General features: G+C 35.9%; 5 protein-coding genes across 5 annotated transcripts; 1 reads left to right on the top strand and 4 right to left on the bottom strand.

The window, feature by feature from the left end:
• Positions 1 to 6,428: 6,428 nt before the first annotated feature.
• Positions 6,429 to 8,860, top strand: LOC119676223 (heat shock protein 60A). The gene is made up of 4 exons (XM_038087459.1): positions 6,429 to 6,645; positions 6,948 to 8,318; positions 8,373 to 8,558; positions 8,614 to 8,860. The coding sequence occupies exons 2-4, from the start codon at positions 6,948 to 6,950 to the stop codon at positions 8,767 to 8,769; spliced, it is 1,713 nt and encodes a 570-aa protein (XP_037943387.1). The 5' UTR covers positions 6,429 to 6,645; the 3' UTR covers positions 8,770 to 8,860.
• On the bottom strand, positions 8,832 to 11,302 carry LOC119676214 (probable ATP-dependent RNA helicase DDX10). Its single transcript, XM_038087452.1, has 2 exons — positions 10,841 to 11,302; positions 8,832 to 10,787 (listed from the first exon to the last, which is right to left on the bottom strand). The coding sequence occupies exons 1-2, from the start codon at positions 11,117 to 11,119 to the stop codon at positions 8,943 to 8,945; spliced, it is 2,124 nt and encodes a 707-aa protein (XP_037943380.1). The 5' UTR covers positions 11,120 to 11,302; the 3' UTR covers positions 8,832 to 8,942.
• An 8,837-nt stretch (positions 11,303 to 20,139) lies between these two features.
• LOC119665538 (mediator of RNA polymerase II transcription subunit 15-like) lies at positions 20,140 to 21,267 on the bottom strand. Its single transcript, XM_038074764.1, has 2 exons — positions 20,797 to 21,267; positions 20,140 to 20,604 (listed from the first exon to the last, which is right to left on the bottom strand). Exons 1-2 carry the CDS (start codon positions 21,265 to 21,267, stop codon positions 20,140 to 20,142), a joined length of 936 nt encoding a protein of 311 aa, XP_037930692.1.
• An 18,662-nt stretch (positions 21,268 to 39,929) lies between these two features.
• LOC119665537 lies at positions 39,930 to 45,245 on the bottom strand. The gene is made up of 2 exons (XM_038074763.1): positions 44,025 to 45,245; positions 39,930 to 43,712 (listed from the first exon to the last, which is right to left on the bottom strand). The coding sequence occupies exons 1-2, from the start codon at positions 45,243 to 45,245 to the stop codon at positions 39,930 to 39,932; spliced, it is 5,004 nt and encodes a 1,667-aa protein (XP_037930691.1).
• Positions 45,246 to 48,689: 3,444 nt separating this feature from the next.
• Positions 48,690 to 49,886, bottom strand: LOC119665535 (uncharacterized protein K02A2.6-like). Its single transcript, XM_038074762.1, has one exon. It carries the CDS (start codon positions 49,884 to 49,886, stop codon positions 48,690 to 48,692), a length of 1,197 nt encoding a protein of 398 aa, XP_037930690.1.
• Positions 49,887 to 69,897: the final 20,011 nt, after the last annotated feature.

Here is a 69,897-nt window from a genome sequence, read left to right as displayed (position 1 = left end):
AAACTACTCTTAACGAGATAGTTAAAATGCAAAGCCAATTAATGCAAATGTTTTTGTCTAAATAATGAGTACTTTAAAAATTTGTACATGGTACACGGCTTAAGCCAACATAAACTTAAACTCACAAATTTTATGTCTCGAGAAAATGTGGATGTAATGCTTTGCTCAGAAAAACATCTAATAAACAAAAATTTCTTTTCTATTCCTGGTTATTTATTCTATAAAACCAATCACCCAGATAGCAAAGCACATGGTGGTACAGGTATTTTGATGCTCATAATTATATGCACTCCACATCAATATGCATTAAGCACAAAGAAAAAATTTATTGTTATCGGCAGTTTACCCAATTTACGGATTACTTCTTATCTCTAGGTGAAAGATTTCTTGCAGCAGACGACTACAACGCGAAGCACACGTATCTCTAAACGTAATCTCTCCTGGGCAGCCAACATATTGGCCTGCTGATAACAATAAAATAACAGACCTAATAGACTTCGCCGTGACCAAAGGCATAAGTAGAAATTTTATCTCAACATACTCAAACTGCGATTTATGTTCTGACCATTCTCCAGTTACATTTTGCTTACTTGATGATCCTCAGTTATATGACTGATCCGATAGCCTTACAAGTCCTACAACTGATTAGCCCAAATATAAAAAGTACATTAATTCACATATACACACAAATTACAAGATAAAGTGTAAGTCTAATATTGAAGACGCAACCTCGGTTTTAAACTCAATTCTGATTTCAGAAGCAGAAAACTCCACCTAAAAGGCAATAAAATTTACAGAATTTAAATTTAGAGAATTTAATTTTACAAAAATGTAGATTAAGGCGTGAATGGCAAAAATCTAGGTCCCCTTTAGCGAAAAACTTATTTAAGGAAGCCCAAAGGAGACTTAGATCTGCATTAAGCAAGGAAGTCAAAGACAGACAATATAATTATATTCAAAACCTATGTCCAAATGGCAAAAACCATTCATCCTTGTAGAATGCTAGCAAAAGTATAAATTCCCCCATAGAATCCGATTCTCCAATAAGAAACTTTCTCGGAAACTGGGCGCGAAGTGATGAAGAAAAATCTAACGTTTTTGCTGATTACCTAAAAAAGGTGTTCCAACCAAATCCTGCAACAGGACATTATGACTTTCACACTTAAAATCTACATGCACCATCTGTTGACATGAGTGATATTCAATGAACTTGTTCAAATAATCACAAACAAGTTAGATTGCAAAAGGGCACCGGGATATGATAATATCTCACCCATCATGATAAAAAACCTTCCCCTTTTGGCTATAAATTTTATCACAAGACTTTTTAATGCCATTATTAAATTTGGCTTTTACCCAACAGAGTGGAAATCATCAATGATTACTATGATTCATAAATCAGGTAAAGATCCCACGCTTGCCTCTTCATACAGGCCAATAAGCTTACTACCATGCCTTTCTAAACTCTTTGAAAGAGCACTGCTTTTAAAGCTAAAACCGTTCCTTGACGTTCAAAACTTAATACCCTCCCACCAGTTTAGTTTTAGGGAAAAACATGGAACTATTGAGCAAGTGAATCGTATAACGAAGGAAATAAGACACGCATTTGAGCTCAAAGAATATTGTCCCGCGGTATTTTTCGATGTTAAACAAGCATTTGATAAAGTATGGCATAATGGGTGCATATATAAGATACGCTGTTCATTACCTGCAAATGTCCACTTAGTTCTAGAATCGGATCTGCATAACAGAAGCTTTAAAGTGAAATGTAAATCATATACTTCTACTAATTTCCCAAAAAGCTGGTGTTCCACAAGAAAGTGTTCTTGGTCCTATCTTGTATGTACTTTACACATCTGATATCTCAATAAGTAGTTCAGTTATCACCACAAGGTTTGCCGATGATACAGCAATTTTATGCCATTAGTCGAAAATGACTCATTTTGAATGAGCCATTTGAAAGTGTTTACATTCGTTGTATTTTTCATTTGTTCTCATTTTAAACAGCTGATTTTTGCCTGTTGATTTGATTTTTGGCCTGTACCAAAAAAATGTTGCATGAAGGTTAAATATGCCTTTAAACCTTACAATAGCTGCGTTTCAGCAAACATGATCCGCTCAATTTTACATGCAAAACAAAAACAATGGGGTGAACCAGCAATTGATCTGGTTCATTTTCTGGTTCAATTTGGAATGTATGTAAAAGATAAAAGTGGAACGCATTTTAATGCAAATGAGGTTGGCAATGCGATGCAACGGTGCAGTAAAATTGTAAACAAATCTACATTTATATTTATTTATTATTGATTTTATTTATTTATTATTTATTTTATGTACTTATTTATTTAATATATCGTTATTATTTACTTCTTTGTTTAAAGTAATATTTTAACTATTACTATAATTAAAATTATTACTTTATTTATTTACGTTTTATTATTATTGAAAAAGTGTTGTTTGATAATTTATTAAAATCAATTAATTTGAAATGAATATATATAAATTAAGTTGAATACATTTATTTAATTAAAACAGAACAATACATAAGGAACCAGGCTCTCCAACATAAACGTTTATAAAAAAATCATTTTCTTCGCAAACTGCCTGCAAGATTAAGCCAAAGTCATGCTTTCTTTTGAAATAAGCCTATTTGCCATGGTGTGGTGCATTTATATTTACATGGGTACTGTCTATGCAACCAATTACGAACGGGAATTTTTTCGAAATTTCCACTTTTGCATTATTAGCAAGTGCGTATTTTATAAGTTAGTGTCCAATTGATATACGCTTAACACTAGTTCTTTTAATTATTCTCCATACAGAAGCTCTTGGTATGCCAAAACAAATACCAAATTCGCAAAAAGTATTCATATTTGCCATATACCACAAAAATATATAAAATTCCTTCATTGCTCTCGTCCGATTGTGATCATCACGGTTATTTTGCATTCGCTTATTGGAATTTATTAACAAATCTATTAAAAAATTAAACATAATTAATATATAGCAATTGTATTTTTTATGCGCAAATACCAATCAAATAATCTTTAACGGAAAAATTATTGATCGTTTCCACAAAACTTCCACTATATCCATACTGATGCACTTCATCCCTTGAGCATAATATGTTACACTTGAACTAGTATTTAAAAAGGGAATGGAAGAGTCAGTTTCGCTCGAAGATTCTTATGAAATCTGCAATTTTCATTTATTTACTATAGAATAAAACTTAAGTTTTAAACTAAATACTAAATAAAAACTTACATTTCATACTTCAGACAGTTCAACAGATTTTTTTTATTTTCAATTTTTTAGATTTTTTGTATTCAAAATTTTCTCACTTATTTTTTTAGCGCCAAAATTATTCACATAAATCAAAAAATTTTGTGCACAAACCCAACTGGCATATTTCATGCGTTGCCAATTATTTTCAAATGTGATCCGTATCCTTTCAGCAAAGATGATCCAGATCATTGAGCGGATCATGATTGCTGAAACGCAGCTAATATAAACTTAAAACATATTTTTAACTTCGATTAATTACTTTTTGGGAAGTTGAAGTTCTAAAAAGAGGTGTATCGTTTTCATGAAAATGCAACCACCAAACATTTGTTTACCTTTTTTTGTAAATATGTCAAAAACAGCTTTTTCAAACTGTTAAAATGCCATGAAGAGCTTTTATTTGGGGTATGTTTAAAGTATTCCTTTGCATTTGGAACGCATTCGAAAATCGTTGGGACGCATTCATACAGAATGTGATGGAATGGCTCATTCGCGCTTGAAATTTTGTATGCAAGAATGAGCCATTCGCTTCTCATTTTCTATTTTTGACCAAAATTCGCCATTTATTTCGGGTTGAGAAATGGTTGTTAAAATGGCGAATTAAAATGTAGACTGTAAGGATGGAAATTTACCATAAACTTACCATAAACCCACCCCCGCATGCACGTAACTGCACCAAATGAATAAAACTAAGATTACATTGAAAATGCAAGGAATATAAAATATATTTAAACAAATAAATAATACACTTAACTTATTTATTATTTGTATTAATACTTTTAATATTTGTAATATTTATTTAAATCTTAATTAATAAATATAAATATTAAACACCGGCACTACTGACACTGAGTAAAGGAAAGCACATTTCAAATATATAAACAGAACAAGAAATGTCAAAAGAGCTTTTATGCAAAGAACTTTGTGCAAAAATTGATGCGCGTCAAATTATTAAAAGAACTGCGGCGAAAGCGAAAAACAGGAACGTTGTCAAAAATGCAAACCAGCTGAAGCAATGTATGCGCTACAGGAAAAGCTTCGGTCGATTTAGTATAAATAAGTGTACGTATTAGAAGAAAAATGAATTATTGGAAAACTCTCGAAGGCAGTCATACGTCTTTGCGAAAACAAGGAATTAGAAATTTGTAGCTTTGTATGAACGTCAAGGTAGTTCATACGTCTTGACTAGTAGCTTTATATAAACGTCAAAGTAGTTCATACGTCTTGACTAGTAGTTTTGTATAAACGTCAAGGTGGTTCATACGACTTGACTGGTAGCTTTGTATAAACGTCAAGGTAGTTGATACGTCTTGACTAGTAGTGAGTAATAAGTCAAGTAGCTTATACATCTAGACTAATAGGTTGATGTTCTGTAATCCGAAATAAAATTCCAAGTTTGAATTCCAAGTAGAGCGATATCTGTCTGGAAGTACTATACAACGTCGAGATCATTTAGCCAAACCCCGAAAGTTTCCATAGGAGGCCAACACAATTCATCATAATATTTACATTGTAACATTTCTTTTTCTTTCTTTTTTTTGAATTATAATTCTAAATAAATCAGTAATCACATATACTAAATAGTCTTTGATTTGGAAAAAAATAAGTTATATTGCAACGACACCTGGACGACGGCTGAGTATACCTCAGCATCATCAGCGACAAAAAGCATGTAATTTTTATCTTAAATTGGAGTACATCTCCAACAATTTTACTAAATAAGTGCTTAGGTATTCACGTAGACAGACAACTAATTCGGCGCAAGCATATTGAAGCCAAAAAATACAAATGAAGCTTATTAATAAAAGATCCTCTCTGTGCCTAGAGTATAAAGTACTCTTGTATAACAGCATCATAAAACCAATATGGTCTTATGGTATCCAGCTATTCGGTAATGCTAGTGCTTCAAATATTGAAATTATCCAAAGAGCTCAGTCAAAAATACTGAGTACAATCGCTAGAGCCCCATGGTATATTAGGAATGAAAGTATTCACCGAGATCTACAAATTCCATTAGTTAAAACCGAATTTGACAATATAAGAAAAAAATACAATAAAAGGCTGACAGAACATGTTAACATGTTAACAAAGAATCTCGCGCCGTTACTTCTCGCCTAAATTAAGCTGATCGTCCAGCTATTCAAGTAAAAACTCCACTCTTCTTTTTAGTAATCTGATAAAGCTTAATTGCATACTTAATAAACAACCTAACATCTACTCCAATAAAATTTAACCCATTGATTTAAATGAGGTTCGTGAACTTTATTACCTATATTATTATGTAATAATTGACAAGATCTTAAAACTTATTGTTGGTGTCCTTGTAAGATAAAATACAATAAATAAATGTGCTTCGAGCTTCACTTACGTCACTACCTTGTAAAAGGATTTATAGAAACTAAAATCTTTTATAAGTTGATTTTGAGTTTATCCCAGCACGCTGTGATTATTCCATTTGAGGGGAAAATGATCAATGGAGACCATGAAATATGTGGTCTTTGTGGGTTTCTTTGCCAAATTTTTGTGCTTGTAAAGTTACTTTTAATTTTTAATATTACTTTCTTTTACGTATTACATATTTTAATTCTTAGTTAATATGAATATGCTATTCCGATGAACTAAGCAATATATTTCGACAATTAAAATATGACTGTGACTCGTTTATATCAATCGTTCGAGTTGAACTCGAACAATTTCTTGCGAGAATGTTCTCACTTCTGTCGAGATTGCGTTCATGTAGCATGAAAAACTCACCATGCGAGAACGTTATGGTGTGATGGGAGGAACTGATGAAAATAAAACGTTAATATCAAATTTTAACTGAAAAACTATATTTAAATTTGTTTAAATTTGTTTTTATTATGATTGTTGTATTTAAAATAATTTAAATACTAAATATAGTACAAAATATGTACTGAGTATATATGTGAGTGTAAAAAATTCACCCCACTTACATAAACACTTTGAGTGACTAATTGACAAAAGTGAAAAAATCGATGGAGAAACGAAGTGAGAAAGTTACATGAACGAGCGTGTGGTCATATTTGTTCGTGGAACTGTATAGTTACATTTTTAAACATAGAAACAATTTTCTCTTAGTCTTGTACTCCTTGACAACATAATCAGTATATATGACAGAAACATATTTTTCCAATAGGTGTAAACTCATTTCATATTTTATGGATTGATAGTTTAATATCGATATCGTCGGCATTCGTACAAAGTAGTGCTTCAAATTTGGAGAGGTTTGTTGCCGAGTTTTAATTTGACGAAATTTTATGCATTTGTACATTTAAAAGAAATAGAAAGAAGTTTGAAATTAATACTAAATTGCTGTTTATATACTGTCCAGATTTTAACAAAGTAAGTATATAGGTTTTAAAAAGCACGTTGTGTGTTACATAAGAAATAAGTTAGCTTGATTTACTAGAATGTTCTTAAATAAGTGTACATAATAAATTTATTAATTATCCTGAAAACTTATTGAAATGTAAACGTACTTATAACTGATAGAAAAGAATAAATTTGAAATAAAATTTCCATAACTTACTTTTTGAAACACATGGTTCGCATACATGTGTTTCCTAATTGAGAATTTTATATCTAATCATACACATATTGGAAGTATTCAATAATAAGAAGTAATTTTTAATTTTATTTTGTAGATGTTCCGTTTACCGCTATCGTGTAGTCGCTTACTAATTAGCCGTCAATTAGGAGTACGCCAGTTCGCAAAAGATGTGAGATTTGGTCCAGAAGTTCGTGCACTAATGTTGCAAGGAGTAGATGTTCTTGCCGATGCAGTTGCTGTTACCATGGGACCGAAGGGACGCAATGTTATCATCGAACAGTCTTGGGGATCTCCGAAAATTACTAAAGATGGTGTTACTGTTGCTAAGTCTATTGAATTAAAAGATAAGTTTCAAAATATTGGTGCTAAACTAGTTCAAGACGTGGCTAATAACACTAATGAGGAAGCGGGTGATGGAACTACTACTGCTACTGTATTAGCAAGAGCAATTGCTAAAGAGGGATTCGAAAAAATATCTAAAGGTGCCAATCCTGTAGAAATTCGTCGTGGTGTTATGCTCGCTGTTGATACTGTGAAAGAAAATTTGAAAGCTATGTCTCGACCAGTTAGTACGCCTGAAGAAATAGCTCAAGTTGCCACAATTTCAGCTAATGGCGATAAAGCTGTAGGAACACTCATAAGCGAGGCTATGAAGAAAGTTGGGCGTGATGGCGTAATTACTGTAAAAGACGGAAAGACATTAATTGATGAATTAGAAGTTATTGAAGGAATGAAGTTTGATAGGGGATACATATCTCCCTACTTTATAAATTCCACAAAAGGTGCCAAAGTTGAGTTCCAGGATGCACTAGTTTTGTTATCTGAAAAAAAAATCTCTTCTGTACAAAGCATTATTCCTGCTTTGGAATTAGCAAATCAACAGCGCAAACCGTTAGTTATTATTGCTGAAGATATTGATGGCGAAGCATTAAGCACCTTAGTTGTTAATCGCTTAAAAATTGGATTGCAAGTAGCTGCAGTGAAGGCTCCCGGATTTGGTGATAACAGGAAGTCCACTCTGATGGATATGGCAATTGCTTCAGGTGGTATCGTTTTTGGAGATGAAGCCAATTTAACCAAGTTAGAAGATGTACTAATAAACGATTTGGGTAAAGTAGGAGAAGTAGTTATAACAAAAGATGATACGTTGCTACTGAAAGGAAAAGGCAGCAAAGATGAAGTTCAACGTCGTATTGATCAAATTAAAGATCAAATTAGTGAAACTACTTCAGAATATGAAAAAGAAAAATTGCAAGAACGTTTGGCTCGTTTGGCATCAGGTGTTGCATTATTACGTGTCGGTGGGTCTAGTGAAGTAGAAGTTAATGAAAAAAAAGATCGCGTAAACGATGCTTTGAATGCTACCCGTGCAGCTGTCGAAGAAGGTATTGTGCCTGGAGGTGGCACCGCGCTATTGAGATGCATTCCAAATCTAGATAATCTAAAAGGACAAAACGATGATCAGGTAAATAAATTGTAAAAGATTTAAAAGAATAATTTTCAACATTTTTTTTAAAAGAATATGGGAGTAGAGATTGTCCGTCGCGCTCTCCGCATGCCTTGCATGACAATTGCTAAAAATGCTGGAGTGGATGGCGCAATGGTTGTTGCAAAGGTTGAAATAGGAAAAGGAGACTTTGGTTACGATGCTTTAAAGGGTGAATATGGAAACTTGATAGAGAAAGGAATAATTGACCCCACAAAGGTTCGTTGTTGTTGATTTATTTAAAGACAATCATATAAATATAAAACAATTACAGGTTGTGCGCACAGCCATTACTGATGCGTCTGGTGTAGCGTCGCTTCTTACTACAGCGGAAGCCGTTGTGACAGAAGTTCCAAAGGAGGACTCATCCCCTGGAATGCCAAATCTTGGTGGTATGGGTGGTATGGGCGGTATGGGAGGCATGATGTAATCACATATTTTTCCTTTTAATATTTTTTACATGTTGTATATGTAAATTTAATTAAAAATAGCTTTAATTTCAAATATAAATTCAATTTATTTAGAATGAATACGAATTTAATTTACTACTGATTATGCTTAAATAAGATATAGACTACAAACGTATTTACTTCCTGAATAAGTTTAGTTTGATTGAGCCATTAACTCGGTCGCAACAACTTCAGCGTCTGAAATGGCTGACCTCAAATTGATTTTTGCTTTCTTCACAACTTTGGCATCGCTTTGGTTGGATAGTCTAATAAACTTTTCCTTCATATTAAAACCACTAGCACTTTGCTTATTAGTGAGTAGCCGTGGTAACTCTATTACGTCATCATCACTGCTGTCGTTCATCTCAGATTCATCTTTATCACGCTTTTTATTTTTCGACTTTACTCGTTTTTCTCTGTGCCTTTGTTTAACTATTGTTTTAAAACGTTCCTTATCTTTTTTATCTTCCTCATTTATCAACAATTTAACTGCTTCAATATCTATTCCACTGTTTACACTCCCTAGCCAGTTATTCTCTTGTTCAAGTGAATCGTCTGCATCCATCACTTCTGTATCAAAATATTGCTTCACATTAAGTTGTGATTTTTTTTTGACAAGTTTCTTTGCTAGGGAAACTTTAGTTAACAATTTATCATTTTTTTGCGGTAATACAAAAGAATTATCATTAGTTGTGTTATCAGAATAGATATCATGATTAACGCGTTTTACTTTTAGGATATCGTCATCAGACGAATCATTTGAATGCAAAATATCAGATATACTTCTATTTTTGTTTTCAATATTAATTCCAGGCTTCTTTCTAAAGTAACGTTCAAGGAAACGTACTCTAGGCGCGTTCACAAGGCCCAATGATTTTGCAAAAGCATCTAAATCTAATTCTCGAACTCTAAAAATCCTTATATTACTCATAAAACAAATAGACTTTACGTACGCAATAAAGGCCCGTTGCGCTGATTGCTTCAGTTCTATATTTTGCGCCAAGAATGCTTCAATTTTTATACGTAAGGATAACAATTTGTTTGGATCAATGTGGACTTTTCGTATTTTAATATTTCTATTGTTTAATTCTTCGACCATAGCATTTTCTTCAGATGGCAGAAGTACTAAAAGACTTTCACCACGTGCTTTATTCCGTGCTGAGCGTCCTGCTCTATGGATATATTGTGTAACACCATCAGGACAATCAAGCTGCATGACCCAGTTTACAGCTGGAAAATCCAAGCCCCGTGAGGCAATGTCGGTAGCAAATAATACAACACTTGATTTTCTTACAAAATCATTGTATATATTAAGGCGTCGATCTTGATTAAGAGTTCCATAAAGGGCGAGTAGTGATATACCCGGTCTCATTTTTGAGAATATCTGATAAATAAATTTCACTTGTTTACAACTTGAAAGAAAAACAATAATTTTTTGATTCAAATGATTTTTGACAAATGACCAAAGCATATTAATTTTCTCTTGAAGAGGTACAACCACATAACTCTGTTGTAAAAGATCAGGAACAACTGTTCTACAAACAATATCATTGCCAATTTCTACAGCGTGATTCATATTTAGGCGTGCCAAGTCGTTCACTGAATTCGTTTGCGTTGCAGAGAATAAAATTGTTTGACGACTAGTAGGGAAATTTGTAATGATAGCATTAATAGTTTGCTCAAACCCCATATCTAAGCATCGGTCAGCTTCGTCAAACACCAGCATCTCCATTGTCGAAGCATTAAAAAGCGGGTTTTCATCCATGTGCTGCAATAATCGGCCTGGAGTGCATATCAAAATATTGCATTGATCCATTCGACATCTTTCAAATTTTAAGTTCTTTCCCCCAATGATGAGTCCAGCTGAAAAGTCGTGGTACGCCCCTACTTTTTTAAGTGTTTCAAATGTTTGATAAGCTAGTTCTCTCGTTGGTGAAATAATGACTGCTGCAATACCATCTGTACGGCACCACTTATTCACGTATAGATGCTCAAGAATCTAAAGAATAATAAATATAATTGTGCATTAACAGATGTATAGATCCTACTTACAGGAATTAAAAATGCTAAGGTTTTGCCACTTCCGGTAATTGCTGATACAAGTACATCTTTACCCTGAAGAATTGGGATGATACACTTCCGCTGTATATCAGTTGGATGATACAATTTTGAATCAGATAATCCTTTCAGTGTTTTATACGATAAAGGAAAACTTGAAAAAAGTTTTAGTTTGTCTTCGTTTATAAAGGCAGCATATTGAGCCCGAAGTTCTTCAATTTCTTTATCTAATTCAGAAATTGCATTTGACTTAAATCTTTTTTTCTTCTCCATTACATTAAATCGCTTTTTCTATAAACGCCAACATTAATCACTTCAGTTATACAATTCTTGAAACACTTGTTAAAAAATGTGATCGAACATAAATTGTTGATTACACACACCAATAACATAAATTCAGCCACAAGCCTTATACATCAGTTTCGTACCCAGTGTATATCCAGAGTTTACACGTAAAAGTAATTCAAAAAATTTTTATATACCCTCATGCACTCACAACACGTTGAATTTTAAACAATTTACACAAGGAAAATTTTATTTGCATATAAGTTAACAACGCAAACATTGATGCGCTTTAAATTTATTAGTATCAGCAAATAAATTATTTTTTAATATATATTATCTTACTCATTTTAATCATTTATTTATTGCAAAATACTAATAATAAAATAATTTGTAATTAATTTCCAGACACTACGTCAGCATAAGATCATATTTCTTTATTTGCATTCTTATGCTGAAGTACGTGCCATACTTAAAAATCAATAAATACAAAATCAGTGTTTTAAAGCGCTACATAGTGAGCGAACCTCAAACTCGGTCTTTTAATTTTTAAACAAAGTCTTCATAGAAGACAAAAAAATTAACTAAATAACAATTGTAAGCCGGACAATTGTTAACTTATAATACTATGTTCACATTGTGAAGCTAAGGAACGAGATTAAAGCATGATATAGACGACATATCTGCACACCAAGTATTAACTTCAAGTATGCGTTTTGCTATACTCTTTGAAACAACGTATGCTTACTTCATTTTGATTTATTTTCTACAGCGCTCAGAACAACAGTGGAGCAAATACAGAGTGCAAAATAGTAATCGAAACTGAAGGAATTGAGATGATGATAAAAGCAACATGTTATTTATTTCATTACTTCATTATAAAAATATTTCATACATCTTGAAATGAAACTGTAATGTATATGCGTTAGTTATATTGGCAATGCATACAATTAATATAATAATAAGTGGTTCTATATTTAAATGCGCAGTGTATATAAAAATACACTAATTGTTTCCAAACGCATTGCATTGTTTACAAACAAATGCATAATTCCACACAAGGAATTTGACACCACACATATCGGCGACACTTTGCCTTCGAGTTAACAATATGTTTGCCAGGCATTGACCGCATATACAACAACATCAACAGTAAGCGTACTCGATACAAGTGGAATCGAAGATGCTTACTTAGCAATAAATTATTAAATAGTAAAGTACTTACGCTGCGCCGTTTTGTACTTAAATAAAAATACATATAAAATATTAAAATAAATAATATCAAAATATATGTATAAATATAAAACATTTAGTAAATAAGAAAGTACATACGCTTCGTCGTTATGTACCTAGGTTAAGTCGAAAGTAAAGATTAAAATAAAAATCAGAACTAGAAATGCACTCATAAGAAGCGCACCAAGTTCTCAACTAAAATAAAACTTCTTTTATTTAAAGTAAAAATATATGTTAAAAGAAGGAACGCCAAATCATATCGGCGATAAAATATCCTTCAAAGATTTAACATTTTTACATGGCGACCGTGTCTTTGGTGCAGGATTAATTGTGGTTATTTTAAAAATATATATATAAAATATAAATATAATAAAATAAAAAATAACACATGTCTAATGCACCAGGGCCAAAACGGCTCACCATTGCAGAATATCGTGCCAGACAACAACGGCACTTGGAGGCGAAATTAACAGCTATTCCAATAGTATCAAAACCCAAAAAGAGGGGTGGTATACTAGTCCAGGAAAGAAAAAAACTAGCAGCCTTGAAGAAATCGTTGAATACTGAACCACCATCATCGTGGGAAATCGCATGCGAAATTTGGAGGCGAATTGATGAAATAATCCAAGTCCGACACAACAGACAGATGCAGAAGCGAAGAGTTGTGCAACAAAAATAAGTACAATTTCTTTCATATTTTTTTTTATAATTGTAATGGAGCTTGCTCTACCATATTAAAGAGCAAACCAATAGAAGCACAAGATGGCGTTAAGCCGTTGCCAAAACCCATAGGTAGGATAGGTAAAAAAAAAAAAATTTTAAAATAAAATGTTTTAAATTAAAAATTATATATATATGTAAAACATATTTTGCATTAGAAATTATAACATATTATAAAGTATGTTGTGAATGTAAAAAAAAAATTTCTTTTAATTGTTTAATCACTACGGTATCTCTTTGATTTTTTTTCTTGTCTCTCTACTGTTGATATTTTTTTTTTGTTGTTTCTTATTTTATAATGGGGAGCCCTCAATCGAAAATGAATAAACGTGTAGCTAATGTAGTAAACGAAATAGAAATTGATAGAAGAGAATCTTACGACCCAACAAAATTTTTCGTAATAATAATTATTTTGCTCACTGCAAACTTAGCTCTTAAATTATATAAGGCTCATCGTAGATCTCTTAAGAAAAATTTTGTAAAAACTGCAAATATCGCTACTGTATTAGAAAAAATATAAATAGTTAGATAGGCAACACGTTAATCAACATTTTTCAAAGTAAATAAATATTTCTTAGATTTGTCAAAATGAAAACTTTTAACTGTTTTGTATGTAGCAAAAGCTGCAAAACTAAACAGAAATTAGACAATCATTTGAAGAAACACAATAGAATAATTAACTATGCGAATGAAATAGTTAGGAAAATTTTTTCATAAAAAAAAAAAATAATAAATCAATCAGTAAAATCCTTTATGTCTTATGGATAAATGGTCTCAAGTCGAAGAATTTCTTAAAATAGAAAAAGAAAATTTTAACAAGGCATACAAGTGTATAAATAAAAACACGTTTATCAGATCAGAAACTCTGAGAAAACACTTACTAACCTTAGTTAATAACAGACTAACTCTGTCTTTTGGGAAACCAGAAACAAGTTAATAAACATTTATTCTAAATATAAAATAGAGGAGAAAATTCCACATAATTTAGATGAACCAATCCAGCTCGATGTTCATAGACTGTTCGTAACAGAAGATAGCGACATATTAAGACCAATTGTGGAAGCAACTAGCGAAATTGAAGATTTATCAGAAATAGAAAAATACAACATTATAAATATGGCACAATCAGCTGACCAATTTATTAGTACAGCGTCACGACTCATTTCTGAGTATGACGGAACTGCATCCAATCTACAAAGTTTCCTTGACGGCATCGAAATGGTCGATGAATGAGGATACTACCGAAATAATAACTACAATAGGCAGAGACAATACAATTCCTCTAATCAATATGGAAATTAACGAGGACGCGGAAATAACCGTAGGATCCAACATATTGTTAGAATAACTAGTACTAATAATAGTACTAACCAAAACAATATTGGTTCGGAAAACCTGAACCAGCCTCTGAGAAATTAAAACATAACAGAATATATAGTTCAAACCTTAACCTGGGCGTGTTTGTTAATTTTTTTAATAATCCCACTAATAAATTACTACCCTAATTAGTAGATACAGGAGCAGACGTGGCTCTACTAAATATAGCAAATATAGATAAATATGAAGTAAATAAATTCGAGGTAACAACCCTCAGTGGTATAGGCCAAAGTTCGATCCAATCATTGGGTCTTACACAGTTATATCTTAGAATTGAAAATATTCTTGTAACGCATAAATTTTATGCAGTACAAGATGATTTTTCTATACCATGCGATGGAATCATCGGTATGGACATTTTAAGAGAATTTAATTGTATTTATTTCGATTTCATGCAAAATAAAGAGTGGCTCGTTTTACGACCAAAATGTTTTCCACAACATATTGCCATACTAATTAAAAACACTTGTGAAAATGATTTTATCATGTTACCAGCAAGATCTCAAGTAATTAGGAGAGTATACCTCAGCGCAGAACAGGAAGATTTATTGGTGCCAAACCAAGAATTACAACCTGGTGTGTTTATTGCAAACACTATATAATGCGTTTATAAGGATACTCAACACAAATAGTTCAGTTACAGCTTTAAAAATTAACAATATAAAAACTGAGAAAATATCAAATTATGACATACTACAGCCAAAAGAAACTTCATGACATAGAACTAAAGAAATTATAAATAGATTATTCAAAAATTTCCCTAGTAAATTTAGCGACAAATTAACGACATTCTGTACAAAATACAGTGATATATTCGGATTAGAAAATGAGCAAATTTCTGTAAATAATTTCTACAAACAGCGTTTAAGGTTAAACGATAAAACACCAAGCTATATAAATAACTATAGAATACCACATACCCACAAAGCAGAAGTCGAAAAACAAGCAAAGAAATTGGTAGATGATGACAGAGTAGAACCATGGCGGTTAGTAGTGAGCTACCGTCAAATAAATAAAAAATTAATTGCAGACAAGTTCCCTCTTACAATAATAGAAGACATTCTTGATCAATGGGGAAGAGCTAAATATTTTTCATGCCTTGACCTAATGTCTGGAATCCATCAAATAGAGCTACACGAATCTTCAAGACACATTACATCCTTCTCTACAGAAAATGGCTCTTATCGTTTCAAACTACTCCCGTATGAATTGAAAATTGCTCCAAATTCTTTTCAACGCATGATGACTCCTGCGTTTTCTGGTTTAACACTATCTCAAGTATTTTTATATATGGATGATTTAGTTGTACTCGGATGTTCTGAAAGACATATGTTTAAAAATTTGACAGATGTTTTCGAACTATGTCGGAAGTACAATCTTAAACTACATCCTGAAAAATGCACATTTTTTATGCATGAGGTTACATATCTCGGTCATAAATGCACTAACAAAGGCATCCTTCCGGATGACAATAAATACACAGCAATCAGAGATTACCCAGTACCGACTGATGCTGATGGAGCAAGACGATTTGTTGCTTTTTGTAACTACTACAGAAGATTCATAAAAAATTTTTCTGATTATTCTCGACATATTACTAGATTAACAAAAAAGAACGTTCCATTTCAATGGACACAAGATTGCCAAAAAGCATTTGATTATCTAAAAAATGAACTTATGAATCCAACTATTTTACAGTATCGAGATTTTAAAAAACCATTCTGTATTACCTATGATACAAGCAAGCATGCTTGTGGAGCAGTACTCAGCCAAGAGCATGATGGTAGACAACTTCCAGTCTCCTATGCTTCAAAGACTTTTACTCAAGGAGAAAGTAACAAGTCAACCATTGAACAAGAACTTACTGCAATTCATTGGGCTATAACACATTTTAGACCATATATATATGGTACACATTTCTTAATTAAGACCGACCATCGCCCATTAACCCACCTTTTCTCAATAAAAAACTCGAGTTCAAAACTAACTCGAATGAGATTAGATCTCGAAGAATACGATTTCACAGTGGAGTATCTCAGAGGCAAAGAAAATTATATTGTCGATGCTCTATCGAGAATAACGATAGACGATTTTAAAGATATAAATGAAAAATCTATAAAGATTCTCAAAATGAGAACTCGATCAACCACCAAACAAAATAAAGAAATAAATACCCTCGACCAACAATTAAAGTACGAAAAGCCCCATATCTATGAAGTCATTAATAATACTGACGTCAGAAAACAAATAAAATTAAAATTGACTTCCAACCACTGTTATTTAAAACGTGGAAATAGAATAATAATTGATGATCTTTTAGTATATTCCACGCCGTATGTAACGAACGACTGACTCGTGCACAAGTGCTGTTGCTCTATATATGCATTCATTGCGTGTCCGTGTTTCGTGTCGTTCATATGTTCAAGCATGCACATGTTTGTCTGGTGCTGCGAACGTGCACATGTTTGTCTGGTGCTGCGAACGTGCACATGTTTGGCTGGTGCTGCCACAGTACCCCCCTCCTAGCGGGGGAGCGCATGTGATACCGCGCTATCTCCTTGTTATCGCTCTATTCAGTGAATGCGCGCAACTTGGCCGGAAAGTGCACTGTTCTACCTGCGCGTGTGACCACAGATCTAGTTTCCTGCTGGTCTTTGAGGACGGGTTCGACTCCTGGTGCTTGTACTGAAGGCGGTTCGGTTGTTCTGCTGCTGGCAATGCCATCTGAAGTCATGAATGCTGGTTTCAGCCTGTCTACTGCTACTGTGACGTCTTGATGATGACGTAATTTTTCTCATCGCTACGGACTACTCGATAAGGGCCCTCGTAAAGCTGTTATAACGGTGCCCGAACGCGATCGATGCGCAGGAATACATACTTGCTCTCTGACAGCTCGCTGGGTACAAAGACTGGTTGCTGACCGTGTCGCAGTCCAGGTTGAGTTCGTACATTACCTAAGTTTCTGCGCAGTAACTTTACGAAGTCTGTTTCGCTTGGTTTGATTTTGACTTCTGTCAGCAACTGTCCCGGGACTCTGAGAGGGTTGCCGTATAACATCTCTGCCGGACTGGCGTTTATATCTGCTTTTGGCGCTGTCCTGAGGCCCAACATTACTAAAGGAAGAATTTGGGTCCAGTTACTGGAATCGTGACAACGTATGGCTGCTTTCAGTGTTCGGTGAAACCGCTCGACATGCCGTTGGCTTGGGGGTGGTAGGCAGTTGTGCGCCAATGCTTTATTCCTAGTAGTTTCGTCATCTCTGTAAATATAGTGGACTCAAATTGACGTCCTAAGTCGGTTGTGACTGCATGCGGTGTGCCGAAATGTGAAACCCAGCCATCAATGAATGCTGCTGCCACCTCTTCTGCTGTGATGCCCACTAAAGGAATGGCTACTGGCCAACGCGGAAAACGATCGATGCATGTGAGAATATAACGCTTTCCTTGCGACGGTGGCAATGGGCCCACTATATCCAAGTGAATGTGTTGAAATTGGCCATCTACCGCTGCAAAAGAACCGATACTCGTACGGGTATGGCGTTGAACCTTGGCATGCAACACACCTTCAGACGAAAATTGCTGTATCTTTAGCTATACCGGGCCACACGTATTTTGTTTGGACGATTTTGCGAGTTGCCCTGATTCCGGGGTGAGATAAGGAGTGAAGCTTGGACAATACCTGCTGCCTGCAATTTGCTGGAACGTATGGGCGAATGTGGGTGCTGGAAACATCGCAGTACAGTTCAACGTCTGAATCTGGTAGTTTCCACTTTTTTAATACTAACGTTTTTCCGGGCTGGTCGTCTAACAATTTCTGCAGCTCTGGGTCTGTTGTTTGTTCAACCGCAATTCTTTCCACCTCGCTTGCTTCACACTGGACTGCTGCAATTCGAGAAAGGGAGTCTGCTACCACATTATCAGCTATGTGACGGATATCGGTCGAATATTGGCTCACAAACTCTAGTTGTCGTGCTCGTCTAGGAGATGCTTTTTCGCTTGCTTGCTGGAATGCATACGCGAGTGGTTTGTGGTCGGTGAATATTATAAACTCGCGGCCTTCTAACGCATACCGGAAATATTGGATAGCTTGATAAACCGCTGTCAACTCTCGATCATAGGCGCTGTATTTCATTTGTTCTGGATTCAATTTTCTTGAGTAGAACGCCAATGGCTGCTGCACTCCGTTTACTACTTGCTGGAGAACGGCCCCAACTGCATCTCCTGAGGCATCAGTTGTAAGAGTCAGCTGTGCATCTGGCGCCATAAAGCTAAGCAGGGCGGCCTGCGCCCTGCTTAGGGCGCTGGCCGCTGAAACGCCGCCACGGCATCAGGCGACCAGGTGATTGCTGTTTGATCATTTTTGCGGTTGCCAGGTTTTAGCGAAAACAAACGTTGTTGACTTTGAGCGGCACCTTGCAAGAATGGGCGATAGAAGTTTATCATGCCTAGAAACTGCCGTAACTGCTTAACGGTTTTAGGTAGCGGGAACTCACGTACAGCCTGCACTTTACTCTCTGGGGGGCGAAATCCTCCCAGACGTAGGTTGGGAGGATTTCGCCTGGGACGTAGGTTTTTTTTTTAAAAAAAAAAAAGAAAGGAAAGGAAACGTTCGTTTACTAGATTGAATTGTATAGTTTATTTACTTTGAAAGACAATATTCCAATAATTATTCCAACATATGATAAAGTTATTTCAATTAAAATGTGATTTTAATTCAATAAAAATAAGAACAAGAAATGTGCATCTTCTTTAGTATTTCCTATCGTACTTGTCGATGAGATCTTCACTTACAGTGGTTTCCCGAATTTCCTCCTCTGTTGCCTAAAACCGACTCCTTTTACTCCTCTGTAAGTTACTTTAATTTTACAATTTAAAATTGGAACGGAAACTGATTACAAATCAATCCTAGAAGAATAAAGATATAGTACAACTCGATATGTATTATTAAAAGAAGATATATATATGTTTCATAGACATATAATTTATGGCCTTTGTCGTAACACCAACGCAGGACTTACTATATTTCTGATATATGTTTCATAGACATATAATTTATGGCCGTTGTCGTAACACCAACGCAGGACTTATTATATTTCTGATATATGTTTCATAGACATATAATTTATGGCCGTTGTCGTAATACCAACGCAGGACTTATATATTTCTGATATATGTTTCATAGACATACAATTTATTATTATAATTTTTGTTTCGGCGTAATACCACCTTGACGAATGTTCATCGACTCGCCCCTGCTTCATAATTTCGCTGTCTTAAATACCCATACGTGGGAGCTTTCTTCTAGCGTATTTAAATTTTCCCGTTCGTTTACCCACTGGGTTGTGCAGTGTAACCGCTGTGTTTATGATCTTTGTCGTGAAGCCGCTGTGATTTTGACTTTGTTTTCGTTGTGTTTTGTTTTGACAGTTTGTTATTCTAACACGCGCTTTAAATCGTCAATAAAAAATAATTTTTTTGTTATATAAAATAAAATTATCAAAATAAATTAAATTAACCAAAAATTTCAATTTTCCTCTGTGTTAATTCAGTGCCTAGTTTTTTTATGTAGGCGGAAATTTGGTGTCAAAATTTCCATCCTTACATTTCCCTTCTTCTTCGGGGCGATAAAAAAAATACAACTGATGATATGATTTTAACGTAACACTAACCCAGTGTTTGTTCTTATGATGAGGCACGATTTCTCTTTCTTATCTTAGGACTCTTGAATATTTTCAAGAATTCGTCTTGGTTTTTGACATGATGATGGTCATCCTTTCGTTTAAAGGTGCTTAGACGTCTTACTAGTGTTTCTGGTTTGTTTCCTTTTGTGCTTGGTTGAACGACTTTCAATTCCTCTTGCGGCGACCATGGTTCTTGTTGACTGTCGCGCTTGACTTTATCTTTTGCTTGAGTTTCTTGGCTTGGTAGTTCTGTATTAAGTTTACTATCTGAAACATTGATATCTAATGGATTTGTAGGTTGTACATGACGATTGTTCGATACTGGCTGTATTGTAGTAGGTTTCCTCTGTGGCGATGTAGTCGATGACGGAGATGATGCTGGACCAGACTGGTGATTATTTCTTGGTGATGTTTCTCGTTGTGCTTGTTGCTGATTAACAGGAGGTGGAGGCTGCGGCTCAAGTTTCTTTGGTTGTAACAATGGTTTAAAGTTGCTTTGCGAATTACACTGTGGCTTTTGAGACGATGATTTGAAATTACTTCGCGAATGACACTGTGGCGTTTGCGACGATGACTTGAAATTACTTTGCGAATGACTCTGTGGCGTTTGCGACGATGATTCTGAACTTGTAGAAGTTGGTAACAATGGATGATTGACATGTAATGACTCTGGTACTATCGCTAAACCTTGTAGCAGTGCTGGGCGTGATGATAAATCATGCTCTTCGATTTGATGCTTTTGTTCTTGTGGTTGTGTGTTTTGATTGCGGTTGGCTGGCGACTGTTGTGCATGGGCTTGGTGATAACATACGTCTGGACTTTCCCTATGAGACGTTGAAATCTGTGGAGGAGTTACGACGCATTTAGGTAACGCCTGTTTTTGTGGTTTTCCCTGTAGTGGTACTGAGTATGGTTCTGAATCACTTCGATGCGGCATGCTTAGCGTGGGTAGTGTATTTGTTACTGGACTTCTAGCTATTACTGTTGTTGCTTGCTTAACTTTAGAACTACGCTGTTGCTGGTAACTTTTCTTATTTTGTAGCCCATGTGGCTTTAGATTCACACTGTAAGTAACGTTCTGCCCTGTTCCTGTAGTTGGCATACATTTCGTGGTATTTGGTAATGACATCGTTTCTTGGTGCTTACTTATCAGGCGATTGCTGATCGCTTCCTGTACCGGACTTCGACTTGTTTTAACTTGCTCTGTCCGAAGTTCTTATAATCTTTTGAAATACTCATGTGGAAGGAAAAATTCTAAAAAGTCTGCCTTGAAGCTTGACCAGAGGTTCCAACGCTTATTGTTGTTGCGGTGCCACATCAGTGCCCTATTTTCAAGGAGTATGGGCATCGTCCTTGGGACTACATTTATGTCGATGTCATAGATGTCTGATAGCTCTTCTATCCTTCTCACGAAGCCTAATGGATCTCCTTCGCCGTCATAACGTACTGACCACTCAGTTATTTGTTCAATGGTTTCAATATATGATGGCATTGTATGTTAATTCCTCGCGTGACTTTGATCAAGACCTTCTCTTGGGGTGACGCACTGCTCTGTTTGAAGAACGAACTCTTTCACTGTTCCTCATTCAACGATTCGCAATTTTAGGCCTTAGGTACATTTTCGTGGCTTCCGATTTCTCTGTTCCTGTGTTTAGTGGTTTAAGCGACTTTGTGTGTAGTCTAATGATTTTTTCCTGAAACGTTCTTTATGTTCCTAGTGCGTTCTTTTTTTTTCAAAACTCTTGTCCCTGCTCGGGCGCCAATTGTAACGACACTTTTTGGTGACGTTCAAAAATATTTAGTTTTTGCTGGGGTATCCTCAGCCGTCGTCCAGAGTCATTACAATGAATTTATTTTTTTCTGGGACGTAGGTTGTTTCATAGACATATAATTTATGGCCGTTGTCGTAATACCAACGCAGGACTTATATATTTCTGATATATGTTTCATAGACATATAATTTATTATTATAATTTTTGTTTCGGCGTAATACCACCTTGACGAATGTTCATCGACTCGCCCCTGCTTCATAATTTCGCTGTCTTAAATACCTATACGTGGGAGCTTTCTTCTAGCGTATTTAAATTTTCCCGTTCGTTTACCCACTGGGTTGAGCAGTGTAACCGCTGTGTTTATGATCTTTGTCGTGAAGCCGCTGTGCTTTTGACTTTGTTTTCGTCGTGTTTTGTTTTGACAGTTTGTTATTCTAACACGCGCTTTAAATCGTCAATAAAAAATAATTTTTTTGTTATATAAAATAAAATTATCAAAATAAATTAAATTAACCAAAAATTTCAATTTTCCTCTTTGTTAATTCAGTGCCTAGTTTTTTTATGTAGGCGGAAATTTGGTGTCAAAATTTCCGTCCTTACAACTTGTGGAGGCAAACGCTGGAGCCAGAGTGTTTTCAAGAATTCGTCGCTCACCTTATCCTTCGCCAATGTCGTCAGTTCGTTTAGCAATTGAGTAGGCCGACGATCGCCAAGCTGTACGTCTGATAACAGCCGCTGAATTTTGCGCTGTTCTGATTCACCATACTATTCGATTATTTGTTTTTTTAGGTTCTCGTACCTGTTTGCTGCTGGCGGATGAAGCATTGCGTCAGCCACGTCGGCTACGATGCTGGACTCTATGGCAGCCACTACGGTGTTGAATCTCGTCATGTCGTTGCACACACCTGCCACCGCGAACTGCACCTTCACCGAAACGCGATTCACCATTGGTGGCAAGTCTTCGCGCTGCTGTCTGAGCGATGCTGCATTCTCATCTTGCATCGACATTTTTTCCTTAGTTTCGCACTGCCACTAAGCCGGAACTCTGCTCGCCGATTTCTGAAAAGAACTTTTTGTGTGCTGATGCAATATATTTTTAAGTTCTGAAAAGAACTTTTTATGTATTGATGCAATATATTTTTAAGTTCTGAAAAGAACTTTTTGTGTGCTGATGAAATATACTCTTAATTAGTGAACATTTCTGAAAAGAACTGATCACGTCGGGGTCACCAGTTTAGTATATTCCACGCCGTATGTAACGAACGACTGACTCGTGCACAAGTGCTGTTGCTCTATATATGCATTCATTGCGTGTCCGTGTTTCGTGTCGTTCATATGTTCAAGCATGCACATGTTTGTCTGGTGCTGCGAACGTGCACATGTTTGGCTGGTGCTGCCACAATCTGTTTGTCAATGAGAAAATTGACTTAGGACAATTATTCTCAAGGTTAGAGAAATTAACCTGCAAACATCGCATCAACAAAGTACAAATGGCACCTAGTGAGAAAATTTTCGAATTTGTCTCAATAAATGAATTTAAGGCCAAGGGCAATAAATTATTGAAAAATTTAACAGTAGCGCTACTGCCAAAGGTGACCAAACTGGTTAAAGAGGAAGAAATAAGAAATACTTTAAAAAATTACCATGATGACCCAGTGGAAGGTGGACACTGCGGAATAACAAAAACGTTACAAAAAATTAAAAGACATTTCTACATGACCAAAGATATATCAAGATATGTCAAATCATGTCAGAAATGTCAAAAATCTAAAATTAATAATCATACAAAAATACCAATGACAATAAACGATACGCCAATAGGCTCTTTTGACACAGTATTGGTAGATACCATTGGTCCATTACCTAAAACTGAGAATGGCAATAAGTATGCTGTCACACTTATATGTGATTTAACAAAATACTTAGTAACTATACCAATACCAAATAAAAGTGCAAATACTGTAGCCAAGGCAATTTTTGAAAATTTTATACTTTTGTACGGTCCAATGAAGACGTTCATTACGGACATGGGTACAGAGTATAAAAGTTCTTTAATAACGGATATATGCAAATACTTAAAAATCAAAACTATAACATCAACAGCTCATCACCACCAAACACTCGGAACTGTAGAACGCAGTCACCGAACATTTAATGAATATGTACGTTCATACATATCAGTCGATAAAAACGACTGGGATATATGGTTGAAATACTTCACATATTGTTTCAATACAACACCATCAGTGGTGCATGGATATTGTCCATACGAGCTTATTTTTGGAAAAATTCCTAAAGGTTTCAATAAATTCAATACAATTAGTAACATAAGTCCATTATATAATATAGATGACTATAGTAAAGAAATTAAATATAGATTAGAAATAGCGCACACTAGAGCCAAAACACTTTTAGATAAGTCTAAATTAAAACAGAAGTTGCTCCATGATAGAAATAGTGAACAATTAGAATTAAATATTATACATTGTGACCGAAAAGTTTCCGGAAATAAATAAATAAAACGCAAAATTCTTAATCTTCATCAATATTTATTTTATCTCCTTCAAAATATGCTCCATTAGAAGCGATACACAAATGCCAACGTTTCTTCCAATCATCAAAAAATTTTTTATAGGCGCTTTCCGGTATGGCTTTGAGTTCCCTCTGCGAATTCTGGTTTACGTCTTCTATGGATTCAAAACGCGTTCCTCTGAGTGGTAATTTGAGTTTGGGAAACAGGAAAAAGTCACACGGTGCAAGATCAGGTGAATACGGGGGCTGTTCGATGGTATTTATTGAATGTTTGGCCTTAAAATCGTTGATAATGTTGGCTCGGTGCGAGGGAGCATTATCGTCATGAAAAATCCATGAATTATCCTTCCACAATTGAGGCCGTTTACGGCGGATATTTTCACGCAAACGTCTTAAAACAGTCAAATAATAGGCTTTATTGACTGTTTGTCCTTCAGGGACGAATTCATGATGCACCACACCACGAATATCGAAGAAAACAATCAGCATTGCCTTGATTTTCGAGCGACTTTGGCGTGGTTTTTTCGGTTTCGGCTCGTCTTTTCCTCTCCATTCCGATGATTGTTGGCTTGTTTGCATGTCGTACTCGTAGACCCATGTCTCGTCACCCGTTATGATGCGTTCCATGAAAGTTGGATCGGAATTGGCACGATCAAGCATGTCTAACGAGACCTGTCCACGATGGTGTTTTTGGAACAAATTGAGGTGAATCGGAAAAAGCCGAGCGTTGACACGTCGCATACACAAATTGTCCACCAAAATCAAACGAGCCATCTCACGACCGATGCCTAGCTCTCGTGCTATCTCTCTAACACTCACATGAGGATTTTTGAACACGATTTCCTTTGCCTTTTCAATGTTTTCGTCGGTGGTAGAGGTCGAAGGTCGTCCAGAACGCGGCATGTCTTCGACGGTCGTACGACAGTCCTGAAAGGCTTTGTACCACTCATAAACTTGAGTTTTCGATAAAACTGATTCCCCATAAGCCTTTTGTAGCATTCGCAACGATTCTGCACACGAAAATTCGTTCGAAACACAAAATTTGATGCAAACTCTTTGATCAATATTTTTTTCCATTGTTTTTTTCGCAACGCACTACTGAGGTGAACTGGTTTCAACAGCTGCCGTAAACGAACTGTCTGACAGATCGCGCTCATTTTTGGCATAGTAATTAAGGACAGTGCTGCCAAACTACATAAACTTAAAATATCGAAAAATATACAGCGCGCGAATTTTAAATGAGAATTTCCGAAAGCTTTTCGGTCACAATGTATAGGAGATAAAGTACTACTTAGGAATGAAGTAGGTCATAAGCTAGATAGTCAATACACGGGTCCCTATAGAATAGAAAGTATAGAAAACAATGGAAACATTGAAATAAGGAACAATAAAAATAAGAAACACTTAGTACATGCTAATAGAATAAAATTGTATAATGAATAAGTTACAATAAATGTAGTGATTATACAAATAAATATACCTAATTTACCTAATCATTAAAAATTAAAACTTTATTTATAAGAAAGTAAAAATGATCCCGTTATGGCATTATTCTTTCCCAAAAAGGAAGTGTAATGTTTATGCGTTAGTTATATTGGCAATGCATACAATTAATATAATAATAAGTGGTTCTATATTTAAATGCGCAGTGTATATAAAAATACACTAATTGTTTCCAAGCGCATTGCATTGTTTACAAACAAATGCATAATTCCACACAAGGAATTTGACACCACACATATCGGCGACACTTTGCCTTCGATATAACCATATGCTTGCCAGGCATTGACCGCATATACAACAACATCAACAGTAAGCGTACTCGATACAAGTGGAATCGAAGATGCTTACTTAGCAATAAATTATTAAATAGTAAAGTACTTACGCTACGCCGTTTTGTTCATAAATAAAAATACATATATAATTATAAAATATTTAGTAAATAAGAAAGTACATACGCTTCGTCGTTATGTACCTAGGTTAAGTCGAAAGTAAAGATTAAAATAAAAATCAGAACTAGAAATGCACTCATAAGAAGCGCACCAAGTTCTCAACTAAAATAAAACTTCTTTTATTTAAAGTAAAAATATATGTTAAAAGAAGGAACGCCAAATCATATCGGCGATAAAATATCCTTCAAAGATTTAACATTTTCTTATTTTAATTCTTAAAACATATTTTTTTTTTTCAATTTATAAATTATTTATTGAATCTTTTTAAAAACGAAACTAACAATAAATGGATAAAATCTTGAAACTAAATTTTATTTTGCCCTAAGCCATTGCTTTGGAAAAAACTATTGAGATGTTGAATTATTTATAATAAGATGAGATTGAAAATTAAAATTAAAATTGAAATTAGAATTAAAATAAAATTAAAAACTAAAAGTAATTTGCAGTTTTTTAATATTTGATGGCATCGCTTTTCTCCACAGTTGAATTCCGTAACTCCATATAGGTTTTATTATCGACTTGTATAGCAGAATTTTGTATTCAAGTAGTAGCTTAGATGACGTGCCCATAAGCCAAAGCAATGAACTTAATTTTATTTTTATTTGTGTCTTTTTAGCCTCTATATGTTTGTTCCAGGTTAAACGTCTATCTAGATGTATCCCTAAATATTTTACATAGTCGCTCGAAGGTGTAAACGCTTGGGCTACATCTATATACACTTAGGAGAAAAACTCTGCATACAGAAAGTAAATTTTGTTTCAACATATAAAAAATTATTAAATAAATAAATTTTTTAAATTAATTTTATTTTTTATTAGTACTTTTATTTGTTATCTTCATTTTAAGCTAAAAATTATTTCTAACAGATTAGTAGAAAAATTATAATAATTAAAAATGTAAAAAATCAGCGCTATCGGTGGCAGAAACTCTGCGTGCAAGAGTTTAAAAAGTGTCAAAATATATTATTTTTTAAAAGATTTTATGTTTTTAGTAACTTGTTGGATAACTTTTCCTTTTTATGACTTCCATAAGTCGTTTTGGTATCGAATTGACCAGCTTCACAGTCTCATCGTTGCTTATTTTACCCATTCCGCGTCGCTCATGTTCTTCAGCATTTCTTTGGAGGTTATATTGTATTCCTGTACCCGACGCTCCAGTAAATCCTATAAATGTTTTATAGGATTCAAATATGGCAATTATGATGACGTTTTGATTTGCTTGGGCACATTTTAAAGTAACCAAAGCTTTACAACTTCTGCCGTGTGCTTTGTGTCGTTATCTTGTTGAAGTAAGTAATTATTCTGTAACCCCAACTTCTTGGCACTGCTCTTTAAATTGCATTTTAAAATATTTAAATGATCATCTTTATTCATTATCGACTCAATGAATTCCATTTTTCTCACTCTATTACTCGCCATACACCCCCCCACTATTACTCCTCCACTACCGAGTTTTATTGTTGGATACAAATCTTCATTATTAAAGGCAGTACCCTGGATTCGCCATATAATCGTTTGACCTTTGATGCTAAAGAGACAAAATTAGCTTTCGTCTAAAAAAATTATTCATTTCTGGAGACTTATTTAAATACTCCCTTGCGAATGCTAAACGTTTCATTCTAATATCTTTGGAAATAAGAGGCTTGCTTTGTGCAAACCGGCCATGGTAGTGGTATTTTTTTAATATTTTGTGTACAGTATCCACGTGAATTTGCTTCTGGAATGTCTGGTCAACATATTTCAATAACAGAAGTTCAGTTAGACGAGGATTATCTTTTACTGAATTAATAATGCTGCGGGTTTCTCTTGTTGACACATTGGATAGACGCTCAGATCCCAACTTCGAGGTCAATAATCCTGTTTACTTGTCTTTGTTCACTACTCTTTGGATAAAATAATGTGACCGCTTAACGATTTGACCAATTTCGCGATACAGATTGAAGCTGGTTTGAAGCTAACACAACGTTTTTGTTTCGATATAAAATTACCAAAAAATCGTTTGTATTATCAAAAAACGTTGTGGTGACGACTGAACTACTTGTTGTGCCAAGAACACTTCCTTGTGGAACACCAGCTTCTATTGGGAAATTATTAGAAGTATATGATTTACATTTAACTTTAAAATTTCTGTTATGCTGATACGATTCTAAACCTGAGTAGACATTTGAATGTAATGAACAGCGTATCTTATAGGTATAGGAGCCCATTATACCATACTTTTTCAAAGGCTTGTTTAACATCGAGAAATACCGCGGAACAATATTCTCTGAGTTCAAATGCATGTCTTATTTCGTTCGTTATACGATTTACTTGCTTAACAGTTCCATGTTTTTCCCCAAAAACCAAACTGGTGCGAGGGTATTAGGTTTTGACCGTGAACGAATGGTTTCAGCTTTAAAAGCAGTGCTCTTTCAAAGAGTTTAGAAAGGCATGATAGTAAGTTTATTGGCCTGTATGAAGAGGCAAGCGTGGGATCTTTACCTGATTTATGAATCATAATAATCATGGGTGTTTTCCACTTGGTTGGGTAAAAGCCAAATTTATTAATGGCATTAAAAAGTCTTGTGATAAAATTTATAGCCAAAAGGGAAAGGTTTTTTATCATGATGGGTGAGATATTATCATATCCCGGTGCCCTTTTGCAATCTAACTTGTTTGTGTTTATTTGAACAAGTTCATTGAATATCACTCATGTCAATAGATGGTGCATGTAGATTTTAAGTGTGAAAGTCATAATGTCCTGTTGCAGGATTTGGTTGGAACACCTTTTTTAGGTAATCAGCAAAAACGTTAGATTTTTCTTCATCACTTCGCGCCCAGTTTCCGAGAAAGTTTCTTATTGGAGAATCGGATTCTATGGGGGAATTTATACTTTTGCTAGCATTCTACAAGGATGAATGGTTTTTGCCATTTGGACATAGGTTTTGAATATAATTATATTGTCTGTCTTTGACTTCCTTGCTTAATGCAGATCTAAGTCTCCTTTGGGCTTCCTTAAATAAGTTTTTCGCTAAAGGGGACCTAGATTTTTGCCATTCACGCCTTAATCTACATTTTTGTAAAATTAAATTCTCTAAATTTAAATTCTGTAAATTTTATTGCCTTTTAGGTGGAGTTTTCTGCTTCTGAAATCAGAATTGAGTTTAAAACCGAGGTCGCGTCTTCAATATTAGACTTACACTTTATCTTGTAATTTGTGTGTATGTGTGAATTAATGTACTTTTTATATTTGGGCTAATCAGTTGTAGGACTTGTAAGGCTATCGGATCAGTCATATAACTGAGGATCATCAAGTAAGCAAAATGTAACTGGAGAATGGTCAGAACATAAATCGCAGTTTGAGTATGTTGAGATAAAATTTCTACTTATGCCTTTGGTCACGGCGAAGTCTATTAGGTCTGTTATTTTATTGTTATCAGCAGGCCAATATGTTGGCTGCCCAGGAGAGATTACGTTTAGAGATACGTGTGCTTCGCGTTGTAGTCGTCTGCTGCAAGAAATCTTTCACCTAGAGATAAGAAGTAATCCGTAAATTGGGTAAACTGCCGATAACAATAAATTTTTTCTTTGTGCTTAATGCATATTGATGTGGAGTGCATATAATTACGAGCATCAAAATACCTGTACCACCATGTGCTTTGCTATCTGGGTGATTGGTTTTATAGAATAAATAACCAGGAATAGAAAAGAAATTTTTGTTTATTAGATGTTTTTCTGAGCAAAGCATTACATCCACATTTTCTCGAGACATAAAATTTGTGAGTTTAAGTTTATGTTGGCTTAAGTCGTTTGCATTCCATGTACAAATTTTTAAAGTACTCATTATTTAGACAAAAACATTTGCATTAATTGGCTTTGCATTTTAACTATCTCGTTAAGAGTAGTTTGCATGATTGATATGAACTGAGTTAAGCTCTGGGTGAAAGTGGAGATCATAATTTCCAAACTATTACTTTGAACTAGAGGGGCTTGTTGCTTGTTGTCAGATTTAACGACATATGTATATAAAACACTTGGTGTAACAGGCTTAGAAGTTAAAGGTTGGGGTACTTCAACTAATTTGATGGGGTTGCTTCTTGTAGGATTACGCAACGTGTCTTTCTGCAGATCTAACCTCTGCTTTAGTTCTTTATAAATAGGACAGCCTCTATAGTTTACAGTGTGATTTCCACTGCAGTTGCTACATTTATTGGAGTTGATATCCTTTAGTGCTTTTTTATCGCATTCGGAACTATGGTGAAGCTCGCCACAAGCTACGCACACTGTACGAAGAGTGCAATATGACTTAGTATGGCCATACTCTTGGCAGTTTGTGCATTGCACCGGACCATTTCTTTTGTGGGGCTCCTCAACGCTAATTCTGCGGTGAAGTAAATACTGTAGGTTGTAGATGGGATGGCTCTCATTTTTTTAAGCTTAGAAGCTTCCGGGTGAAGTTCAACTTTGAACATAGGATATGGGATTTTATCTTTGTTAACAATGTTTATAACTGCTCTAGCGCTAAAGCTTTTTTCGCTTAGGGCATTTGTTATCTCAATGGGTTCTACAACTGACTCAATACCTTTAATGACTACAACAAGGCCTTTACTACTCTTCAGTTGGTATGTGTAGTTATTTATTTTGTCTTCGAAATATTTGGTTATGACCCTAAAATTGTTTTCAGTGTCGATTTGGATTTCGATTTCGTTTATATTGCCCCTACTTATAGGAACAATATGAAACGTATTATTTCCAATCAAACGTGCAAGGATTGTAACTAGGTTATTTGAGCTGCGTTCACGCAGGTAGATTGGAGGCGGTTTAAAATTTTTGGTAATAAGCTGATTAGCTTCCTTTGTAGTTTCAGCTAATTCAACAAATCTATTGCCAGAAAGAATACTTGTAGATGCACTATCTTTGATAGCTTTAGTTATTTTACCACATTTTGAATTGCTTTTTTGAGGAGTAAATTTTCGTTTCATCTTTACATAGCCTTCCATGCCTGTTTGGATCTTTATTTTATTTTTTGGATTCGCTAAGTCGGAAAATGGCAGCGAAGCTCCTGAAGGTGCAATGTTTGACAAGCTTTTATCAGTTTGTGTAGTTTTCAGAGGCAACGTTTTGATGCGTCTATTACCAGATAAGCATTACATTTCTTTGCAATGCGTATCGTATGTCTTCTCTCTAGATTTTGATTGCTCATTTGCATACGTGGTTATATATGCAAATAACAGGTGTGCTATAAGATTTACTTAATTTAACTACTATTAAAATAAATTGATAAGTTAAATTAAATATATAAATATAAGTAAAATTAAATTAAATTAATATAAAGAAGAAAAAAAGAGAAATGAAGATGTAAAAATGAAAATATGTAAAATAAATAAAAAACAAAAACAAAAATGAAAAAAAATATGTTATGACTGCCTGTTGTTATTAGTGTGGTCCTTAGATGTCTAGCATGGAGCGGTGGCAGGCCCGGTATGCTCGCCTGTTTCGGGGTGTGGTTCTTGGCATTCAGTTACCACCACAGACATCAAACAAAAATAAATAAAAATCGTGCCATTGACTAATTCTATATATATATGTGTCCAAATCTATGTAAACCAATAGAGAACATTTTTACCCCTCCCAGTAACCCTACCTGTCTTTCACTCCTGTCAAATGTTTTATATGTACATATCATCAGTTTATTAACATTTTACCTTACACATACCTCGTGGTATGTCCCTGTCCTACCCATAGAGCCCATAATTTATCTAACAATAATAAGGCTATTTCTATAAAAAAATTTATATCTGTCACTTATGTTTAAGAGCAAAAAAAAAACAAACAAAAAAATTGAATTTTAAATTTTTACACCTTAAATAAAGCTTTATTTATATAATAAAAAAAATTTTTCATATATTTATATATATATTCATAATAAAAAAAAATATTACAATTTACTGATATGTAAAACAAATTTTCATTTTTAATAAACTTTTCTCAATTGTTATTGGTATATTAATGGAAAAAGAAAAAAAAATTCATAGCATATTTACAAATTTTAATACATAATCATATATATATATAATAATATAAAAAGAGATAAATCTAATAAAAATAGAAAAAAAATAGCTTCCTATACATCAACTTGTTTTTTGTTTATATTTATTCCGCCAATATTTTAATTACTTTAGTGGTAGAACACTTACCAGCATCGCAGCAGTGACGTCACTTCATTCGCTGATGTATCTAGCTACAAAAAAGTCAAACACCTGATGTGTTTAGCAAGCAAATTTACAATGGGTACAATTTATGTAACTTTAGAATTTTTAGCATTATTATTTTTATATAATGTAATTATAAGTAACCATTCTAATAATAACTATATTTCTATAAAAAAAACTTACTAATAAAAAAAATTAACGCATGTAATAAAAAAAAAAATTAATTAAAAAAAACTTAAGGTAAAAATTGAGATAAAAAAAAACTGATTAAAATTAAAAAAAAACAATATGACGTATAAAAAGAAACTTAAGCGATGTGACTATTTCAGGCGTTATTATTCAATATACCTCTATACTGCAATTCTGCAGGATGGAGGTATGCTGAACGTTCAGCTGGATATGCTGAACGTATTTCCATATATCCACATATCCTTATACCTCCATATTTATTAGCACAGTTCAATAAAAAAAAACAGTACAGCAGAAACTATCATCCAAAATCTTGTTCAGAAGTCCTTTATGATGCCCTCAATGTTTAGTATAAATAGTTCTTTAAACAACAAAATTATTATATTGTACGACTTTTTTACTTCTGTTAATTGGCTACCGTGTGATTGTCTTAAGTTTATTTTACTTTTCTTTTAATTTTGGGCACACAAATTATTTAATACATCCAATATTTCACTCGAAATAGTTTTTTTTTATTTTTAATTAATGTTGGTTTTCAAACTTCAGGTTTCTATCAGTTTTTCAATCAATAAAAAAAATTAAATGATTGGCCGTAACTGTTGTATACTGTCGGTAGTGTGATTACATCCTCTACGTGGGGGCGGCTAGAAACAGATCCATAGTATGGTCATGTCTCAACTATGGATGCTGGCTAATTGTAATCGGGCGGACGCAAGCAAAAGCGTCTTAAATTAAAGCTCAAATCCAAGGTGGAACAGCATATGCCGAGGGATGAATGGCCATGGATAGTTGGTCTTTAATATGCGAACTCTGGATACCTGTCGACCTCCAGTTTTAAATTAGACTTCCCACGATAAACGGGCTATGTCGTGGGTGACCTCTCTTCCCGAATTTTAAACTCATTTTTCATGGATAAAAATTTAAATAATAACATTGATGAGCTTGATGTCACTCTAACGGCATCTCCAAATGATTCCTTTACGGAACACTCACCCGCGTACGTGCCGGCTACTGGGCTGGAAGCCACCACCCATCTTGACAGCGCTACTGTGTGCATCAAGATGGATCCGGATGGGCCACCGTCTTTTTCTCCGCTCGCGGAAACGGTGATCGTACCAGGTCAATCTTCGTCGCGACCTCAAGATAGACGGCAGGAAATAATTGAAGTATTGTCTTCAAATTCCGAAGCTGCTGATTCTTGCGAGTCCGACAACGACAGTGTGGTCTCTCAGAAGTCCGGTCTAACTGTCGTTGGCTCCAAAGTTGGTAACCTCACTTTGGAGTCTCCTAAATTCACTCACCTCAAAAGAAGTGAGAAAAGAAGGTTCAAGGCGGCTATGGCATCAGGTCTTAGCAGAGCAGAAGCTCTAAAAATCGCCACGCAGTCTTCGACTGCGATTAAGCGGGGCAGATCGGAGGTACAATCTCCCGGTTTGACCACCGTTAAAAACCTAAGGTAGGCCATGTGGGACTTGCCAAGCCATCGTACAGCCTAGCTGTTAAAGGCGTACGTTTAGGCTTCACGTCGGCTGATCCAGCTGGCACTTCGATCTCTACAGAGCAAATAACGCGTCTCCAGGAGGCGATTATTGATGTTGCCATAGAGCACCAATGTGAAGATATGCAGCCGGAGTTCGAAGGGTGTTTGCCCAGAACGGGGTGGCTACTTATCGTCTGCAGTGATGCCAAAACCGCAGAGTGGGTCAAGCGATTTTCTGGTCACATAGGGGCCAAATGCGGGCTCGCCATTAACGTGGTTGAGGAAAAGGATTTCCCACGAACTCATGTAGTTCGTGGCTATTTTCCCCAAAGTTTGACTTTGTCAAACGAAAAAGTTTTGGCTACCATTGGTTCTCAAAACAAATTCTCCACCAAACGGTGGAAAGCGATACGCAGACTGACGCAGGATCAGATGCTGCATCTTGTTTTCGTCATTGATGACGAATCCATGAGGTCGCTGTCCGAACTAAAAGGTAGGATTGCATACCGGTTCGGTCACCTGAGACTGATGCTTAAGGGTACCACCCCTGCTCTTTCTCAACCCATGGATAAAGGTCCAAAGGTGGTTCAGGATGACAAAACCATCCAGTCATATCGGCTCCGGCAACATCCCATACGGACAGTTGCCCAACGGTGACTATTCCTGTGGAAGAGGAACTAGGCACACGTCCATCTACTAGCAAGGCGGTTGGCACTGCTAGTGGGCGTGCTGTTCAGATTCCCACCTCAGGAAAGAAGTCCACAATGCCCTCCACGGGCCCGATTACGGTAGCAGGTAAACCTAGGACCGCTATCTTTAAACCACTTTTACTCAGTAAAAGTTTACTGGAGCAATCAAAGGGTGCCAGAAACAAGGGTTCTCGACGAGACAAACGTGAAAGTCTCGTCCGTAAGTCTCTTAACGAGACCTAATGATCACTTTAAAAGTGCTCCAGGCAAATCTGCACCATGCAAAAGGAGCTTCAGCCACCCTGTGCAGAATTGCCTAAACCAACAACATTGCTCTAGGACTTATTCAAGAGCCGTGGGTGTTCGGTGGCCACATTTGGGGTCTTAACTCTAAATCAGGTAAGCTGGTTTATGACCGATCGATAGCAGTGCCGCGTGCAGCTATCTTAATCGGTGGAGACGTAAAACATCTTCCGTTAAATAACTTTATTTCTAGAGACCTAGCAGCGAAGTTCCAACATTAGGAGGGGTGACAGACATTGTCGTGGCCTCTGCCTACTTCCCAGGTGATGAAAATGCAGTTCCACCAACGGAAGTCCAGCAGCTGATTAGCTTCTGCAGGTCCACTGGGCGGCAGCTAATCTTGGGCTGCGATGCAAATGCTCACCATACGGTGTGGGGGAGCAGCGATATTAACAAAAGGGGTGAGTACCTATTAGAATATATCATATCAGCAAGTTTGAATATAGCTAACAAAGGTAATAAACCCACATTCATTAACGCAATTAGAGAAGAAGTACTAAATCTCACTCTATGCACCAGAGGTATTGAGGAATCTATATGGAATTGGCATGTGTCGGACGAAGTGTCCCTCTCTGACCATCAACATATTAGGTTTGAAATTCCCGGTATATCCGCACAGCAAGAAAAAGTTTACCGACCCAGAAAAACCGATTGGCATAGGTATAGGGACTTAGTGTGTTCCGCAAACTTTTCCATAGCTAGGCCTTTACAAACTGTAGAAGAGTTAGAGTTAGCCGCTAACCACTTAGGTGAGGTATTACTAACCTCCTTTCATAACAGCACGGTTGCAGGCAATGCTACAATTTTGGGTAAGGTTCCTTGGTGGAACTCGCAACTAGCTAATAAGCGCAAATTAGTAAGGAGCTTATTCAATAGAGCAAAACGCTCAGGTAGGTGGGAAGAATATAAAATTGCACTCACTGACTACAATAAATCAATTAGACAGTCCAAACGGACTAGCTGGCGAAGCCACTGTGAAAGTATTGAGAAGCTGCCCGAGGCTGCCAGACTACACAAGGCATTAACTAAGGTCAAAAATAACGAAGTAGGCCTTCTAAAAAAACCCGATGGATCCTTCACCACTGTCCGTGAAGATACCCTTGAGTTTCTGTTGCAAACACACTTCCCTGGCTCTTTAATCGGAGCATCAACATCAAAATCAAACAGAGAAGTAACTGCTCCTACACGTCAGGAACACGCACTTTCTGGTGTTATCTTTGACAAGGACAAGGTGAAATGGGCGATCAGCTCATTCCTACCATTCAAGGCGCCTGGTGGCGACGGTATCTTTCCTGCTGTATTGCAGAATTGTACTGATATCATTCTAGACCCATTAATCAAACTCTTTAGGGCATGTTTCATTATGGGTTACATCCCTCACTCCTGGAGAGGTGTAAATGTGATCTTTATTCCCAAATTGGGTAATAAACCCATGGACCAGCCAAAGTCCTACAGACCAATTAGTCTTACTTCCTTCTTACTGAAAACTGTCGAAAGGCTAATTGATCTGCACATACGGGAAAAAATGGGACAAACGGTTCCTCTCCACCCCACACAATATGCCTACTCAAAAGGCAAATCTACGGAGGTCGCGCTGTATCACTTGGTCAGCAAAATTCAAAGCACCTTTCAATCTAAAGAAATTGCCTTATGTGCATTTCTGGATGTAGAAGGTGCTTTTGACAATAGATCTTATGAGTCCATATCCAGTGCATTGGCCCGGAAAGATATAGACTCCTATACAATAACGTGGATAGATAGGATGTTACGTGACAGGAACATATCTACCAAGTTAGGTAATACCACCGTTAGCATTAGTGCCGTACGGGGATGCCCCCAGGGTGGGGTTCTCTCACCATTGTTATGGACGTTGGTAGTAGACGATCTACTAGTCAAACTGGAACAATCTGGCTACCATGCCATAGGTTATGCAGATGACTTGGCAATCATAGTTTGCGGTAAAAAGCAGTAATTGTACCATTTTCCAGAAGGTACAAACTGAATTTAGGGTCCCTATCCATAAAAGATACGGCTATTGAATGTTCCGACGAAGTTAAATATCTAGGAAACACCCTAGATAAGCGTCTTAACTGGAACACTCACTTGGATAATGTAATTGGCAAAGCCATAACGGTAATGTGGACATGCAGGAACACATATGGTAGGACCTGGGGCCTTAGTCCCAGAATTCTCTCATGGATCTACCGTACAATGGTCAGACCCATAGTATCCTATGCAGCTCTTGTTTGGTGGAATAAAGCACAACAAAAAGCTGCAATACTCAAATGCAACAAACTGCAAAGACTCGCATGTATCGTGAACAAGAATGTTCATTAACAATCTTTATGTCCCTTACCACTGGTGGGGGGAAACAATAAAAGATTAGTGAGACGTTGATTTACTTTCAACAACTGATTTTATTTAAATTGATTTGTTCTTTTATACAAAATAAAATGCAACCGTAATTGCAAAACATACAATAAATAAAATAACTTATTGCTTAATTCGCACAAATTGCTTAATAAGCAATAGTTGCGAATGCTTTACTTATGACCTAATTTTTACTTTTTGTTGATTCGTCAACCAAGAAATTAAGCAACAGGTGTGAGCGATTAACTCATGACCTAGTTCTTAATTTTTTGTTGATTCGTCAACATTATGCCGGCTCTGCGTTGGTATTATGAGTTGGTCTAGATTTGTTAGCCTCAGCAGGTTGTTGTTTATGTGCAAGACCAAGCGACATCGTAAGTGGACGGTGATGTATGATTATTGGCTGATGTTGATGGTATTCTCGGTTTAATGTAACACATGTAATATAATACTCCAACGAATATGATTATTAAAGCATAGTTGATAAATCTTGCACCAATGGGATAACGGTTTCATTTGTAATTTTATGCATTCTACTGTCAGGTATTGAAATGTTTTGCATGCTGATTGGTTTAACGTGGTGTGTGATTGATTGAAATTCTTTCATCATTCTTCCTTCCAGTTGAATAGTCTTAGAATGTATTACACAATCTGGAGAGATATGAATGATTCCCGTATAATTCAGAACTACTTCTTCACGTTCAATATGACAAATTACATGAATTGTCGTTAAATTTGGTGTAATGAATATCCAAGCATTGGGCGTCCAAAGCTCTTTCCAAACTGGTTGTATAACTTGAAATCTTTTTGACGGACAGTTATCGAATGTTAATTTATTATACAATTGCTTAATTACACAATTGGAACTCTCGTCAATGTTGTAAAATATTGTTGGATGAAGTTACCTAGTACCATTATTCAGCTTGGTTGCAGTCTCCATTTGGCTGATAGTAACGTCAAAATATTTTTTACTGCTATAATTGATGCCAAATGTGGATGTTAACAATTCGATTTCTTGATATATATTATCATTAATTCTTTCTGGAATCGTGTTGAATCTAATGATTTCATATTCTTCTATATCGCTGATTGTGAAATAACCATAAATTATAACGTTGTCAGTATCTCGAACATATTCCAATCTGTTCATCGGGATTGGTAAGACATAAATTTCTGGTCCAATTTTTGAGGAACATCGAGTTATAATATCATTGATTTCATCATGCGAAAGGAATTCATAAATATGACTGCGTTTTAAATATACATACATTGAAGATCTTATTATATTTTGATTCTACTTCTCGAATGTAATTGGATGCCATTATATATGAATTAAGTACATATATATTCAGTTTATTTCCTTCTCCGATATCATGCCAACCTTGCATCTGACTGATAGCCTGCAATCCTTCGTTTAGTCTTTTACTAAAGCTGTTGATTTTGTTGATGATTTTAGTTTCTGTGTTGTTTACTGCCGCTATTGTGGATATCATAATTCTAGCATTTGATTTAGTATTTTGGATCAATAATTTCTGATTTTGATCCAACGTTTCAATGTCGTGATACACTTCATCGTTTACACCAAAAAGTGTTGTTAACACTGTACCTAATATTCCTCGGGGACTTCTTGTAACTGATGATTCTGCCGTCAACAATCGATCAATGGTTGTTCTTAAAATGCGCCCTTCATGACTTAAATTGGAAACTAAATCGTCACATTGTATATAAGGATTGACAGCCTTTGACTTGGTACACAACATTGTTAATTGTTTTATGGTGCTATTAACGTTCCTTTGATCTTGAATTATGTTACGGATTGGAAATGTGATAGTGGTTCTAAGTGCTCCTCTTTGTATTTTTGCTTTGCCTAATCCTTCAATGAATAATCCTGATTCGGGATATGTTATAGTGGATGTGGCTAATGTAGTTCCTAATGTGAGATATGCCAAAAATATAGCAAGAACTGTCGATTTTGATTGCCTAGCCGATAACCATTGTCGTCGCGTTTTAGGATCTCCTGCAGTAGACTTTGTCGAAACTACTTCTTTATTTCTGATAGTGTTTCCAAATGGTAACATATTTTGAGTGTCTGATTTTGCTTTGATTAATGTTACTTCTTTAAATAATTTTGGGAACTTCTCCTGGTTTGACGGAATATGACCTTCTTTTACATTATCAGTGATTGGTAGAAGACATATTTTTTGGATTGTACGTTTTACTATCCCCTTTTGGGTTTTAATGGTAGCAACTCGGATTAAGCCATCTGTTCCTGTATGAACTTCTATAACTCTGCCTAGAGGCCACGTCGATGATATTAATGTTTTTGTTCTTTCAATATGACTAGGTGACCAACTTCTATATTTGGTATGGATTTTGTCCATTTGTATCTCTGTTGTTGAATATTTCTTATATAGTCTTGGAACCACCATTTACAAAAGTCTTGCTTTATTTTCTGCACAATCTTCCATCTTTTTAGGCTAGTTTCTGTAAAGTTAATAAGACTATCATGCGCTGGAGTCATTAATGACGATCCCACAATGAAATGTCCTGGTGTAAGTGCATTAAGATCTTCAATGTTGTCTGTTAATGGACAGAGTGGCCGTGAATTAAGACAACATTCGATTTGAATTAAGACCGTACTTAATTCCTCGTATGTCAATTTTTGGTCACCTATAATTCTAGCTAGATGATATTTAATGGATTTTACTCCCGATTCCCAGAGACCACCAAAGTGAGGTGAGCCAGGAGGGATGAAATGCCAACGTATACCTGTTTCAGCTAGATGATTCTCTATTTGAATCTTCTGTAAAATGTTGTTTGCACCTGTAAAATTGGTACCATTGTCGCTATAAATATGATGTACTGAGCCACGTCTGCTTATCATTCGTTTGAGTGCTGCTAAAAATCCTTGAGATGTCAGATCTGAAGTTAACTCAATGTGAATTGCCTTTGTTGCTAGACATACAAAAGTAGCTATATATGCCTTATGTGTTTTAATTCCCCTGAATTGCGAGCATTTAATGTGTAATGGCCCTGCATAGTCTATGCCGCAGTGTGTGAATGGCCTCGAGAAATTTACTCTTGGTGTTGGTAAACTTCCCATTAATTGAGATTGTCCTTTTGCCTTTATTCGAAAACATTTTAAACATTTATTGATGCAAGCTTTCACAGCGATTGTTCCACGAATAATCCAAAATTTTTCCCGAACGTAGTTTAGCGTCAGTTTTAATCCTCCATGAATCGTATTAATATGCGCCTGATTGATTATGAGTTTGGCCAAAGTACTCGTTGTATGTAAAATTATTGGATACTTTTGGTTGTCAGATAAATCTGCATTTCTTAATCTGCTGCCCACTCTTAGTACTCCTGCACTGTCAACAAATGGGTTTAATGAACACAACTTATTACTTTTCATTAATTGTTTCTGAAGATTAAGCCGTCTGATGTCATCTGAAAAACATTTTTGTGCCTGCTTCACCAACACAATTTCTGCTGCATCGATATCGTCTGCCGACAGATTGTCGATCTTTCTTTCGGATTTCTTTTTATGACAATTATAAACGAATCTAAGACAATAAGCTGTCACTCGAAGAAGTTTGTTTAATGAAGAAAATCGATTAATAATATTTTCATCTTTGGTAACGTCCACGACGGTACATATTGCAGTTTTTCTGGTTTCCGGAATAAGATTCAAATCTATTACTTCATCATTTTCTGGCCAATTTCCTTCATCTTTTATTAGCCAATTTGGACCATGCCACCATAATATATTTGAAATAAGATTGTCGCCATATACTCCCCTTGATGGAATATCTGCTGGATTATCTTTTCCTGGAACAAATCTAAATTGCCCTTTAAACGTATCCTGAATATACGATACTCTGTTTGCTACAAACGTAGTCCATCTATTTGGGTATTGCCTTAGCCAATTTAATACAATTTTTGAATCTGACCATGCAATAACTTTACTATAGGTAATCTTGTTATTCTTCTGAATGTAATTAATCAACTTTATTAATAGCACAGCTGCGCATAACTCCAATCGGGCTAATGATACCTGCTTAATAGGCGCAACTTTGGTTTTTGATGCTACTAGGGATATTGTAACCTTATCTGCATTGATAACCTTTGTATATACAACTGCAGCATATCCTGCTTCTGACGCATCTGCAAATCCATGTAACTCGATTAAACTATTCTCTGAATGTTGTGTCCATCTTTTCATGGTTATTTTCTGAACTGCAGGTAATCTCAATTTAAATTCTTCCCATTGTGCCTGTAGATTGGGTGGAATCTCTGTATCCCAACTAATTCCTAGCATCCACAATTTTTGTATCATAATTTTTGCTTTAATGGTTACAGGTGACAACCAACCAAATGGATCGAATAGTTTTCCAGCATCACTTAGAATTGTTCTTTTTGTGTATTTTGAGCTGAATGACCCGGTATTTATTTTAAATTCAAATTGATCCAATTTAGGACACCATTTTATTCCTAAAATTTTAATTGCTTGATCGTTGTTAAATTGCATCTCTAACCCTGGTTCAATGTCTTTTATCTGGATATTCGTCAACATTTCCGGTTCGTTTGATGCCCATATTCTTAAGTTAAAACCTCCCTTCCGCAATAATTGGATTAATTCTTCTTGTACTTGTTTACACTCTTTAATCGTATTAGCGCCTCCCAAACAATCGTCTACATAAAATTTTTCATTTAAGGTTTCACTTGCCAAAGGATAATTAATTCTCTCGTCTTCTGCTAGCTTAAACAACGTCTTGATGGCAAGATATGGTGCTGATGCAGTACCATATGTAATCGTGTTCAAATTGTATTCTTTTATTGGTTTTTTCTGATCGTTTCTCCATAAAATTCGATGAAGATCTCTATCATCATGATGAATCAGTATTTGACGATACATTTTTTCAATGTCAGCCGTAAAAACTATTTTAAACATTCTCCACTGCAATAATAGAATGAATAAATCCTTTTGTAATGTAGGACCTGTCATCATAATACTGTTCAGTGATTGTCCTGATGTCGTTTTCGCGGACGCATCAAACACCACTCGAAGTTTTGTTGTCGTGCTGTCTTCTTTAATAACTGCATGATGCGGCAAATAATATATCTTTGTCTTTGGTTTCTCATTAACTTCCTTCATATGACCCAGCTTGATATACTCTTGCATAAAGTTCACATACTCTTGCTTTAGTGCTGGATTCTTCTTAAATCGTTCTTCCAATGAAAAGAACCGTTTTAATGCCATCTTTCTGGATTCACCTAACGTTTCTCGATCATTTTTCAGTGGTAACCTAACAATGTATCGTCCTGTTTTATCGCGGGTGCAAGTTGAATCATAATGTCGCTCACAACGCCTTTCATCTACTGTTCTTAAGTCCGCATTTGGAATTTCCTCTAATTCCCAAAACCGTTTTAAATACTCGTCGCTGCTTTCGCAAGCCATGGAGCATAACATTATTTTGTTTGTGATTGTACGCTCTACATCTAAAGGTCCTGATAATATCCATCCAAATAGTGTGTTTTGAGCCATTGGAGAGTTGTCTGGCCCTTTAATTAATCCTTCTTTAAACACTTCTGGTAACACGTCCGATCCGATTAACAATTGTATTTCCCTTGGTTCAGCATACCAAGGATCTGCTAACTGCAATCCATCAATATGTGACCATTTTCCTGGCGTGAATTCTGCATTTGGCATTTTTGATGTGATTTTTGGTAACACTATTGCTTCGATATGACAGCTTTTATTTTCATCATGTATAGATTGAATTTCTAATGAACATTTGGCTATAACGCTTGTTGTTTGTCCATTGATACCTTTTACATGAGTTTGATAATTGGTCAATGGTGCTCTGATTGATCTTGCTAATTGTTCTGTTATTATACAAGATTGTGATCCTTGATCAAGAAGCGCTCGTATCGGATTAACTTGTTTTTTAGTCCTTATAATTACCATTGCGGTTGCTAGTAAAACAGTTTTTTCCTTTTGGATGTTGTACGACGCTGCCACTTCGGTCTCTGTGGTGTTCTTCAATGTTGGCATCCTCTGTTTACTTATATTATTTGTGACTGTTGGTTTGCCCTTAACTTGTTCATGAATAAGTTGATGGTGTTTTTTGTCGCAAATTGCACATCTTTTTTTATTCAAGCACAACTTACTAAAATGCCCACTCTGAAGGCAATTAAAACATAATTTGGCGCTCATAATCTTTTCACGACGTTCCGGCACCTTCATATTCAGAAACTTTGAACATCGAATTAATTGGTGGTCACCATTACACACTAAACATAGCGTATGTATTGTATTTACATGCGTTTTTGTATTTACTGCTGTTGGTCGAAAATTATTCTTATTTTCGCGATTTGTGTCACGAATTGCCTCCAATCCTCTAACTCTGCTCTCGATAAACTCGTATAAGCTGCTCAATTTTGGTATTTGTGTTGATGCCCCTCTTGAATGTTGGTATAATTTTCTGGTTTCACCATCTAATTTTGGAAGCAGTATCTGTATAATTAGTGGATCCCAACTTGACGTGTCCACATTTAAATTACGTATACCATATAACACTTCTCTAGAAGAATCCACTAATGTTTTTAAATCCTGTGCATTCTCATTTCTTATAGCTCTGAGCGACAATAACTTATTGATAAGATTGTCCACAAGTATTGCTGGATTGTTGTATCTTTGTTTCAATAGTTCAACTGCCGCTGTATAATTGTTCGCTGTTATTGTTAAATGATTGATAAGTCTGGCGGCTTCTCCACGTAGACTTCCTTTTAAGTACTGCATCCTTTCTACATCCACTAGATTATGGTTTTGTTGAACTAACCGGTCGAACAATTCCCAAAATGGACACCACTCTTCAAATCTGCCGCTGAATATTGGTACATTCAACGGTGGTAGTTTGATATTGTTACTTACGGTTGTTCTGGTTTCTGAAACGTTTTGACTGCGAACGTTCAGTTCTTCTTGTAACTGGATATATACTCCTTCGTATATCGATTCCAGTTGAATGAAATCTCCTTGGTCTATTTCATCATTGTTAAACAGACATTCATCGTTTAATTGTGAGAACTTTGCCCAACAATTCTTCAATTTTTCCAATTTGAACTGTAACGTTTCAATACTTTTCGTTAAGTCTATTGTCTCTTTGATCTGCAACAGACTTGTACTTAAGATTGCTAAACGTTTGTTTGTAATTTCACATGGCCCGGTGATGGCGACTTCGTCATTGATACTTATGTCTTGATTCCTTGGTGACCGAGCTTCTTCTTGCCCTCTTATAACTTGATGCCTTGAAACTTGAGCTTCCTTTTGCTCCATTTGCCTTATTATTTCCAATTCATTATTAAATCGATTTTCGATTTCAATCCGTCTTTGTTGTAACTGGCCATAGTAATTTTTTGTGATATATTCATGATCAGGCTTCAAATTCTTGATCACATTATCATTGTTGTCTTCAAATGCGTCCCATTTCTGACGCAAATTTTCCAAACGTGTCTCAAAATACTGCTTTGAATATCTTGTAGAAGAATCCTTTTTAAAATTTATCCAGATCCTCTGGATCTCACCTTCAATGTCCTTTTGATGTTGGATAACTTGTTCGATCTCCATGATGTCCTCTGTTAGTATTTGATTTGATTTGTTGAGTGCCTCGGTACGCTTCTGCTTGTTTCACTTCGATGGTACGTTTGCATTCACTTCACTCCGATGTTAAAAGCCTCGGTACGCTTGTATTAACTTCACTCTGATGTTAAAAGCCTCGGTACGCTTGTATAAACTTCACTCCGATGTTGAAAGCCTCGGTACGCTTGTATTAACTTCACTCCGATGTTAAAAGCCTCGGTACGCTTGTATTAACTTCACTTCGATGTTAAAAGCCTCGGTACGCTTGTATTAACTTCACTCCGATGTTAAAAGCCTCGGTACGCTTGTATTAACTTCACTCCGATGTTAAAAGCCTCGGTTCGCTTGTATTAACTTCACTCCGATGTTAAAAGCCTCGGTACGCTTGTATTAACTTCAATCTTAGACTTAAGTCTCTTTGTTAGGTATATTTGAAACTCTTACCACTGGTGGGGGAAATTTCAAATATCCGGCTCGAAGGACCAAAAATTAACAAGAATGTTCATTAACAATCTTTATGTCCCTTACCACTGGTGGGGGGAAACAATAAAAGATTGGTGAGACGTTGATTTACTTTCAACAACTGATTTTATTTAAATTGATTTGTTCTTTTATACAAAATAAAATGCAACCGTAATTGCAAAACATACAATAAATAAAATAACTTATTGCTTAATTCGCACAAATTGCTTAATAAGCAATAGTTGCGAATGCTTTACTTATGACCTAATTTTTACTTTTTGTTGATTCGTCAACCAAGAAATTAAGCAACAGGTGTGAGCGATTAACTCATGACCTAGTTCTTAATTTTTTGTTGATTCGTCAACATATCGCGATGACGGGAACTATCAGAACATGTCCCACATCAGCAGTGAGTCCATAGTGGGTTTTACCCCTCTGCACCTCTTCATTAAAAAGACGTGAAGCTAGGCTACACTCTGGTATCAATATGCACGGAAGTCTTGACAGTCAAAACTCTATCTGCAGACTGGTTCCTGGCATAGAGATCTGCGATAGGACAGATCGCATGAACATGGAACTTCGCTTCGGTAGAAAGCCCGATCGATTGGATTGGGTAAATGGCACCCCTGGAGCAGAACCAGAAGTGATATCATGGTTTACCGATGGTTCAAAAACCACGGAAGGTGTTGGTGCTGGAATATTTGGTCCTAACACCAAAATCTCGCTAGCGCTGGGTATATGGCCCACTGTCTTCCAAGCAGAGGTTCACGCCATCGAGGTCTGCGCTCGTATCAACTTAAACAACGGGTTGAAAGGCGCCCGCATCTGCATTTACTCAGATAGTCAAGCAGCAATCAAAGCTCTATCCACCTGGAGGTTTTTCTCAAAACTTTCATTAGACTGCTTTGATATGTTGCAACAGCTGGCAAGCAGAAATAAGGTGACGCTTTGCTGGGTGCCTGGACACACAGGTATAAAAGGAAATGAATCTGCCGACAGCCTTGCAAGGGCAGGTTCTGCAACTAAAATCTGTGGACCAGAACCCTATTGTGGACTAAGTTGGTCTACAACTAGTTATCTAATTGATAAATGGATCTCAGCCGAGAGAGGTCGCTACTGGAGTGACAATCGAGGTAACCGTCAGGCAAAACAGCTGGTTCATCCATATAGTTATGGCAAGGCATCCCTCCTCAGCAGATCAGATTTAAAGTTGCTGGTGGGATATTTAACGGGTCACCATGGACTGCGTTATCACCTTAACAAAATAGGTCTGTCCGAAGAGATGGAGTGTCGACTCTGCTTAGAAGCAGACGAGACTACGAGCCACATTCTCTGTGACTGCCCAGCCTTGATCTGGGCAAGGAGGAAATCACTGGGAGGAGAGCTGCTCTCTCCTTCTGACATTAGGAGGTCCTCAACGGACGACATTCTGGCCTTCATTCGGAAAGCGGAATGTCTTCTGTTCAATTAGGGTCAGTTACGGCACAAAAGATCAATCTGGTCGCAGTGCTCTGCTCCGGTGGGAGCTAGTACCCTGTTTATTTCTATTCTATTCTAATTGCATCAAACTGTTCAAACCAAAGAAAATTTAACTTCTTAAATACTTTTATCACTGTTCACAAGAAAAACTCTTTTATTTTTGATTTATATATTAACAATTTTTTTCTGATTTCAAAACTCCGACTTTTCGCACCCACTTCAACCGCCAAACCAAAAGACAAAAATAGACCTCCGTTTTCCTTTTCTGCCGACTTATATATCCTAATATTATTTCGGTCAAAACTTCCTGTTACTTTAAGAACGGAGAACCAAATCTGGCTGTGTCTTTTTATAAACCGCTTCTCAAAATATCTGTTACTACTGTTTCTTTTTTTTTGTTTTTTTGCACATTCCAAACTTTTAAGTGCACGGTTTTGGCAGCATTATTTTTTTTTGCATAATTCCTAATTTTGCCTAAAACTTTTCGCCGCGACTCTTGATCAAACCAAAACCTAAAAAAATTTACAAAAGCTTTTTCTTACATATTTTGGCATTTAGCATGTGCGTGCAATGCACAGGCTAATTTTAATTAATATTAAAAGAAACAAAAAAAATGTGTAGACGAATTCGGGTGGTAAATACTGTACGGAGGCTACCTGAACAACGTGGGACATACGAGGTAACATCATGTTTGTCATTTTTCTACCTATGTTAATATATCACCTTCTACTCACACAGGCCTGTCACATGGACGCTAGAGTACAAACACACCGAGTTTATGTTTAAGACTGACTGTCGTGTGTTTTATTGTATATTGTATTTTCATATTACAGGGTTGCCATGACATCCCCCTTTTTTTGAAAAAAAAAAATTAATATTCTAATTGGGAATACTTTCTTAACAAAATTTTATCTTTGATTTTGAAATTGAAAAAATTTGAAAAAAACCAATTAATATTTTAACAAAAAACTAACTTTGCTCTGAAGGATCATATTTCACAATTGGCTTTAGTTTTCGTCCATATCTCGAAAATTTGGTTGTTTCCACCGGGTGGGAATCGGCCTGAGGAACCACGTTGCTCTGCTCCGGATCATGACATGCAGCTTCCGGTATACGTTGTGAGACGTCAGGGTTCTCCTGAGGCCTTTCCTTCAGTTCAATTAGCGGGAAAATTGGGAGCTTTGCTTTCGTGGTATGCAGATGAATACTATTATGGCGATATTTTCTACCCTCCGGCGTTTCAACTATAACGGAACGGGGGTTTGCAGTTACTTCAATCACCTTTGCCGGGTTCCATGCACGATGACCGACTTGCATTCTCACGTTGTCTCCCATTTTAAGTGCTTGACGTGGAACTGCTACTCTATCTGCGTAGCGTTTTTGATTTTCGCGTAACTCTCTAAGTTCTTCCGTAACTCCTGGAACAATATTTGGCTTTAGATTAGATATATCGCTTGGCAGTATTGTTCTCGTTTCACGGCTTAATAAACGTTAGCTTGGCGATTTTAATATGTTATTTCGAGGAGTATTGCGCCGCAACAGCATTGCCAAATATGGATCACTTCCATCAGACCAACATCTTTTTAGTATGCCTTTTACCGTCTGTACATTTCGCTCTGCAAAACCATTTGATTGTGGATAGTGGGGTGAAGAAACTCTGTGTTGGAATCTCCACTTTATTTTAAATTCTTTAAAGGAATGACTTGTAAACTGTGGTCCTCCATCTGATTCAAGAATCTCTGGTATACCATGAACTGAAAACCACTGACGTAGCAGTAAGATAACTTCAGCTGACGTTGCTGATTTCAGTTTTCTGAAATCAGTGAAACCCGAATAATGATCGGCGATCAGCAAACAATCGTCGCCTTTAAATTTAAATATGTCTGTCGAAACGAGTTGAAAAGGATATTCTGGGATACCTCTTAATATTAACGTCTCCTTTTGATTCGCATGTTGGGTCTGCTGGCCTATTGCACATTTTTCAACATAATTTTTTGTGTCGACTGTTAAACCATTCCAGAAAAAAGTTTGACGCAGACGCTTTAGCGTTGTTGAAATCCCAACATGCCCGGTATGAGCTTCTGTGATCATAGAATTTTTCATATTATTAGGTAGTATGATTTTGTTACCCTTCATTAGCAATCCATCTTCAAATGTAATTTCCTGCTTAAATGATGAGTATTTATTGATAATTTTCTGCGTATTTTTCACATTCTCATGCCTTTTTTTCATGATTGCTTTCTTAAGTGCTTGTAACTCGCTATCTGCAGCCGTTGCTTTTACGATTCTAACGCGTAACGTATTACCTATTGCATGAATAAGATAAATTTCTTCATCATGATTAACTTCGTCTTCGTCTGCTTCACAGTCTCGACTTAGAACATCTGCTATTGGTATCATCGTACCTTTAACGTATTTTATTTTTGGTGAATATTGTAGTATGTCATATAATACACCTTGAAGGCGTATTGGAGCCCTTTGGATCGGGTTATTGAAAATTGTTTCTAACGGTTTATGATCTGTTTCGATCATAAGTTCCTTTCCATATACAAAGGAATGAAATTTTTTACATCCAAAACGGATCGCCCATGCTTCCTTGCTTATTTGTGGTTGTTTTTGCTGCGATTCTGTAAATGCTTTTGTGGCATAACCAATTGGTTTTCCTTCTTGCAATAGGCATGCACCCATTGATTTGCTGCTGGTATCCACTGATAGTTTTACCGGCTTATTAACGTTGTAGAATGGGAATTCGGTACCGGGGTATTTGTCAGAGCTTTATTTATGTTATCCACAGCTTTTGTGTGTTCATGCTCCCACTTCCAGGCTGCATTTTTATGCATAAGAGAACGCAGTGGTTCTGTAAGCTCTGATAAATAGTTAATAAATTTACCGGGATATGTTACCATTCCCAGTAATCGCTGTAATTCTTTAACATTTGTAGGTGTTTTCAGTTGGCATATTGCTTTTACCCTATCTTCATCCGCTGAATAACCATTTTGAGTGAAAATGTGACCTAAAAACTTTATTGTAGTTTTCTCGTATTCACACTTTTCTTTATTCAATGTAAAACCTGCATCAGTTAATCGTTTCACTACTTCTTTAGTTGTGTTTTGCAGCTCTTTCAATGTTGGAGCATGTAAAAAAATATCGTCCATGGCTATTTCACACGTTTTAATATCTTCTAGCGTTCTATTCATTACTTCGCAGAATATCTCTGGTGCTGATGAGATTCCAAACGGCATGCGAAAATAGCTAAATCAACCCCAAGGTGTCGAAAATGTTAAATATTTTGAGGTAAGCTCTGTAACTTTGATTTGCCAAAACCCTTTTTGACAATCAAGTTTAGTGAAATACTTACTGCCATGTAGTTTTGCTGTTACCTCTTCAACTGACTTCATTGAACAAATCCGACGCTTAATATTTTTATACAGTTCTGTCGGATCCATGCATACGCGTAGTTTTCCTTTATTAACTACCAGCATTGGGCTCACAGCTGGTGTCGGCTCGCTGACGCTTTTTATTACACCTAATTAAATCATTCTTTCCAATTCCTGTTTAACTTTTTCTTCAATAGCGTAAGGAATTTTTCTTGCTGGTATGATTTTGAAATTGGGGTTGTCTATGAAATCGATGTCGTATTCGAAGTTTTTGCAACAACCAAGTTGGCTTACACGTTTTATAAATCCCAAAACTTCACAATCATTACCTCTCAGAACTGCTTGATGATTTTCTTCAATTACTGTAAATTTAATTGATCTTTCAACATTATTTTCTTTACGCAGAGTTCGACACTTGGTATTTATTTCACCCAAGACCTTAATGAAACCTCCGTCATATGTTTTAATACGTTTTACTGCACTTGGTTTGATTGTTATGTTTAGTTTTTTAACCATTCTCAATGGTAAAACGTTGCAACATGCTCCGGTATTCAACATTAACTTTATTTCATAATCGCCTATGCGCACGGTCTTTGACCATTTTTCTCCTTTCCCGCTAGAATTTATATTATATAGTTTCGTTATGTTACCGACGAAATTGAAATTTGTATCGTTGTCGCTATTGTTTTCAATTGCATTTAATTTTGTTGCAGTTCTTGCTGTTCCTCTCTTCTCTTTATTCTGTTGTGTTCCTTTTTCACACTTTTTTGATTTACAGGCTGCTTCAAAATGCCCCTCTTTTCCACATTTTTTACATTTCTTTTTATATGCTGGGCAGCTCTTTGGTCCATGTGTTCTCTTACAACGTCCGCAATCAAATTGTTTGTTACTTTTATTGATTTTATTAATTTTTGTTGTCAGACTTTGTTCGTTATTTAATTCGCTAATTTGTTTGCCGGCTCTTTCTGCAGTTCGGCAAATTTTTATGGCTTATTCTAACGACATTTCCTCTTCCAACCATAGTTTCTGTCTTGTGTCATCTGAATAAATGCCCAGAACTATTTGATCAGTTAGAAATTCTTCATCATTATTATAGCTGCATTTGCGCACTTGCTCGCGCAATTATTGCAAGAAATCGTCAAAGGCTTCGGACTCTTGCTGTTTAATACGGTGAAATTGGCAGCGTTCATATGTTTTATTGCGTGTTGGAATAAAGTGCTTTTTTTTTATTTCTTCCTGTTTTGCTGCTTCTTCCGCAGTCAGGGCCAAATTATTTATCAAACGCACAGCGTCCTTTCCTATTACGGTCTTGAAATTTGCCAATTGCACTTCTACCGTTTCTTTATCTATTTTCGCAGCAATGGTGTAGTTTTCGTATGCTTCTACCTATTCGCTCCATTCTCGCGTCATTTCGAGTTCATTGTTTATTAACAGCGGCTTTGGTGGCTTAAGCATTTTGCTTTTTTCTCTCTTCTTTTTTTTTTTTGTGTGTGTATGTTTTTTTACCGACGCGTTGCTTACAAAAACACCGAGTTTATGTTTAAGACTGACTGTCGTGTATTTTATTTTATATTGTATTTTCATATTACAGGGCTGCCATGACAAGGCCTACATAACAAATAGTAATAATAAGAATAATAATAATAAAATTAATAATAAAAATAATAATAATAATAAAAATAATAACAATAATAATAATAAAAATAATAATAATAAAAATAATAATAATTAATATCTCACAAGAAATGTTAAGACACAACTCCGTAACATTACTGGCCGTGACATAGCGTTGAATAAATGCATGAGATATAAAATGGCACGTTATGGTAATTGAGATCTTTTATAAATTTAATGATATTTTCTAGTTTAAAGATAAATGGACTGCTCGACGGATGTAGGTTTGTTATTGGAAAAATGGTGTTCTTTGAAGCATCATTTGGAGTAAATACATTTTTCAAGTGTTTTACAAATACGTCCCCTTTCTCAGAGTCACTTCGTGCCCAGTCACTATATTCTAGTCTGAGAGGAGGTTCATGCTGGATTGACTGTTTGAGATAGTTTGTTGCTTTCCAAAGTGAATAGTCAGTTTGTTCATTAGGTGCCAAATTGTATAGAAAATTGTTTAGGGATTTTTGATGTCTTTCCGCTAGTGCATTTTTGAGTTCATTAGAACATTTAGCAAGTAGAACTTTATGTTTTGGGGATCTATGTCGTTGCCATAGTCTTCTAGCTTTCCTCTTCCAAGAATTTTAGGACGAGCTTTACATGTGATTTCTACAGCGATCATGCGGGGGAGCTCTAACAACTTCTCACTCTTACGTAAGATCGCTGAATTGGTATAAAGCAGAAAATTTCGAGTCTTTATTAAAAATCGGTTTTGCCGTAAGCAGAGTTGTGAATTGGCTTTGGATTTAACAAGACAGTTTTACTAGTGCTTTCTTTCTTTTTTCTTGATTTTCTTATAAAAAATACAATATGTACAAATAGCGTTTTTTATTTAAAACACTAAATAAGAACTAAATAAATGTATATAGTTAATATATAACATGTGAGTGTTTTTAATTATAAAGAAATAAATAAAAATACATAAAGATATACATAACTATATATTTCGTTAAACTTTGCGTTTGGATAGTTCTATTCTGTTGACATTGTACTGTTATTATTGTTGGTGAGTAATCTGATGACAGTTCAATTGATGGAAATGTGGTGATTGTTGATAGTTTAATATTTTTACTTAGGCCAAAGTCAAAAAGATCTGGGACTTTTTGTCGATCAGAAGGCCAGTAAGTTAGCTGTCCAGTTGAAATGACATCGAGATCTTCACTTTTCACAACTGCTAGAAGTTTTCATCCTCTTGGTGTTATTAGTCTTGAATCCCAGAATGTGTGCTTGGCATTGAAATCGCCTGCGACTAGAAATTTAGAACCGAGTGTTTTAAAAAAGATTTGGAAGTCTTGGACTTCTATATTGTGATTGGGTGGACAATATATTGCAGCTATTAAGACATTTTCTCCATATTCATCAACTCGAATAGCTGTTGATTGCAGATAATCTTTACTGAAGTCTTCTAAACAATAGTGTTTAAGGCTTTTTTTAATTATAATACAAGTACCCCCACGACCGATATCTTTGGGATGCTAAGTGTCATAAAAGCAGTAATTTAGAATTTTGAAAGCGTTTTTTTGAGTGAGATGTGTTTCAGACACAAGCATAATATCAATTGCATTACTAATTAAAAAATATTCAATTTCAAGTTTATTTTTTATGGTTCATTATCAGAGCTTGCATTAGAGCACTTTGATTTTTTATAAGTTCTTGCATCATGGTTTGCATACTACACATAAAAACATTAAGCTTTTGAATCATTGTATGTAGGGTTTCTTCTAAATTACCTATTGCCGGTTTCGCCAATTGTTGAGGTTGAATATTTTCTTTTAATACATTTGCATAACTTTTGCCTTAAGGTATTATTACTTCTGGATTGCCTACTTGTTCTTGGAAGTAATTTTTGGGTGGCACAGTATTTGATAGATTTTTGGGAAGAGTTCTCTGCTTAACTGCAACAAATACAGTACAATTCCTATAATTTGCTGTATGGTTTTTGCCACAATTGCTACATTTTTTTGCATTTGGATCTTTCTTAGGTTTTGGGTATATGGAGAATTTGTGTAAATCTCCACATATTGCGCATACACTGGGTAAGGTGCAACAGATGTGAGTATGTTTAAATTCTTGACAGTTAGTACATTGTATTTTGAAGCGTTCTTCTACTGTTATCCTTTGATGTAAAAGATAAAGAAGATAGTGATTTGGATGTATTTCTCCTTCAGCGAATTTTTTTGTGTTGGCTCAAGTTCTACTTTAATATTGGTTGAGGTGTTATATTTTTATTTTTAATACTAAAGATGGATTTTGTTTCAAATCCGGCTTCCGCCAAGGCTACTTTTATATCAGATTCCGGTACGAAATGTTCTATACCTTTAATTATCACACTTAAACCTTTGCTACATTTTAACTGATAGGTGTAGTAGCTTTTGTTATTGGCATCGAAGAAGTTTATAATTTTTCTATAGTTCATTTCGTCATTTATTTGGATTTTTGTTTCATTGACATTTCCTTTTAAGAGTGGAATCACGTAGAAATGTTTATCGCCGACAATGGATGTCATTTTCTGTAAGAGCTCATTCGATTTTTTTTCCCTTACGTAGATTGGAGGTGGTTTATATTTTTTGGTATTATTTCCAGTATTCTCGCTTTCATCGGTTGATAAAATTTCAAATCTATTTTTATTTGAGGAGGCGCGGTTTTCAACTAATTTTGTTTGTTTAGCTACTTGACTAGTTGGTCTTGTCATAGGACTGCGTTTCCGCTTTGTAACAAGAATGTATCTATCTAATCCTGTCTGAATTTTATTGCCGCTGTTTTGTTTAGCAGCATTTTGCATATTATTTTTATCAGTGGAACTTTAAGCGCATTTAAGCAAATTTTAGATTTAAAGAACCGCAATTTCTCTATTTATATTATTTGAAAGCAGAGCAAAAAAAACGCGTCTAAACACTTTAACGAGAGTTGAAGTATTAAAGTATTCTTAAAAATAAAATTATTTTTAATTTAATTCCTTAAAACGTTGCATTTTAATATTTTTATTTACAACATCATTTTTAAAATATAAAAACTTACTTATAAAATGTTTTTATCACAAAATAATTTTTAAAATATATAAACTTCTTTAATAATTGTTTGCAGCACTTTTTTTTTTCAAATTTGCTTCTTTTGAAGAAAATAAATGTCTATGTCTAATAAAAACTTTTTCAATTACTTTATAATTTTTTTCCGATCTTTGCTCATCCGACGCTCACCAAAATTCTTAAATTATAAGAAGTCTGCAGATTTAGATATACACAAATAGACATGTATTTAGACTTAACAAATAATTGAAAAGTTTTAATTTTACCGCATACATGTCTCAGACCAAAATTTGGTATGCAAACTTGAATATAGACGATGCGATTTAGTAGCTCGCATACCTTGTCTGCAAACATGTAGCATCGTCTATATCCTGCTTAATTTAATCTGCATTTCATCTCCACCATTTACATTATACATTGAAGATTAATTTTGACATTTCTCTTGTTGTGTTTTGTTTTGTTTGTTTGATAAAAGTTTCAATAGCAAGTAGTAATAAAATAAAGTTTTAAGTAATAATTTTTCTAAAAAGACAATTGTTGCTTTAATTGTAAGCTCAAATTCAAGTTCGGCAGAGAAAAAAATTGTTATGTAGTTTAAAAATAAAACGCCGCCTACATATGCTAAATCTATGTATTCTTATACAAAAACGGAATATTTTGTTGGAATTTTTATATATGAAGACAACACGAAGATTGTGGAATTGAATATTATGGACGTGTGCGAGTTAAGCTAAGTTGATGCTAAACCAAATGGGACCTTTCTTGGGATTTTTTGCACAGCACACATTTAGCCACTTAGCCCAAAAAAGTGTGCGAGTTACATTTTGACAGCTTATATCAGCTGTGAATATGTTTTGATTTCAGTATTTTGTTTACATATTTTGCAATAGCGGAGAACGCGCAAATTAATGAAATATTTTTATTTATGTACTTTTCCGAATTAATTGAATTAAATATTATCGTAAGATATTGATAAAGAGATTCTTAGAAGAATATCCAAAGGTAATTATAAAATAATTTCTGTAAATAACATAAATCATCAGTTTGACTATTTAGCGCGACTTTTAATCCAAAGTAGGTATGCTTCCGAAATATTTAGAGCTGTTGCGAAAAAACATAATTCGAACATAAAAAAATTTTTTATTCCCTCACCAAATGAAGAAACTCGTTGAGATATTCTTAAAATTAATTCGCGTAAAATGAACTTGAACTGCGACATTAATTTGCGTAAAATAGCTGAACTTATACCGAGAGCTTCTGGTTCAAATGTTAAAGGCGTTTGTATAGAAACTGGTATGTACACATTACGTAAGCATGGTGTGCATGTTATTCAAGAGGATTTTGAAAATGCTGTCACTTAAGGTATGCAGAAGGATTCAGAGAAGAACACGTCTATTTAGAAATTATGGAAGTAAATATTAAAACTTTTATATATTTATACACCGAGTATCATAAAATGATTATTGATTTGTAATTGAAATATTATTTCTTGGATCTTCACAATTACAAATTAAAAACTTAAAATAACATTTACGTTTTTTTTATTTGCTAGTTTTTTGTGAGAAACGCATAATTATTTTTTTTTGCTATTAAAAGCGTTGTGTATTAGATTAAGTGTTGGTTTCTAATATTTTGACAGTTGTAGATGATTTTAGTTTATATAAAAAATATTTTGTCTCAAATATTTTTTTAAAACCTCTTGAGTTGCGTTGTCGAAATAAAGAATTGTGCAACATGCTACAGTACAGTAAGAATCTGTGGGATTATCGACTTTCTCTCGTTCTTACTCAGCATCAACTATCCGATTATAAACTAGCGATTATAAACTTTAGTGGAAGTTTTGCCATTCGCAAGAAAAAAGGATTAAGTAAGATCCAATAAATCAAAGGACTTACCTCGGCTTCAACAACAAAATGTTTGCAGAAGTTGCATAATTCAGAGCAATGATATTCGACTCAAGACATGCTGTAGACAGAGGCGAGTTACATTCTCTTATCTTATCCCTATACTAAATATTTTATTATCGTTGTCTGACCTAATCAAACAACGAAATATCTAAATTGCATCCTACTAGACATTTTATTATCGTTGTTCGACCTAACCAAACAACAAAAGATCTACATTATATTTTATTATATTCTATCATCTTTAACTAAACATTGTAACTAAAAATATTGTTATCGCTGTTCAGCCTAACCAAACAATGAAATGTTCTCATTGTATTTTATTATAATTACATACCGTATTATACTGTTACGTTTTTTTCGTTTTACTGATTATACCTGGGCTCCCGTTCGTATCGCGTGATTGTCAACAACTCAACAACTTCTCCGACTAGACAGCAGACATCTTTTTTTCTGTTTTGTTATTTTCTTCTTTCTTGTCAACTCGCAATGTTGCCGTGTTGCACGATTTTATATTGCCAGACTAGATTTGTTGGTCTAGGTCTAGACCAATGTTTCACTGCATTTATCTTTTCCTCATCGGTATGAATACCTTGCGTCGTCACTTTATGTCCGAGATACGTAACTTGCGTTTTCATCAAAGAGCATTTTCTGGGACTCAAGCGTAATCCAGCTGCCGCGATTCGTTGAAAGACTTCCTCCAAATTTTTCAAGTGGTCATCAACACTTTTTCCCATGATAATAATATCGTTGAGATACACCAGGCATGTTTTCCAATGAAGTCCCTTTAACACTTGCTCCATAAGTCGCTCGAATGTTGCTGGTGCATTACATAATCCAAACGGCATCACTGTGAACTCCCATAGCCCATCGCCTATACTGAACGCCGTCCTCTCGCGACCATTCTGCTCAGTTTCGACTTGCCAATAACCACTTTGAAGATATAACGTGGAAAACCATTTCGCTCCAGATAGTGTGTCTAAAGTGTCATCGATTCTAGGCAATGGATAGCTATCCTTTTTAGTGATATCGTTCAGTTTCCGATAATCCACGCAGAATCGTGTGGTTCCGTCCTTCTTCTTTACTAGTACAACTGGGGAGCTCCACGGGCTCGTTGATGGTTTAATTACACCACTTTTCTGCATTTTATCTATTATTTGATTAGCCTCTTCTCGTTTAGCAAGCGGGACCCTACGTGGGGTTTGACGAATAGGTTTCGCGCCGCCAGTATCTATCCTATGCTTCACGATGGCAGTTCTTCCGGGTTTGCTATCTTCAGTAGCAAATATCGAAGCGTATTTGTACAGTAGCTTTTTGACCTTCATTTTATCATTCCCTTTAACATCTTCAAGACACCTCCAAAAAAGGTCAGGACTTATTTGCTGGTGAATGGCGACAGGTTTTTTTTGAGACTCATCGCATAGTATCACCGCTTCCACGGCATTACATTGTCCAATAACTATACCCTTTTTAAGTGTTACTGGCGTATTCAGTTCATTCAAGACTCTTACTGGGATTCTCGTTTAAACAAGCGTTTTACCCACCAATACATTGGTATTCAAATATAATTGGCGAGGCGTCGAATGGTTCAGAGTGTTCGTTGAACACCTTAACAAAGCTTCCTTTTTAGATCTTTTTTTTATTAGGTAAATAATCTCGCTATATTGCTACTTAACATTTTTTGTAATAGCTTTTCCAAACAGATTAACATAAACAAAATACGTATAATACAAACAAAATCACACATACATAACATATGTTAGTTACACCCAACATTACTTATATTTAATAAAAGAGAAAATACATTCCTCTCAAAATATACTAAGGTTCAGAATAAAAACTGCACCGCGCTGCTTACAAAGCATACAAATGAAATAACATTCACATAGGGACTATGTTCAGTATTGAATAAACACAAAACATACAAACAAATATAAAAATAAAAGAGAAAACAAGCCCCGGAAAATATATACGTAAAATAATCATAACTCTTAAATTAATGCGTGCAAGCGGTTCAATAAAAAAAGTGAACCTCCAATGTTATGCAAAGTAAATACAAAAGAGAAAAGAAATGACAGCGAAAATCGCTTTACGTTTGACTAGAAGTTCAGTCTACTAAACTGAACCCCAAGTTCATACAAAGCGTGCAAATACAATCAAAGTCACGTTTGCTGTTTTATATGGGCAAAAGCCAGTGAATCACAGGCTGCGAACATTTAAATAAATTGTTTTACGTTATACGTTATAGTTGGAGTTCTGGTTTGATCAAATTGTGAATACCTTGCCAAAAAGCTGACGCCTCGCTAGTGGCTGTAGACCAAAAAAATATTCAATGTAGTTTACAAATAAATTGTTAAAAGCAACCGGTACAAAAAGTAGTACCAATATTTTTAAAACAAATAATATGGTTAAGACAAAAATTCAATATTTTACAGGCCACCAGTCCTAATGATACCCTTATTTTGAAGTTATTTAGGCCACCATCATTCAGAGTTACTGTCACGAAGTAAATTTAAATTTAGCCAGGTTTATATATAAAAAATACAGAAAATAATTGTGTTGAATATATCGAATTTTATTTTATTTATTAATGAATTTCTAAAACCGTATTTACAATCATTACAAGATCTGAATTAAAAGGAAAGTCAAAAATTGTATTTGTTATGAAGACAACACCATACGAATATCATTATTGCCAGTAACATCCCAACATGTTTGATGCTGCGTATCAATAAGTTTAATATTTGCATTAAATGATAGTAAGGACGTACACAATCAACGTGACCACCACTAACAGCATAATGTAATGCAGTCTGTTCTTCATTTGCAAAACTTCCAATATTGGCTTTTTTGATAAAGTTAAAAACCTCTTTTTCATGTTCAGCTTTTTGTACTACATCATTTGGCGGTAGTTCAGTGAAATGAACTACCCAACTAAAGCCAGGTTCATATTTCTATGCATTTTTTAACTTTGGCTGCCAAAGTAGATCAAGTCGTTTTACCTTTTTAACATATAAATTGTTAAAAATAATGTTGAACACAAACAAAATTATTCAAATGTCAAAAATCACCAAAACAATATTGCCAAGTCAATGAAAAGAAATTCAATTATTTTTTTGGAAACAGGTACTACAATAAAATTTTATCAAATAAATGTTTATAATATTTAATAAAAGTAATAAAAATTTTAGAAAATACAGATATTTACAAAATTTATTACAAGTGCTCATTAAATTATGAAAAATATATGCAAAAAGTGATCAGTTTTCGGTTAAAAGTTTTCTAATAACGATAATTAATTTTTTTAAATTCAAATAAAACAAAACGTTTTAATAAAATTATTTTTTATTGAAATTTTCTATATTCATATATTCACTTAAATTCACGTATGAAAATATTGTCTTATGAAAATATTAAAATGGCAGCCCTGGCGATTTAGTCTCGACTTAGCCACCTCGAAAATATGCTAAGTATCGATACATCACTACATTATCAACACAACTTAGAATTTCCCTTATTTAGAAAGCAATTTAGCCTAACTCGCACACGACCTATATCAACAAGCAATTTTTGTATATTTATTTTTATTTTATATTTTGTATATTTAATAATTACGCATAGACATATGGAATCTAGACATATAGGTTGCGCAAGCAGAACACAAATTTCTTTCATTCAATCATTCCAAAAATTCTTCCTTTACGTCTTGTTTTATTTTATTTATGGTTTTTAATACCTTAAATAATAAAACTAATAAAAAAAATCTACGATGACTCCTAGATGCTTCACTGATTTTGAAATGTGAATGTTTTTACCAAAAAGTTGTAATGGCTCCATTAATAGAATTTTCTTTCTTATGAAGAGGATATTAACTGGTTTCGCCGCATTGATTTTGTTTCCTACATCAATGTTCGAAGCATTTGAAAGCACTTCTCGTTACGTTTCTAATGGTGTCTGAAAACTTGCTGTTTATCATCAATGCTACATCGTTCTCATAACATATTGTGTGTATGCCTTTTGAAGTCAAGCTGTTAAAGCAGAGTCTATGGTTACATTCCACAGGAATGGTGAGAGTACCTCTCTGTGTGGGTAACTTCGAAGTGCTCTGCCTCTCAGTCTATGGCTTCCATTTTGTAGGTTTATCGCTCTTTGCCCTAGCATGTAATCAATCCATCCACTAATGAGTGAATTGACTTCTCGGTCAGCTAGAGCAGAGTTTATCTTATCAAAGATTCGTCATCGATATGCCTCCTGAAGTGTGCTCTCTTTCAATTGCCTTCATGACCTCATGAAGGGCAGACTCTGCGGATCTACCCGGCATATAGTCGTGTTGATATCTGCTTAAAGGACACTTTAGTAGCGTTGTTCTAGATAGTCCACTATGTATCTATGTATATTTATTTTTATTTTAAAATTTAATTTTTACGGTAGATAGTTCACTATTACCTTTTCCATAGGTTTAATCATGAACGAGGTAAGGCTGACTGATCTGAATGACTTTGCTTCTGTGTAATCCTTCTTTCCTGGTTTTGGGTAGAAAAGGCACCCTCAATTCTCTCCAAACTTTAAGGACGTATCCTGTTGATAGTAATGTCCTAAATATCTCCGTAAGCATATCTGCGAGCAAGTCAATTCACCACCAACTTCTGTGCCATTTAATCCCAGTGATTTATATGAAGCGAATGTCAAGATGGCATTCCTTACTGCATTTGCGGTCACTATCTTTTCTGTTTTAAATCTGTCCTCACTGTTTATTCCCTTTTTTAGAGAAGGCCAGAAATCATCATATCTGAAATTTCTTGAAAACACCGTTTGCAAGAGAGTACTTAATGACTCTCCTACAGTCTCCATCATGGTACCATCCTTCTTTCGGATTAAACCAAATCTTGAGATGGAGTCTTTGGTGAGCGACTTACTTCAGAACTCCCCTTTATGTTCGAACACAAATCCCGCCACAACTCCCGTTTTCGGTTGCTTAGTTTCTACTTAAATTCGCGCTTTTTAGCCTTGTTTAGATTTCTTGTTTTTCCTCATGTATTTGTTAAACACTTTCCTTATCTCCTTTTTTTGCATCAAGATCCTGACTCCACCAGGGTGTCGAAGATTTTTCAGCAATACCGAATAAGTGTCTTCGAATGCTTTAGACATAGCAGCAGTAATCGCCTTGACTTCCGACTCTACATTCCATGCATTCTTGAGTTTTCTCAGCGGTTTGCTTTGTAATAATTCCTTTAACAACATTATGTATGGTACATGATCCGTATTCTCAGGAATCCTTACAAGCCTATGCCTACTAATGCGCTTTGGACGATAGTGTATTTTAAAGTGAATGGCCTGATGATCCGTTAGTGTGTCAGCAATCTCAATTTCTTAATATTCTACGTCATTGCGCCTGAGCACAGGGTTATGTCTTTAACTTCTGACCTCTGTGCATTCACTCCCTGTTTACAACCATCAGACTGTATTTTTCAACAAACTCGAGTAGAAATTCTCCTTTGTTGTTACTATCGCTGCTATCCCACACAATGTTATGTGCGTTCGCATCGCATCCCACGACTATTTCTAACCGTTTTGTCAATTTTCGAAGCCACCTTAAGCTCTGATGAGCACAGATGAGGCAATTGGATGCAATGTATCCCTTTCCTCAATATTATGTATGTCCCTTTTTTTCCAGCTGTCTTTGAAAAGACAGCGTGATAGCTGATATAGAGAGTCATTTTACTGCGTTTTGGACCCACCCACCGTCCTAACGGTCTAGACAGACCCATTAGCCCCATACCAGAGACGTTGTCCTGCTCACTGTGCTTCCATTTAGAACTTCACTTTGGCTTTATCTAGAATACAGCTGAGCCTGCCCCCTGTTATCGTGATCGCCTCAGCGTCTTCTTTAGGGAATCACACTGTGAGCTGACGCTAGCATTGCTTGTAGTTAGTAACCCTTCATTTCGAACTGTTTTTAACACAGTTGTTTTGCTTGTGCAGTCCGCTCAGAATACTTTCCTTGCCTACGGTAAAGTCGTAGACAAAAATGAATATTCTTTTTTCGCTGCGCAACGCTGTTAGAGTGTCAGCCGTCAGTTTAGTTTCCGGCCAAAGACCTTCCAGATTAGTTACCGCGCTGATTAGCCATGCCTTGGATTGCTGGTTTTTACACTTAATGGTAATGTGACCCTCCTTAAGGCGAGCGTTTTCAACATACCCTAAGTCACCTATTCCGACAACTAGGGACATAACGACGTTCAACAAAGATACTTTGAAAGCAAGAGGCCTCTCGATTCTTGAATCGGTGATACCCATATTGAGCCATCGTTTGTGTTTCCTGCTGCTCGCTTGCCAGGATTTTGCTTTTTTGCTGCTGCTCTTGCTGATCCTAGGCAGTTGATTCGCCATCCTAGTTAGAGGCCCCATTTTAATAGTAGCCATTGCTGCTTCTCCACCTATTTGACTCCAATCTTCTGACATGTAGGTTTTGATTGATTGACATCCTTTATGGGTTGTCCGCCTTTCTTAACCCTAGGCCCGTTTTGCGTTTTCCTTTGGTTATCAGCCATTAAAAGTTGTCCACCACGCCGACCAACAGTCCTTTTGCCAACCAATGCGCGTCAGTTGAGTGCCTGAATAGATACTCCACCTCTCGTTCTGGTTGGGTCTTTGATTGTGGATTCAGTTTGTCTAACATCCTTTACTGGTTGTACACCATCAGAAATATCGGACCTTCAAGGCAACCACCCTTATGCTATTCATCCTCCACGTGCGGTAGTTCGCTTAGTCGATCGGCTAGTTGTTCAACTGATCTGGTGGCTTTTCCATCCTTTCGCCTTTTTCTTCTTCGCTTCTGTTTCTTTCTCTTATTCAGACGGATACGCTCGGCGAAGTCCAGATCAGTCATTGTCATATTTCCAACTGTTGTAGTTAACGGCTCAACCTTTTGCGGGACCATTTCATTGGTCAAATGACTGTAATGCTTTGTGGTGTCTGAAGCTAAGGTTATCAGCTCAGCCTATAAGGCCACATTGTTCACCTTATTAGCGTTAACCACTTCACCTTGTTTAGGGTTTGTTAAAATTTTATCAACTTTGTTCCCAGGAGCTGCGAAAAGAAATATGTCCTCCCGCGGAATGTTTTGTATTGCACATATAAGGCTGCTTAAAACAGGAGGTGACCAGGTATCCTGAGTTCGTTACTAAGACTACTTCTGCCTTAGAAGCCAAACTAAAGCTGTAACTGTTCTACCATAGTTTGGACTTTTTATATCTAATACATACATTCAACTCACTCACATATTCATTGAATCATTCTCTCTAATCATTCACTAAAAGGGTTTTTTCCTTCACCTCTGCCCGACTATCTGCGTTAAGCGATAAGCAGAAACGTGACCGTATATATCACATCACAGTTGACCTGATAGATATTCACACTTCCTGAAGGCTGGTCAACTTAGCAGGACCTGAGCAGATGTATGTAAATACCCGCCTAATTCCCTGGAGTCCAGCAGTAACTAGTGATGTTAGAAGTTTGAAAATTATATAAACGAATTTATTCACTATCTAGAATTGCCTATATAATATGTATATTTATATAAAAAACTTTTTTATGAAATTCAGCCTCAAATTTATTTGAATTTTTTTACTTCTCATATGTTTATTAGTTTAGGCAGTGATGCCAAGTCGTTCTGAAGAACCAAAACTTGTTTTATTGGAACATTATTGGAACATTCATACAAACATATATGGTAAAATGACATCGTGACAGTTAATTTTTAAATTGTAGTGTGCATATTTCTTTTAGTGAAAGTATATTGAAAAATTGTAAATTAAAAAACTCTATTGTAAAATTACAGTCATATAAAAACCAGCAATATAAAATAATTTGGTTAACGCATTACGTGTAATACTTCAAATGTGTTGTGGAAATGTGCTCTTGTTTTTATTGAGGACATAACATTGTTTTCAAATATCTGTTGATATTTTCTTTAACTTCACATACCATGTTTTCCCTGACACAGATAGATGCGGACGATGGGTACCTAATTTAATTATTTATTTATTTATTTAATTATATATTTAGTTTTCAATTGTTGATTTATTTATTTATATAGTTATTTATTAAGTAATTTAGTTTTAGTTACTTTAGTTTTTTATTTATATTCACATTAATTGAGTCAAGTTATTGTATGTGGGTGAGTTATGCCATAATTTTTTTAGAAAGTTGTAGGGCTAAGTATATCTACGGTGCCAATTTCCAGTGGCTAACGACCACTGTTGTACAGGTATTGTCATTGAACAAATTACTCAGGGCATGACTTTATACCTATGATATGGTTATGAGACCGTGTCAGTGATAAAGCTCCAGAAGTTGGAGTTTTGAACACAAAGAATTATATGCAGACAGCCTGAGAAACATTTAGTAAAGAGCTTTAGTCCACAGAACGCTGATAACATCATATAAATTGAAGCAATGAATTCATTTTTATTGAATATCAACTAGTATGCGTATGTACTTGATCTGAGGGACTTCTCGATACCATGTACGGAGTTATTTCCGCCATTAGAAGCTTACATAAATATTTCGAAAGACGAAATATTTCAATAAAAAGCGCACCAGATTTGGTGAATGGATTTATAGAATTTCACAAACTTTGCAGCGTAAACAATTCCGTGAATATCTCATATCTTACTGACTTACTTATGTGGCTATAACAACTCGTTACCGAGTTTCGGCCTGACGCAGCATGTCTCCCCAGGCGCCTCTGCTGCGTGCGTACCTTCTCCAGTCTCGTATATCAAGTCCAGTTAGTGCTCCCTCAACTTGTTCACTCCATCGGAGACACGGTCTACCGCTACGTCTTCTTCCGCCAACTACTGCTTCAAACACCTTTTTCGCCGGAGCGTCTTCATCTATTCTCACGACATGACCAAGCCAGCGAAGCCGCTGGATGTTAATGCGCTGAATTATATCAATGTCGTGATAAAGCTCGTACAGCTCGTGGTTCATTCTAATGCGGTAGTCTTCGCCAACTCGTAGAGGACCAAAGATCTTACGAAGAAGAGTGTTTTCTCTCGAACACTCCCAGTGCTGCTTCATCATTCTGTGATAACGTCCATGCTTCTGCGCCATACAGAAGCACAGGGAGGATGAACGACCTATAGAGCGCAAGTTTCGTTTGTCGAGAGAGAGCTCTACATCCCAATTGCCTACTGAGCCCATAGTAGCACCTATTAGCAATGGTGATTCTTCGTCTGATCTTCAGAAAAACGTCATTATTATTCGTTGAGACGGTGCCAAGGTAGATGAAATTCTTGACAGATTCGAAAGTATAGTCGCCAGCCACTAGCCCGGTGTCCGAGCGACGCACATTTCTACCAGTAGCCGACATATACTTCGTTTTTCCCTCATTCACCGCTAAACCCATTCTTGCAGATTCCTTTTCGATAGCAGCAAAAGCAGCTGTAACATCACGCTTGCTACGCCAAATGATGTCAATGTCGTCGGCGTAAGCAAGGAGATGGACACATTTGTAGAATATTGTTCCATTACGATGAACACCTGCCCTGCACATGATCACTTCCATGACGAAATTGAAGAGGTCACATGATAAGGGATCACCTTGTCTAAAGCCTCGCTCGGTATCAAAAGGTTCAGAGAGACTCGATCCTATCTTGACGGAGCTACGGGTATTACTCAGCGTCATTCTGCAAAATCAAATTAATTTTGCAGGGATACCGAGCTCAGACATTGTGGCGTAAACGCGATCCCTAATGGAGCTATCGAAAGCTACTTTATAATCGACAAAAAGGTGATGAGTGTCGATGTTATGTTCGTGGGCTTTTTCCAGGATTTGTCGCAGTGCGAATATCTGATCAATGGTGGAGTGACCAGGTCGAAAGCCGCACTGATAAGGTCTAATCAGTGAGTTGGCATGTGGCTTCAACCTTTCACACAGTACACTTGAAAGAACTTTGTACGCGACAGGTATTAGGCTAAGCCCGCGATAGTTGGCGCAAATCGTCGAGTAACGTTTTTTCAAGACAGGACAAAGGGTGCTGAGATTCCAATCGCTGGGCATACTTTCATCTAACCACATTCTGCAGATAAGCTGATGCATGCACCCTATCAGCATATCGCCGCCGGCCTTGAACAATTCAGCAGGCAGGCCATCTGCGCCTGCCGCTTTGTTGTTAAGTCGCTGTATAGCAACACGCACTTCGTTATGGCTCGGTGGTGGAATTTAAATGTCATCATTTTCGATTGGGGATACAGAGGGCATTTCTTCAATGGCAGAGTTGATGTTATCATCGCCAGATAGTAGTTTGGAGAAATGCTCCTTCCATACTTTCAGTACATTCTGCGTATCTGTAACCAGATTACCATTTTCGTCCTTACAGGTTGATGCACCACGCTTAAAGCCTTAAGTCAGATGTTTGACTTTTTGATAAAATTTACGGGTGTCATTCCTATTTCCACACACTTCGATTTCCTCTCGCTCGCCCCTCTCTACCTTCTTCATCTCCCGATATTGTTCATGCATGGTTCGCGTCGCTGCTGACTACAGGGTTTTTTTATAGGCCGCGTTCTTCGCAGCAGTAGCTTGGCGACACTCTTAGTTGTACCATTGGTTTCGCCGTGGGGGACGTTGGAAACCAAGGACATCTTCCGCTGTTGTGCGTAGGGAGTGAGAGATATGTCCCCACTGTCCTTACGGCATTATCGGGAGGGTTGGTTGTTTAATCGGCCAGAGAGCTGAGCGACAAGGTAGTGATCTGAATCGATGTTTGGACCACGGAATGAACGTACGTCCAGCACACTAGAAGCGTGCCTTGCGTCAATCATGAAGTGATCAATCTGGTTTCGTGTTGCTTGATCGGGAGATAGCCACATCACGCAGATTAACGTGATGTTAAAAAATTTTGCCTTGACACGGAGTGTGGCAAGCCTTTCGTTCACCGGTGTGAATCGGTAGACTAATTTTGATAGTCTCTTACTTACCACAAAACCGCATCCAAATTCACGTCTATTTGTCCATCGCATTTCCTGGATAGCGGTGACGTCAGCCTTACATTTATTTAGGACTTCCGCCAGTTGGATGGAGGCACCTTCCCTATAGAGGGTCCGGACATTCCAAGTGCATATCCGTAAATCATAGTCCTTTAATCGTTTGAATTGGTCGTCAACGTTATTTGGTTTCCAGTTCCGAGGCACTCTTGCGTCCTTCATTGGTAGCTAATTTTACGTGACGGGTACCAAACCCTGTGCACAACCCAAATTTAAAGTCGTGGGGATGAGACTCGCCGTACGCACTATTAGTTCATTGCCCAGCAGGTTCCAGTTAATTATCCAGTGGTGCCACGAGGAGGCTGTGCAGCAACTTGGATTGAGGACAACAAGGATTGCGCTGGCATTTTCCATGTTAAATGCAATCAGACACGTTGCGTTGTGTACTCGCTCCCAGGGGCACGCGGGCCCATATCACCAGGTAAAAAAATCTCTTTCTTATTAAATAGTCCAATATTTAATTAATTAACAAACCAATGTTATTTTAATTTTGATGTAGTATCTGCTTCTGAATTTCAAATTTCAATTAAATTCTAAATGTTCATTATTGTTTGTTTACAATTTTTGTTTTTATTATGGATTGCTTCTTTGCTTGTAATATCATGGTCTGTAACATTGTACATAAGCAGAAACTTCTCGACATCCTCTTTGTAGTCTTTCGTATTTGCTTCCATTATTTTTAGTTTTTACTCAGCGGTTTGTTCATGTTTTTGCCTACCTATGTATGTTTTATGGAAGCATATTTGTCAGCCTAAGTTTTCTCTTACCTTATATTAAACAACATTAGTTTTTGTTCAGGAATACATACAAAGTAACGCTCCCAGTTTACACACTTTTGATGGGACTGAAGCTAACTTATTGTTTATGCGGGTTCAGTTATGATCACTATAGTGAAGCTGAATATAACATTCTTTGTTTACTTGATGAAAAATGATGCGCTTATGATTCCCCTTGAAGAAATCAACTTAGATACGAAAAACACTATCACACTTGTAACGACACTGATTTCTCGGTTCATCACAATTTTTGCTAGGGTGTCCTCAGCTTTTCTCCAGAGTCGCTGCAAAAAATTTTCATTCGCGGGGACAAAAACTCTCAAATGAAAAAATGTAGGGTTCATTTTAAAGAAGTATTTATTTAAAATATTATTATTTCATAAAAGTGCTGTAATGTTTAACACATCAGTCAATAAGTCATGTGACGAACTAAGAAAAACAAATTTGTTCAAAATAGGCTTCAGTTTCAGCAATTATTTCTTCATTTGATATGCATTTCTTACCGGTGAGCAATTTTTTGAGATCAGAGAATAGTCAGTAGGGCCAGATCTGGACTATGCGGTGGATGAGGAAGCAATTCAAAGTGTAATTCGTACAATTATGCTATCGTTTTTATTGACTTGTGATATGGTGCATTGTCTTGGTGACAAAATATTTTTCTTCGCCATATGCAGTCGTATTTTCACAATTGTTGCTTTCAAACGATCTAGTAATGCTGTGTGGTAGTTACTATTCATGGTTTTTCACTTTTTGAAATAGTCAATAAAGATTATACCATGTGCATCCCTAAATACTAACGCCATAACTTTCCCAGCTAAATTTTCTGCCTTTGGACGCTTCGGAAATGGTTCACCGGCTGCAGTCCACTCAGATAATGATCGTTTTGATTCCGGAGTGAA

Source organism: Teleopsis dalmanni, chromosome 1 (assembly GCF_002237135.1).
Source record: "Teleopsis dalmanni isolate 2A chromosome 1, ASM223713v2, whole genome shotgun sequence".
NCBI lineage: Eukaryota > Metazoa > Arthropoda > Insecta > Diptera > Diopsidae > Teleopsis > Teleopsis dalmanni.
The sequence above is the reverse complement of the archived record's forward strand: the minus strand, read 5'-3'. Positions and strand labels throughout refer to the sequence as shown.

Bases quoted from the DNA above. Each gene is read 5' to 3' on its own strand.
- LOC119676223 (XM_038087459.1), top strand. From the start codon at position 6,948: ATGTTCCGTTTACCGCTATCGTGTAGTCGCTTACTAATTAGCCGTCAA. The intron at 8,319-8,372 runs GTAAATAAATTG...TTTTTTTAAAAG, and splicing joins AAGGACAAAACGATGATCAG to AATATGGGAGTAGAGATTGT. The intron at 8,559-8,613 runs GTTCGTTGTTGT...AAACAATTACAG, and splicing joins GAATAATTGACCCCACAAAG to GTTGTGCGCACAGCCATTAC.
- LOC119676214 (XM_038087452.1), bottom strand. From the start codon at position 11,119: ATGGAGAAGAAAAAAAGATTTAAGTCAAATGCAATTTCTGAATTAGAT. The intron at 10,788-10,840 runs GTAAGTAGGATC...ATTATTCTTTAG, and splicing joins CCTTAGCATTTTTAATTCCT to ATTCTTGAGCATCTATACGT.
- LOC119665538 (XM_038074764.1), bottom strand. From the start codon at position 21,267: ATGTCATTACCAAATACCACGAAATGTATGCCAACTACAGGAACAGGG. The intron at 20,605-20,796 runs GTCAATCATCCA...TTACAACCAAAG, and splicing joins TAGTACCAGAGTCATTACAT to AAACTTGAGCCGCAGCCTCC.
- LOC119665537 (XM_038074763.1), bottom strand. From the start codon at position 45,245: ATGGAGATCGAACAAGTTATCCAACATCAAAAGGACATTGAAGGTGAG. The intron at 43,713-44,024 runs GTTAGAGGATTG...GAACAAGTTAAG, and splicing joins ACGAGTTTATCGAGAGCAGA to GGCAAACCAACAGTCACAAA.
- LOC119665535 (XM_038074762.1), bottom strand. From the start codon at position 49,886: ATGGGTGCATGCCTATTGCAAGAAGGAAAACCAATTGGTTATGCCACA.